The sequence below is a fragment of the Panthera uncia genome, chromosome A2 (genome assembly GCF_023721935.1).
Source record: "Panthera uncia isolate 11264 chromosome A2, Puncia_PCG_1.0, whole genome shotgun sequence".
Lineage (NCBI taxonomy): Eukaryota > Metazoa > Chordata > Mammalia > Carnivora > Felidae > Panthera > Panthera uncia.
The window spans coordinates 150404710-150475294 of NC_064816.1; the positions used below are offsets into that span (position 1 = coordinate 150404710).

The 70585-nt window shown below is 40.9% G+C and overlaps 6 protein-coding genes and 1 non-coding gene across 14 annotated transcripts in view; 5 read left to right on the forward strand and 2 right to left on the reverse strand.

The window, feature by feature from the left end:
- WEE2 (WEE2 oocyte meiosis inhibiting kinase) overlaps nt 1–1225 on the forward strand; it is a 28844-nt gene extending 27619 nt beyond the window's left edge. Inside the window, exon 11 of the mRNA XM_049641962.1 lies at nt 457–1225. Within this exon, the coding sequence (XP_049497919.1) occupies nt 457–613 (157 nt within the window). The 3' untranslated portion in view covers nt 614–1225. The remainder of the gene's footprint in view (nt 1–456) is intronic.
- Nucleotides 1226–6668: 5443 nt separating this feature from the next.
- Nucleotides 6669–25266, forward strand: SSBP1 (single stranded DNA binding protein 1). 7 transcript variants are annotated; one of them, XR_007460112.1, is made up of 8 exons: nt 6670–7435; nt 9305–9365; nt 10206–10346; nt 10552–10645; nt 12336–12424; nt 16807–16880; nt 20058–20140; nt 22897–25266. XR_007460112.1 is itself a non-coding variant. In XM_049641972.1 (7 exons), exons 1-6 carry the CDS (start codon nt 7412–7414, stop codon nt 16848–16850), a joined length of 453 nt encoding a protein of 150 aa, XP_049497929.1. In that variant the 5' UTR covers nt 6670–7411; the 3' UTR covers nt 16851–16880; nt 23092–25266. The 7 variants fall into 7 exon arrangements, 5 of the variants coding, with proteins under 5 accessions (XP_049497931.1, XP_049497929.1, XP_049497927.1 ...); XR_007460113.1 differs by having other exon boundaries at nt 23004–25266; XM_049641972.1 differs by lacking the exon at nt 20058–20140 and having other exon boundaries at nt 23092–25266.
- Nucleotides 25267–30207: 4941 nt separating this feature from the next.
- Nucleotides 30208–31219, forward strand: TAS2R3 (taste 2 receptor member 3). Its single transcript, XM_049643160.1, has one exon. The coding sequence runs from the start codon at nt 30208–30210 to the stop codon at nt 31195–31197; it is 990 nt and encodes a 329-aa protein (XP_049499117.1). The 3' UTR covers nt 31198–31219.
- An 8467-nt stretch (nt 31220–39686) lies between these two features.
- On the forward strand, nt 39687–41149 carry TAS2R4 (taste 2 receptor member 4). Its single transcript, XM_049643161.1, has one exon. The coding sequence runs from the start codon at nt 39687–39689 to the stop codon at nt 40605–40607; it is 921 nt and encodes a 306-aa protein (XP_049499118.1). The 3' UTR covers nt 40608–41149.
- A 12193-nt stretch (nt 41150–53342) lies between these two features.
- Nucleotides 53343–54532, forward strand: TAS2R5 (taste 2 receptor member 5). Its single transcript, XM_049642304.1, is given in 5 exon segments — nt 53343–53861; nt 53863–53908; nt 53911–54038; nt 54040–54091; nt 54094–54532. Coding segments are annotated over 5 exon segments (1011 nt in total). The 3' UTR covers nt 54360–54532.
- A 4633-nt stretch (nt 54533–59165) lies between these two features.
- On the reverse strand, nt 59166–59270 carry LOC125931124 (U6 spliceosomal RNA). Its single transcript, XR_007460380.1, has one exon. It is a non-coding gene; the product is annotated as a U6 spliceosomal RNA (small nuclear RNA).
- A 10952-nt stretch (nt 59271–70222) lies between these two features.
- PRSS37 (serine protease 37) overlaps nt 70223–70585 on the reverse strand; it is a 29954-nt gene continuing 29591 nt past the window's right edge. For both annotated transcript variants that reach the window (XM_049641977.1, XM_049641978.1), the window contains one exon: nt 70223–70466. In XM_049641977.1, coding sequence (XP_049497934.1) covers nt 70326–70466 — 141 coding nt within the window. In that variant the 3' untranslated portion in view covers nt 70223–70325. The remainder of the gene's footprint in view (nt 70467–70585) is intronic.

Consider the following 70585-nt stretch of genomic DNA (forward strand, 5'->3'; position numbering starts at 1 on the left):
TGTGATATATCTCATTGATTGATTTGCAAATACTGAAACCACCCTCACAACCCAGGAATAAATCTCACTTGATTGTGGTGAATGATTTTTTTTAAATGTATTGTTGAATTTGTTTTGCTAGTATTTAACTGGGAATTTTTGCCTCTATGTTAGAGATACCGGCTTATAGTCCTTTTTAGTGGTGTCTTTATCTGGTTTTTATTTTAAAAAATTTTAAACATCCTTTATACCCCAATCAGTAGGATTTAAGAAACCTAATCTGCCACGTGTCGTGGCATGTGTGTACCAGCTATTTTTAAAGATAATCACAGGAGCTAAGTTTCTCTTCCGTGTATAGCTCAGGCTTGCTTCTATAAATACTGAAATAAAAAGAAAAATCTATATGTTGGTTTTGGTCATAAATATTCTCTTTAATTTAGGATCAAGTAATATGTTTTTTCCCCTTTTAATTGCCAGGGAACTGAGAGAAGCTCAGCAGGCCTGTTCCCCCCAGGAAGAACATGGTGACCCTGGGGTCTCTGGGACCCCCACAGGACCAAGAAGCACCAAACGCCTGGTGGGAGGAAAAAGTGCAAAGTCTTCCAGCTTCACCTGTGGGAAGTCTTCCCCATAAGAACTCCCTTCACACCAACCCTCCTTCTGACTTATAGCTTCCAGAAATAGATATTGACTGTGTCCATCTTCCTCTTACAAATGGGGAGATTAACCAACTTGAATGCCCAAAGATTTAAAAAGCTACTCATAATTTAGCATTCACTGCCAAGATCCTAAAGCTAGTAAGCCTCGTATTAGTGGTGGTGCCACGTACAATCATGGGCAGCCATTTCTCTTCTCGGTTATATTCCCAAGGCCACGTCACCACGGTCACGTTTCACATTCATGCCTAATGGGAAAGCATGTGTCTCTGAACTAAACAAGAGGGAGCAAGGCCCTCGGCACAGCCTGTGGACTGCAGGGCTGTGGTAGCTGACTGCCTCCCAAGGAACAGGACATTCCCTGCACGTAGAAAGGGGTATAATTTTGTCTTGAGTTGAGGTAACAGCTTATAATAAAATGTGCATGTGTTTCAACAACGCTTCTCAGGGTAAATTATGGCATTCCTAAAAGAATTCTCAGCCACTTTGAGCAAGTGATTTTCCTGCTCTATTCTTTTAGTGAAGACCGTCCCTTATTCTGATATTATATTTATTAAAAAAGTGACTTCACCATTCTGTGAGGTGGGTAGAAATAAGACTAGAGAACTTGTAATTTCTGAACTGGCTATTAACTTATGATACAAACCGCTGGGTAAAGGGTTTGAGGAAAATGTAGTGTGGCTGTTCTCCTTCAAACTGTTTGCCCTGATCCATTTATGACTGGTTTTGATTTTCTGGGGGTCACCAATTTCTTCTTGGTTTTTATCAGAATTTGGCTTTGTTTCCTATGATTTTATCATATTTTAATCGAAATTCTTTTCTCTGTATATATTTTTAAAGGAATGGAACATTTGTAAATAAAGGTTTTTATCTTGTCCAAAGCCAAATATGGGTGAAGCACTCTTCTTTGTGACATGTAATTAACAAAGAGTGAAATTTCTGTTGGAAATCATTTCATGAGTAGATAGGTGAGAGAATCAGTAGGTTGGTAGTAACAGGTCTTGGCTGCAAGGCCCAGATTTGTGGACCCCAAAGCTAATAATGGTCAAGCTCTGATATATAAAATAATGTTGGTCATAAAGGCACTGATAACTTCTAGTGTGTCCTACTAATAAAGGTAGCTTGTTAATGGTTTGTAGGCTTTTTTTTTCTTTGCTGCCTTACATCCTTCTTTCCCTTGCATTTTAAAAAGCAAAGTAAGAAATTTTTAAAAACTGAATAAACCATCATACCATTATTTCTTCTGTCTTGGAGTTGCAATTATTTCCATGCAGTTAAGTGGGGTAAATTGCTGTGTATTGCCCATTGCCATTTAAAGAAATCTAATCTTTATTCAAGGTTTTAAAATGGAGTTAATGTATCTCTTGCTTCTCTGACCCTGGCCATATCCCTTGCAATATAGTGTGGGGTCAACTACAATTTGTGATTTAGAAAAAGGTATATTATTATGAATATGCAATGCATAGACCAGAGTTCTTCTCAGCACTGATAAGTAGTACTATCAAGGTCTATAACCCCTCCTCTACCCTGTTCCTCAGAGCCCCTGTTAGCACCTGAATGGCCTGGTTGGGGGGAGGAGGACGAGGGGGGGTGATTTCCACAGCACCACAAAGCTACTAAATAAGCAGGTAGCTGCATAGACACTGCTGAGTGTGAGTGGGACTGGGTTATCACTGGGCTAGCGATTTAATCCCTTCCAGTTCAGTTGGAGGTTTAAGTTTACCCCTTGCCTCAGTAAGAAGCTGCATTCTCAGTCCTGAAGTTCTGTTTCCGCACAGAGATCACAAGATAACCCGGGGAACTAATGATCAAGTATTAACATCACTGCACTGCCAATATTAAAGTTAAATATTTTAGGATATAAATATGGTGCTTTACAATAGATATTCTTTTATTTTATTTATTTATTTATTTATTTATTTATTTATTTATTTATTTATTTTCAATATATGAAGTTTATTGTCAAATTGGTTTCCATACAACACCCAGTGCTCATCCCAAAAGGTGCCCTCCTCAATACCCATCACCCATCCTCCCCTCCCTCCCACCCCCCAATCAACCCTCAATTTATTCTCAGTTTTTAAGAGTCTCTTATGCTTTGGCTCTCTCCCACTCTAACCCCCCTTTTTTTTTTTCCCTTCCCCCATGGGTTTCTGTTAAGTTTCTCAGGATCCACATAAGAGTGAAACCATATGGTATCTGTCTTTCTCTGTATGGCTTATTTCACTTAGCATCACACTCTCCAGTTCCATCCATGTTGCTACAAAGGGCCATATTTCATTCTTTCTCATTGCCACTTAGTACTCCATTGTGCACATAAACCACAATTTCTTTATCCGTTCATCAGTTGATGGACATTTAGGCTCTTTCCATAATTTGGCTATTGTTGAGAACTATAGATATTCTTAAACACACACTGACATTAAGCTGCCAACAGATAATCTTGAGACTTATAGTTAAAGGAATACTATTATACTTCACTAAGCTCTAACATACGTATCAGTTTATAGAAGCCATTCATCTAAAGCTCTACAAAGATGAACATTGGAAGATAAAGGTCAGCATTTCAGCCTGAATGGTTAACTTTTTTATCTCTATATGAACCATAATTTCGATCCTGATTTACATAAAAATTGTCAGGTTGATTTTTTAAAAATGATTTAACAACAAAACATAGCCATAATAACTAATAACTGAAGTATTGCTAAAATTGCTTTTGAGCCACTTTAAAATAGATGCTAGTAATCCATTTAGATAGGAAGTGCTGTAATTTTCCAACCATTATCATGAGGCTAGAGAAAAACTGATTTAGAAGCAAAGTGAAAACCTGATTAAAAATTCCAAAAAATGTTTTTCTACAGCAATAATATTGTCCAAAGCTTCCTATCTGTGATAAAGCATTACCAGCCTTAATCTCTACTACTCATAGCTGCTCATAGCTGAGACTTTTTCTAATTTAGAGGGGAAAAAAAGGCATGGCCAAAGATAACTTTGTGGCCGTGGGCATCTATGAGATACTTCTCTTTCTCAGCTAGTTCTGCAAAGGATGAGAGCCCTTGATTATTCCACTACTGCCGGGGGTAATGGGAGCTGATTAAAGCTGCAATGTTATCTGTCAATACCTTTCAGCACTGAGAAGGCCCTTTCTGGGTCCATGGATGAACGACAAAGTCTCCAATTATGCAAACTGGAGATTCTTGAAGGGGTATCTCTATTATGAAAATGCATTCAGCCATTCTTCCAGGTCCCTGATTTTTTTGTTGTTTGTTTTTAGTTTTCTAATTTCAGGCTTATTTGAACATCCTTCTGCATTCTTTCTATTTTTTCTTCCTATTTCTTTGTTCTGGCCTGTGACCAGAACCCTTTTAAAGCCTCTCCTTGATTTAAAGCATGATTTTTGACAAGATATTCACAAGGTCCCTGTCCTCTAATAACTCACAGTCACTGGGGAAGAGGAGGCACCTTCATGGTCATCTAAATTATAACACAAGATAAGCTGTGTGTAAAGAAAGTGAAATGCGAGAACAAAGTAAGGACTTTATTTGAGTAGAAAATTTTGAAAGTATGGAGAAGGGCATTTCAGACCCTGAGGACAGTGAGAGCAAAGCAATGCTGGAGGATTTGTTGTGGGGAAGGAAGATCAAGTAGAAAACAGGAAAATGCTTTATCTCCGTTCGTCCATGAAATTGTATATTTTATACATTTTAATGTTTTTGCTTATCAAGAAAAAGGAAAGCAGCAGCACTTGCAACTGTTCCAACAGTCTAAGGAGCATGTGTATTGGTAAATCCTGTGTGAGAACTGAGATTAGCTTAACATGCTATTTATGTAGATTAAGATGTTATTTATAAAGTTATGAGTTTGCCCAAGGCTGTCTCTTTTTAATTGGTGTGACCCTTTCTTAAAATTATTTATTTTGAGAGAAAGAGAACATGCGAGTGCCCACAGGGGAGGGGCAGAGAGAGAAAGGGAGAGAGAATCCCAAGCAGGCTCCACACTGCCAGCACAGAGCTCAATGTAGGGCTCAAACTCATGAAATAGGAGACCATGACGGGAGCCCAAATCAAGAATTGGATGCTTAACTGACTGAGCCACCCAGGCACCCTTTCTGCTTTTTAATTTGAAACAACCTTTTTCATACTCCTCACTCAAAAGTATGTGCAAATAGAAAGAGGGAGATGTCAGTGGAATAATGAAATAACTTATAGGGCTAAGTGAGTGGATATAGACAAATGCATGTAGGTGATCAGGGAGACGTTTTTTAAAGATGATTCCAAAGTTCAAGTCTGGGAGAATGTTGGTACCATTAAAATAAACAAATAGCTTAGAGGCGATAAATTGTCTTTGGAGGAAAGGATGAATTTAGTTTCTCATTTGACTCAACCGTTCAAGTAGAAGTTGAGACTTTTAAATAGGAAATCATTGGAAGGCACTGGCAGTAGTAACATAGCTGGTGGGGTGTAGGATGATCACTGTCTGTGCACGGTCTGAAGGCAGTATAACATGCTGTTTCAGGAGCTGAACATTGAAATAAAATGGTAAAAAAGGTAACATGGGAGATAAACATCTAGAATATGCCAATATTATTTTCTCCTTTAAGGGCATATTTTCTCCTTTAAGGCCAAAAATGGGCCAATGGAGGATTCAAGTAGGATCCCAAGAAAGCGATTTGCTTGTTAGAATGATCTGGAGGGGGGGCGCCTGGGTGGCTCAGTCGGTTGAGTGTCCGACTTCGGCTCAGGTCATGATCTCACGGTTTGTGAGTTGGAGCCCCGCATCAGGCTCTGTGTTGACAGCTCAGAGCCTGGAGCCTGCTTCTGCTTCTGTGTCTCCCTCTCTCTCTGTCCCTAACCCAGTCGCATTCTGTCTCTGTCTCTATCAAAAATAAATAAACAAACAAACAAAAAAAAGAATGATCTGGAGGGTACCTTCATTTTCTAGAAGTTGGACAGTACCAGGACCAGCAGAGGAGAGGCCTGTATCCTGCAATCTGTGGGGCCCCCATAACTTCTTCCTAAGCAGGGCCAAGATTAGAGTGAAGGAGGCAAAATTTAAGGGTGCTAAGAAACACAGCAATCAAGATCAAGGACACTTTAATGCAATATTTAAAAAATATTAAAATTACTGAAAAAATCCACAATGAACAAAATATCAGAATTAAAAAATAAAAACCCACAAGATCAGTAAGCTGAAGTTAACTAAAACTAAGTTTGCAACTTGGTCAAGAAAAATCATCAGACATGGCAATTCCTGCAATTGGAAGTCAGATAAGCAAAGAAGTAGATTTTGTAAATACTATTGATCAATTTGCTTCTATTAAGGTCAGTAAAGCTACTGTAACTTCTGTTTTTGGTATAAATAAAATATTTAAAGTTAAAATAGTGTTGTGAGTTTTAATATATCTACTCTTCAAATTTTCCATATTTCTTCAAGTACTGTAATGCTCTGGGATTTTTTTTTTTTTTTTAATATGTAAAAACGTGTATCGGTGCACGCATTTTTTCTCGCGCCTCAGATCCAACGTGGCTCAGATCTTGTGCTTAATTAAAATTTTGGCTTTTTTGTTCACCACTGATTTTCTGCATTAATTTTGTCTTCTTGAAATATTATTTTGATTGCCAATTTTTTGTCACCCCCTTAATTTTTCGCTCTCAGCTCCTGCTCTACTTTTCTGGTTTCCTTACTGCTTTAGCAGGCCTGGACCTTTACAGTCTTTCCCAGGAACCAGCCATCCTTTGTTTCGTCTAACTCGCCCCCTCCTGGTCCAAGCTGGGAAGCTTGTCAAATAATTTCATTTCATTAGAAACTTCAAATCAGCTCCACTCACCACCCGGCGGCGTTGCTTCTCTGCTCCCCCCGGAAAAAAAAAAGCTCCCGGAACTACCGCATTAAGGAGGCTTGCTTTCCGCGGCGCTAGCCGGAGCATTTCTACAGACGCACACCACAGACTTTCCGTTTTCTTAACCCTATCGCGTTGCTTGCGTCGCCTCTGTATCCGGAAGTGGTCACCTAGCTCGAGGTTAGTTCGGGCTAGAGCGTCCGGTGAGGGTGGAGGGAGCCACGAGTTCTTTGCTAGGTGTGCGTGCAGCTCTTTGTGGTTCGGGTGGTGGTGCTGTGTCGGTGTCTTGGCTTTTCTCTTCGCACCCATGCGGAGGACCTCAGGGTTTTCTGTCACCTCCCTGTCCCTTTATGTTGTTGGTTGGGAGCGTCACCATTGAGAAAGGGCGCCCTCCCATCCCTGGCGGTGAGGCCGGGGAGTCCAGGGCTCTCCTTGGTCTTTGCTAATGGGTTTGGAGGCAGTAATTTTTGGAGCAACAAGTTTCGGATTTAAGTCCCTTGGTGACATTCTAATACTGAGCCCTTACCACGTGTTAGGAACTAACTTAGGAATGTTGGTTGTGGCAGTGAATAAGTCAGACAAAAATCCCTGCCCTAAGGGGCTTGCAATTTAAAGAAATTTGAAAAGTCGGTGGAATGCAAATGGAAATAAATCAGAAAATATTTTCTGTATGGTTTGGAGGAAGAGGAAGCCAAGGGGAATAAAAAAAAAAAAAGACGGTAAAGCGTTTTGGGGGGTTGGGGGAGTCCTAAAATGTGCAGGGATGTTGATGTTTATGGTCGCAAGACCCACCGCATGAAAATTACGAACGCAGTTAGGCATTTAGGATTAGTGAATTTGTGCTCTTGCTATAAGATGCGTTTATTTCTCTCTCTCTCTCTCTCTCTTTTTCAGAGGAAGACCAAAGACTAGGTTGTGGGAAAAGCAAATAGAAGCCATGTTTCGGAGACCTGTATTACAGGTAATCACTTTTCCTCCTTAGTGTTGAGATGCCTTATTATCAACCATAGTGATCAGATTTCTACAGGCTTTTGACTGCAGAGGCAAAAGACCTTTGAGCCCACCTACTTTATGTGTACTCCTTTGATAGGATTGGGGGTAGATTTTACTTGTGTCAATAATGTTTACTAAAACAAAACAAAAATTTCCCACCAGTATATAATGGGAGTCATGACATTTTATTTTATTTTATTTTATTTTATTTAAAAATTTTTTTAACGTTTTATTTATTTTTGAGACAGGGAGAGACAGAGCATGAACAGGGGAGGGTCAGAGAGAGGGAGACACAGAATCCAAAACGGGCTCCAGGCTCCGAGCTGTCAGCACAGAGCCCAACTCGGGGCTTGAACTCACCGACCGCGAGATCATGACCTGAGCCGAAGTCGGCCGCTTAACCAACTGAGCCACCCAGGCGCCCCTGTAGATCCTTTATAACACCTCTTACTCCCCATCCTGTTAAGACTAATGAAGAAGCTGTTGCTCTGTGAAACCTGTTCTCATCTCCCTCCCTCTACTATAGAATTAACTCTGTATTCTTGGATCCTCACTTTAACCTATACAGACTTTTAACGTTTTGCGTGTGTGTGTGTGTGTGTGGAAATGTGAAACAGGAAAGTTAACAACTGTCTTAATGCTTTAAGAAATCTTTAAAGCTAGATGTAAAAGTTAAGAATTTAATTTTAAAAATTATCCCAGTTAATTCTTTACCTATTTCTGTTTTTCTAGTAGGTCTTAATTTTTGTATGCCCACAATGAGACATATTATCCTATAAGACTGAGGAGCTCTGGCTCACCTCAGTACTTAAATTGGTACATTTCTAGAAGTATGACACAAGTTCTAGTTTGCTTGAGTCTTTTCTGTGTTATAACTCCATCTTTATTTCTTAACCACCTGCCGCCCCAAAACACAGTGGTAGGATTCCATAGTCAACAGTATTCCAGGAATGGCTGTCCATTTGGTTGGTGGATGTTTGCTTTTTATATTAACAGTGCTACCATATGATACCTGTTTCTCTGATGTAATGGTTAGCTCTCTGAACGTTGAAATCAGCAATGTGCCTGGTGACCTGTGCTCCTACCATGGCAGTAGCCCTTGAACAGAATGTCCTTAAGGAGGCAGCAGAGGGCGGCGGGAACAGTGGCAGCCTTGGTGTTGGATGGCCCTGGGTTCCAGGCATGACTTGCCAGTTACTTCCTGTAGGATTTTGGGCACGTTACTTAATCTCCCTAAGTTTCATTTTTTTCATCTCCAAAGTAGGGATAATTTTACACAGTGTATACATTTATCCTGAGGATTAATTTGTAAGAGGTAAAGCACTTAGCTGGTCTTCAGTAGTGATAGCTGCAAGATCATTGAATGCCGCCACCAGTTTGTGTCAGTTACTGCCTTCCTCTGACAGACTGACTTGAATAGTCCTATTTTTGTACCTTATCAGAGAATCAGATTTGTCTTAGACTTTTCTCTTTTGTCTATCAAAAGCATGAATTTTTCCAGCATATATATGATTTGACCTTTTTTTGCACAACTATGGAAGCACCATAATCAGGAGGGTTACCACGAAAGAACCAGGAGAGGATTCTAAATTAACTTTCCTGGGCATGCCGTCTGGCTCTGTGTACCTTTGCGCTTCTGTAGTAGATTGGCCCTCAAGCATTTGCATGGTCCTCCTGGCATTGTGGTGGGGGGACACGTGAAGGGCACTGCTTGTGTTCTGGGCGTGAATGCTGTAGGACCTGTCAACCAAATGGTGACTGAGTGTGAGCAGGTCTTCTGTTTGGTTGTACCTTTCCCCCCAAATTAAAACCATTTCACTGATTTATTCCCCTTTAGGTGTTTCATCAGTTCGTAAGACATGAGTCTGAAATAGCCAGCAGCTTGGTTCTTGAAAGATGTAAGTAGTGGCTAATTTCCAAGTTTAAAGTATGTTGTTTGTTCTTAAATGTGTGGTAGAAGAGGTGCACTGGTTGCGTTACACGCAGGTAATCGTCATGCCTTTGGCTCCTTTTGGGCTCTCCACTCTTGGCCTTGCCCCATCAGGCTGCAGGGGCCTTCTAGAATCTCCTTGAGTCCTATCTGGTTATCTAATTCTTCCAAGGTCATGTGCTATTTGGCTGAGAGAGTGAAGCTTTGTGAAAGCTGTTCTTTCTTTTTTTTTAAATTTTTTTTTTTTTTTTTTTAACGTTTTGTATTTATTTTTGGGACAGAGAGAGACAGAGCATGAACGGGGGAGGGGCAGAGAGAGAGGGAGACACAGAATCGGAAACAGGCTCCAGGCTCCGAGCCATCAGCCCAGAGCCTGACGCGGGGCTCGAACTCACGGACCGCGAGATCGTGACCTGGCTGAAGTCGGACGCTTAACCGACTGCGCCACCCAGGCGCCCCAAAAGCTGTTCTTTCATGGAGTAGTCCTGTGTATTTATAAAGATTTTCAGATCTCAGATTTGTTTTTTTAACCATACGGTTTTTTTTTTTTGAAAGGTATTTCAAAGAATTTAAGGTAAAGTAAAGAACTTAGTGTTTGTTTGTGGGCTACTTTCTCAAAGAATATTTTCTCCTTTCTTGCCAATCCTCTTTTCTCTCCGATACGGCCTTTACTTGTCCCTTCAACTTACCTTCTGAACGTGTAGAACTTGGGTTTTGCTCAATGCTGAGATTGAAATTGAAGTAATATTTGTAGCTGTTCCTCTTCTGTACTTTCTCTCAAGCTCCTTTTATTTGCACGTTGTTTCAGCTCTGAACCGTGTGCAGCTCCTTGGGCGAGTGGGTCAGGACCCCGTCATGAGACAGGTGGAAGGGAAGAACCCGGTCACAATATTTTCTCTAGCAACGAATGAGATGTGGCGGTCAGGGGAGAGTGAAGTATACCAAATGGGTGAGTATACAGACTGGGGTTTTAATTGTATCAGCAATAAATAGACCTTATTCTCAGCTAATTAGATATGAGGTGCTTTTAGAAAGAATCTTCTCTGATTCTGTGCTTTTCTCTTCGAAATTGTGACGTTGGTTTTGCTGGGCATGTTGTCTTTTGGCATTGGTTTGGTCTGCTGGCGTTTATAACCACATTTTCTATTCTTGAGATTTAGGTGATGTCAGTCAAAAGACGACATGGCACAGAATATCAGTATTCCGACCAGGCCTCAGAGATGTGGCGTATCAGTATGTGAAAAAGGGGTAAGTTGAGAAAGAAGGATCTTACAGATTGAATGGTTTAAAAAAACTGGTAACCGGTGTTCTCAGGGAATGCCTACCTCCTTTGTTCTAATAACTCTGTGTTAACTTGATACTTACTCAGAGCTTAGTGTTATATGCACGGTGTGTCGCCATGTGTCTAATTCACAGATATATAGAACATGGTTTCGCTTGCTAAGAATTTATAATTTAGGCCAAATAACAGGTATACATAAACAGAAGCAGATGAGGCAAGAGAGAAGGCAAAGTGTACTGAGCACCGTATGAGCAGGTGCAACCCATGCTGTTAGGAGTTCCGATGCCGCCGCAGCCAGGGATCCCCACGGCGGGTGTCTTGCCTCTTGGCATCTGCATGGAGTCCTTAGTACAGGATCTGGAATGTATGTAGCCTGGCACAGGTGAGGTATTATGGCAGTGTTCACAGCTGTTGTTTTATATTTGGTAATTTTAGTTCGGCTCCCTTTTGGAATGCTTAGTGTATAGATAAAAAGTGTCATCTCCAAACCCGTGGAAAGACAAAAGCGTATGTTGAACAGCAGTTGTATTCATAGTTAATATATTTAGAAATGTGCTAGTTCTATAGAAGTCAAATAGATTTCACGGAAAACAATTTCAGGAATAACTAAAGTTTCTGTTTCTTTTCAATAAACTGTGTTCCTTTTTTTCTATTTACTTTCTTAGTCCTTTATATATGTACGAATAAATTTGTGCATCTACACATACGTATAAATACAGGAAATTTCAAGGAAAATATCTGTTTGCGGTTTATGTGTATATTCGACACCCGATCATTTTACCAGTTTTGTCTCCTATATTATGCTTTTTTGGTAAGGGTAGACTCTGAAAATAAATGCTAGCATGCATTTTCTGTCCTTTAAAATCAGAGTTATAGTTGTCTTCTAGTTCAGCCTTCTAAACAATGCAGAAATGGTCTTAGTGAAGTCTAGTAAAATACTACGCCAGAACCTCTGTTTTGAATTTTAATGATCTAAGTCCCTGGAAAATAAATTCATGAACATGACTATGGAAAGGAATTGAAAAATAAGTGAAAATCAACAAATCTGTTAGGGGGTCAAAAATAAAAGGTGAAGAAAAATGGCAGATTGGAAGTCAGTCCCAGAGATTTAAAGGATGCCACTATGTTGCTCTTCCATTTCATGGTCTTTTAAAAAAAAATTTTTTTAAGAGGGGGAGAGAGAGAGCATGTGTGCACATGCACGCTCAAGCAGGGGAGGGGCAGAGGGAGAGAGAATCTCAAGTAGGCTGCATGCTCAACGAGGAGCCCAACGTGGGGCTTGATCCCACAATCCTGGGATCATGACCTGAGCCAAAATCAAGAGTCAAGATGCTCAACCAACTGAGCCATTTGGTGCGCCCCCCCCTCCCCCATTTCATGGTCTTAAAGTCAACTTTAGTTTTTACAACTTGAAGAACCACAGTCAGCTCAAGGCTGAGAACGTTGTCCTTCTTACCTAAATGTGTCAGGTCTGTGTGGACTTTGTTTTAGTACTCTTAATATTCCTAATTTTGAATGTTGAGATGCGGTGGCAAAAATGAGGTTATACTTGGTTCTGTATTCATCCTCAGTGTGTACTTGTTCCTGCTCTCACCTCACTGTCTTTTCAAACAGATTAGAATCTCCGGACTGAAAAGTGAATTTTATTTTTATCAGGTCCCGTATCTATGTGGAAGGGAAAGTCGATTATGGTGAATACACAGATAAAAACAATGTGAGGCGACAGGCAACAACAATCATAGCTGGTAAGAAGCTTGTGGTAACAGCTGTTCCCTCCTCCCTCTTCCCTTTTAAAACGCTTGGCTTCTTATAAGTAACTTTAACAGGGACTTTGGGTACAGATGCTGAGATGGTCAGGCAACTCACCGTGAGAATTGCTAGTGTGGCTCAGGGATTTGCTATGGTTTCTACAGTTCCTTCAGAAAATTCTCTCTGTGCTCACTTTCATTTCACAAGTAACTTTTGAGTAGAGTGTCTGTTGGTCCTTACTGTTTGAAGTAAAAAAAACTTTAGTGTCTGAGGACATGGCCTAAACAGGCAGTAGCCTGTGCCAAGGTAGAATTACACCTCCGTGAGGGGCATTAGACATTTGTGCAGATTTATTGAGAACCTGCTCGGTGCTGAACATGATGATTTAAAAAAAATTTTTTTTTTAATGTTTATTTTTGAAAGAGAGACGGAGAGACAGAACGTGAATGGGGGAGGGACAGAGAGAGGAAGGGAGACACAGAATCCAAAGCAGGCTCTAGGCTCTGAGCTGTCAGCACAGAGCCCAATGCGGGGCTTGAACTCGTGAACTGTGAGATCATGACCTGAGCTGAAGTCAGATGCTTAACTGACTGAGCCACCCCGGCACCCCAGAACATGATGATTTTTAAGTTCCTAAGAAAATGCAAACAATGTAGGAAACATGGACACACAAAGCTTAAAGATTAAGAAGATACCTCCTAGGGGCGCCTGAGTGGCTCAGTCGGTTGGGTGTCCAACTTTGGCTTGGGTCGTGATCTCATGGTTCATGAGTTCTAGCCCTGCATTGGGCTCTTCTGCTGTCAGCGGAACCCGCTTCCGATCCTCTGTCCTCATCTCTCCATGCCCGTCCCCTGCTCATGCTCTTGTGCTCTCTCTCAAAAATAAATCAAAACATTAAAAAGAAAAGAAAAAGGAAGATATCTCCTAGAGCAGAGTTTTCAAACTGTTTTGAAAATTCTACAAGAAGTTTGAAAAGATATAGTCCTTTTGGACATACGTAAGTTGACGTAAAAATTTTTTTTCAGTAAGAAGTTGTTACCCTGAAATGTATCAGTGGCTCTAAATACCATAGCAGTTTGATACTCATCATTTTTTTTTAAAAATTGAACAAGCTCTTAAGTATTTGGAAATTTTGTTATTTCTTGTTCTCCGAACTTGTTTTTCCATTTTCTAAGAAAGGTATTTTAACATATATTGTACAATTCAGAACTTTTTATTATTCATTGTATTATGTTTGTAACGAAAATACATACCTAAATAGAAATTTTAAAATGTTAAAAAATTATGTGATATTAAGGCTCTAAATGTTATATATTTTTTGATTGGGTTATCATTATAGTTGTTTTTAGAACATGTGTGACCGAAACAATTTTAATATATAAATATGAAAACTGAAATTTTATTAGAAATACGTTTTTTAATGAGGGAGATGGTTCCTTTTTTTTTTTAACCTCTTGGAAAAATTAATAAGACAGTTGTTAAACGTTAATTTTGTTCTTTTGTTTGTTTTTATGGACGTAAATACTGAGAAACCTAATTTTTTTTTTTTTAATAAGTAGATGGGAATGAAAGAAAGTAATGTCTCAGTTTATGAACTTTTGAGATACGCCAATGTTAGGCATCATTTAAAAATTGATTTTTTTAAATTATGGAAAACGTCAAACATACACAAATATAGAAAAGTAAAAAAAAGGAAATGTATCATTTGGCTTCAACAGTTACCAACTGATGGCAAGTGTGATTTCTTCTATAGCCCCAACCCACTTTTCCTCCACTTGGATTATTATTATTATTTTTTTATTAATTTTTTTTTTAACATTTATTTATTTTTGAGACAGAGAGAGAGCATGAACCGGGGAGGGTCAGAGAAAGAGGGAGACACAGAATCTGAAACAGGCTCCAGGCTCTGAGCTGTCAGCACAGAGCCCGATGCGGGGCTCGAACCCACGGACCGCGAGATCATGACCTGAGCCGAAGTCGGACGCTTAACCGACTGAGCCACCCAGGCGCCCCTACACTTGTATTATTTTGAAGTGAATCTCAGACATTATATTATTTCATCCATAAGTGTTTTCAATAGGTATATCTGAAAGATATGGATTCCTATTTAAGGCATAACTACTATGCTGTTATCACACCTAATATTAAGAAATTATTTAAATATTTTTACCAGACATCACAATGGTTAAATTTTTTTGATTGCTTAATAAATACGAGTCCATACACTATATTACATGGCTTATATCTTGAGTCTCTTTCTTATTTTTTTTAAGCAGCAAATTTATTTTCTCATAATTCTGGAGGCGAGAACTCTTGAGAACTTAAGTCTCTTTTAATCGACAGATTTTCCTTTTATCGTTCTCTTTTACTTTGCTCCAGAGTTCATGTCTTAACCATATTGATAAGTTCTAATTTGTTGTAAATAACAGTCAAAAAATATATTCTCTTACTGGTTTCTTTGAATGTGTATTGACCTTGAAAACCAATATAATTATCTTTGTAACCTCATCAGACCTTAGATGAGGTCCTTTGTGACCATTTTGCTTCCATAATTTCTTGAGTGTCTTGACAGTATTTCATTTCTGGATGCCCTAGTCTTCCTTGAGCCATGTCTCCAGAGATACCTACCTGTTCAAAATTTTTTTCTGGGGGTGCCTGGGGGGCTTAGTTAAGTGTCCGACTCTTGATTTTGGCTCAGGTCATGATCTTAGGGTTGTGAGATTGAAACCCGTGTTGGGCTTCCCGCTAAGCTTCGAGTCTGCTTAAGATTCTCTCCCTTTTCCCTCTGCACCTCCCCTGCTTGCACACGCATGTGCATTCTCTCTCTCTCTCTCTCTCTAAAAAAAATAACAATAAAATAATAGACTTTTATGTGGAAACGTGGAAAACCAAACTTTCCTTCCTTCCTTGTTTCCTTCCTTCCTTCCTTTTTTCTTTCTTTCTCATTCTTTTTCTTTTCTTTTCTTTTCTTTTCTTTCTTTTTCTTTCTTTTCTTTCCTTCCTTCCTTTCTTCCTTCCTTCTCCACACTGGGCATGGAGGCTTGTACTCACAGGTTTGAACTCACAATCCTGAGTTAAAGACCTTGAGATGGGATCAAGACTCAGATGCTTAATTAACCAGCTGAGCCACCCAGGATCCCCCAAACCAAACTTTCTAGTAAAATAATTGAATTTCTAAGTCTTTATCAATTTTGTGTTTATTTTATCAATTATGTGTTTATTTAATACTTTCATACTCTGTTGTAAACCAAAAGTGTGGGTAAACTTTGGACTGTGAATTATTCTGAACCAAACCAGCTACTCAGTAGAAACAGTTCAGATTATCTGCCATTTTGTTTTCTTCTTGTAACTAGTATTCACCGCATGGGTGAGTTGATTGAGCTTTTAAAGTGAATTTATGGCTAGTAGTAAAAATGAATAGATGTTTAGTAACATTTGAATTGAAAGAAATAGAGTTTAAATTCAGTTGCTTGGTTTTGTAGGTTCATGTTTTTTCCTCCTAGGGATCCATGTCTAGAACTTAATCACCAGTGGATGGCACTCTTGCCATTTTACGCTGTGGTGTCTGTTCTAATCTCTTCTGAAATAACCGTTCTTTACCAAAATATTCTATTTTTAGAAGACTAGTCATAAATACTGTCATGTAATAGCCACTTTTTAAGTAATTTTAAAGTTACGAGTATCTAGATCTTTTCAAGTTATACAGGAAGTACTACTACTTTTCCTTTGCCTGTCCTGAACTAACTCTGTCTGGGACAACGTTTTAAGTGCAATGTCTGATGTTCTTGTATGAGAATGCTCTCTCTGTGATATGGAGTAGTAAAAGTTTTCCCAAGAATGAGTATATAAAAATCAGGGTGTTTTAAAATTTAAAACTAGAATGTCTTCTGTGTGAGTGTTGCAGCCTACTTAAAAAAATCAATAAATCTGTGTTTGCTAACAGGCCATACGTTGGACCTTGTCCTCTCTCTACCTCCAGCATGTGTAACATTGTGCCTTGGCCCTCTTGTGTGTGTGGATGTGCTGCCTGGTATCATGGCATCGATCAGAGCATTGCAAAGTTTGAAATCGGTGACTAGTTCTTTTGTAGCAAGTTACTGCCAGGCGGTTATAACTGTGTTCAGGGAAGACAGGAACTATCACACGTCTTCCGACAAGGTCTGAGTTGTTGAAAAATAGCTGAAGCCCAGCTTTTAGCTCCATTTTTGCCTGTTGTTTATGCCACTAATGAACACAGCAGGAGTTACTTCACATTTTGGGAATTTTTCTCAAGTCCTTTAGTTAACAGCATTTAAGTTTGTGTGTATTATAGAGGAGTGATTAATTGAGATGGAGAAAGAGTTCTGAAAATAATACTTATGTTTTGGCTTCTTTACAGATAATATTATATTTCTGAGTGACCAGACCAAAGAAAAGGCATAGAGTGGACGATTCTTCTTTGGCCATTGTTTGGTACGGTCTCATTTCCAAATCACGTATAGTCTTTATAGTTCCTAAGGACAAGAATTAAAATATTCTTTTATATAAAATGAGTAATAATACTTTTGACTGTTACTCCCCCTTGTCTCATAAACCTTGGTAGCTAATTGTTTATTCTTTTAGGGATGGTTTCTGTGTACAAGAGTATAAAACAGATGAACTTGGGTTCATCTATGTTATGGCAAAAGGATAGGTGTCCTTTGGGATGGCCTCTTGCTTTTTATACATGCTTGTATTATAGTACTGATCCAGCCACTATTCTATGTCAGGCCTTTATCCCATGGTTGTGAATAATGATTTTCTTACTGTTTGGCGAGGACTCTTTCTTACTAAATGGCGAGGACTGTATGTTTTTTGTTTCTTGCACCTTAACCAGTGCTTGGCACAGAATAGGTACTCGATAAATGTTGACAGATGAATGATCCCAATGGGATATTAAGCTTCAGCCCAAACTGAAGGGGGTTGCTGAACAGGGGTTGGTATCTAACCTAAACCTAGCTTTAAGACTAACCTACTTTCTTCACATCTTTTGTTTTTGGACAGATTTCACTAGTAACACTTATGAAATAGAGTTCATCAATAGTAGAGACCCAAAATATAAGTAGGGATGAACTAGTTCATTTCCAGGTGATGCCACAGGGGCTCTGGTTCCACTAGTTTCTGTCTTTCTAAGCCCCATTCTCTATCCTTTTAGTCTCACCCAGAACTTGGGGGAGTCCCCTAAACTACCTTTGACATTGCCTCTGTAGGTTAGAGCCTGAGCTGTGGCATTTTCCTTTTCTTTTTCCACCTGGTCTCTTGATGCACATACAAAGATCACTGTGTACACACGATTACTTTCATTATGAGATTCTGGAAATTACAGAGTACTAGTAATTTCCTAATAAGTATTACATAAGGTAAAGTCTGTTTTTCAGTGCCTCTTGTACTTTTTAGGTTTACATCAGACCTCCACAGGTCTGCTAGCTGGCTGTGCCTGTTTAGAATTGGCCACTGTCGAGCTGGTTGTCCAGTTCAAGTTGTAGCAGTCCCTCATTCTGTCTCGGCCACTCAGGCTCCAGCTTTGCCTCCAGCCCAGCCTGTTTTTTGGTGCCCTAGACTGCATGTCTTGTCCTCTGTGCCTGAGAGCAGGGTGCTGACTGTGGTTTAGGTCATGCTAGACTGTCACGGGTTCCCGGTTCACATGCTGCCTGATGGACCCACACCTGAGCCCCTTTTTGCACTTATGGTACAGTTGGGTCAGGGTAAAGATGGAATTCTTCAGCTTCTCTCTCTTCTTGTCCAGGAACAGTAGAAAAGGAATTGCCGTTTCCTCATATCAGCCGTCTTTTTTCCTGCAGCTGGGACCATTAATCAGTACATGAACCCTGCTTTGTGAGTTTATACGTTAAAACTGTCTGGTGATGTAGCCCTCACTTCTTTATGCCACATTCCTTAAGGAAAATGTAGATAAAATTGATCTTTGGGCAACTCTTCGTTAGCAAAAGCTGCTTTTATACTCCTTAAAAGTTGTGAGAAGTTCTGCAGATTAGTATACCTGTTTAAATAGTGTGATGAATCTGTGCTTTGGGAAGGTAATAGGTGAACAGACCAATTCAGTGACCAGCCCAGAGCAGCTCTGAGTCCAGGGTGCAGGGGCAGAAAGGTGCGCCCCGCCGGATCCCTGTGAGCCGAAGGCGTCGCCGCCCTCCCGCTGCAGGTTGCCTGGAAGGCTCTGAGGTTGGGCAGCAGGGCCTTCAGAGACGGGCGTTCGGTGCAGAGGCCTCGGCACGAGGCTGATGGTGCGGATGTGAGGTCCGCAACTGGGCAGCTCCCAGAGCATGGACTCTGCCCTTCCCTTCCTCGGGCAGCCCTGGGTGCTGAGAACTCTGTACCTCTCCCAAGCTGCTCTCGGAGTAGATGTGTGGAACCTGGTAGCTTTAACAGTCGGTAGGGGTCTTGTAGCCCCACGTTTTGTGTCTTGCATTCCCTTTGTCATCTTTTCACGGTGTCAGGGAATATTCCTGTGGAAAACTGCCGTGTGACTTTGATTTTGGGATTCCACGTCGGGTGGGAAGATGAGTAGGATACACGGAGGTGTGGGAGAGAAGGTAGCAGCACGTGTGGTACTCTCCCATTTTTGAAAAAGAAGTAATAGATATGAATATATGTTTAGTAAAAGTCTGGGAGGAGAAACATCAAAAGGTTGTGATGATCTCTGGATGGGGGGATTATGTGTGAGTTTCCTTATTATTCTTACTGTTTTTTAGCCTTGAGCTTATATTACTTTTGACAATAAAAACCAAATAAACTGTTTTCATTTTTGGAAAACAAAAATCTTTCCGTTATTTCCAAGCCAGGCTGGCACTGCTGATTGACTTTCATTTAGTACTTACTGCTTCCTGTCCTAGAGGCGAACAAGATATCTTTCATGTATTTCCCTCCATTGTCTGCATCTTTGTAGTGCATGCTCAGATACTTCACTTACCTTTTTTTTCTCTTCTTTTTCTTTTCTTTTCCTCTTAATACGTGTATATAACCTACAACAATTGACTTTAAAGACCAACCCGTATGAGATCCACTGTTTGCTGTCAGTAGTTTTCAAAGAGTCATTCATTTCTTAAAAACGACTGGGCAGTTGATCCAGAGACATCCAAAAATACCAAAGACATGTTTTTGTGGCTGTTTTGGGGATTTCTTGTCATTGCCAACTGGGTTGCAGCCTAACCTTTGCAGCTCAGGAGGAATTATTGGTGGTTTCCCTTTGTTCCCCAAAGAGATTGTGCAGTTCTTGAAGGTGGGCTTATCTTTTACTCAGACTACCCGTTTGTCCCTGTCCAGCTTAGCCTAGCAAAGTGACATTATAGGGCTTTCAAAATGTTTGGTTGGATTGCACTGAAACATTGACATGAAAAGGAAGGCAGGCTCACTTTACTTATTTTTCTGTCAGGGTTTGCATTAAGTGCTGTGAAGCTTGGTGGGAGTAACAGCAAGCAAATCGTTGTAGAAAACTTCGTGAGTTACAGAGAAATCTCTTAGGGAAAACGATGACCGTATTGAAGGCTGACCTTTTTGTGTATGTACTAGGTGCCAGGCCCTGAGCTCAGTGCTTTTTATCATTGTCTCATTTCACTATTACCCTAAAGAGGTGGTATTATCCTGATTTTGCAGGTGAGGAAACCTGAAACTGCGTGGTTAAGTAACATGTCAAAGTCATGCAGCTTATAAGAGGCACAGCTGGAGTTTGAGTGTAGGTATGTGAAGTTTGCATTTTGTTCTCTGCCTACAGTCTGCTTCCCACTGCGTCCCACCTCCACTGGCCCAACTATCCAGAACCCCCACTGCTAACTTTTAGCCCTGCAGGGTGTGTCTAAGTCACCCTGGGAGTCCCACTACATCAGAGGTTTTGGCTGGGGTAGAATTAGGGAGAAATACCACCACCTCTTTATTCTTTCTCATTTTCAGTCTGATGATCCTATAGGAAAATAGATCACAGTTAATTTTTCTGCTAGGTTATCTTTACTGATTCCTCTTGATCCCTTGTTATCAAGCCATGTTTCTTTACTGGTTAAAGTAGGTTTATGGCGTCTCCTCCTTTCATTGTTCCTTCTAATTGTTTCCTTCCTACTGAGAGTTGAAACTGTCAGCAAGATTGTGCAAGAATTTGACAGGCTCACTTTTTAGAGAATGAGACTGTTGGCAGGCGTCAACGGCGTTATACCCCCCCCCCCCCACTACTGTATATGTCCTTGTGCTGTTCCCACAGTCTGTGATAGGATGGTGTGTAGCTTTTTAGGTTGTCCCAAGTCATGCAGACACAATAATGAAATTTCTCTTTTTTGTCTGTACTCTTCATCCGTTTGCTTTGGACCTCAGGGTGGTGTTTGTCCATACAGGTCTACACCTTAACATTTTGCAGTTTTCCTGCTGCACCTGTCCTTTGAAAAGAAGGTGGTTTAACTTAATAGTTATGTTAGTCGCACAGCCTGGATTTGCTTCACTTACCACTTGAGTGACCTCTGCTGAGTTTCTTAACTTTCCCTGCCTCAGATTTTTTGTCGTTTTGTTTTCCTGTGAATAAAACAGGGATGATAGTAGTCTTACTTCATAAGCCTGCTGGGAGGAACACAATGAATAATACATATAACTTGGCACATGCTAACTGAACCCAGTGCTCAGTGCCTACTGGCCATTATTACTGTTGTTTGTAGTTACTTTAAACAAGGCATATCCCTTTCAGTCACCATGCCCATCTCCCCAGTCTCACGAGACACTTCTGGGAGCCTGTAAACTTTAGATTAGTTTATTGTACTTGACCTTTCTTGTTGTTAATGTCTGTGGATTACTGAGAACGTAGTCCACTTTTGTAGTGTTTTTTGGTTTGCTTTTAATCTTCCGTGGCTATTTACAGTTAATCTGAGCATCTTTTTAAACTTAAAAGTCACTTGGGCACCTGCTTTAAACCTTGCAAGCATACAGGCCTGGATATAGGGATAAATATAACAGGATTACTGCATTGAAGGGGCTCACAATCTAGGATGATGGGGGCTGGATGGGGAGGACAGAGGCAGGAGCCTGTGTACAAAGCGTGCTGTGGTAGGAGTAGTCTAGTGATGGTAGAAATAAAGTCCTGTGGACACAGATGAGAATAGTTATTAGATTAGTTTTCAGCAGAGGAAACAGCATGAACAAAGGTCCAGAAACATAAAAGCATATGGATCCGTGAAAGATAAAACATGAAAAAGGGGTTGGGGCTGGATCATAAAGAGCCTTGAAAGCTTACAGAGGACTTTGGCAGTGGGGAGCTGCATGTTTTGAAAGGGACGTATCAGAACTGTGCTTGAGAAAGAAGTGAAGGCCTGTGAAGGGTTAGAAGTGGGGAAAGCTTGCAGGCCGTTAGGAAGCTCCTGCAAGAGCCTCGAAAGGTTAGCAGAGTGTGCATTACAGGGGACAGTGGAGAGTTTGGGGTTCACGTTGGTTCGTTCACTGTGCAACAGTTATGTGCCAGATCCCGTGCTGTGCTCCTGGTTAGGGATACTGAGAGCATGGAACTCCTGTCCAGGACACCCTGGGGACAGTAGGTGCTGGTGGGAAGAGAAGGGCCACGAAGAGATCATTCTGAAGCTGCTCGGGCAGCTGTGTGGATAGTGACGTTTTGTTTCTGAGACTAAGAAACATGAACGTGGGAACAGGTGTGAGAAGAGGGAAGATCAGGAGTAGTTCTGAACATAGTTGAGTTGTAGACTTCCTGGCTTCTATTTGATGATTAACGAGTGGAGCTCAGAAGAGAAGTTGAGACGAGGGACTCTTTTTCTTCTGCCAAACACATTTTAAGCATATTTTGTGAGAGAACAGATGTTGCCAGGATTCCAGCTTTCTGCTGTGGAAAACCGTATCGTGGGAGAGGTTTCCAGTGGCTTACCCATTTTACAATGTAGGTGGGATTTGTGTTAATCCGGTGTGGTAAGATGACAGACATAAAGAAACTGTCTTGAAAGAGGAGTTTATTCTAGTTGCCAAGAGGAGGGCACATGCCACACCACTAGAGCCACCGGGGGAGCCCCAGGGCAGGCCTAAAGCTTTTATTGTGATTTTCGTGGGACGAATGATTTTCACCAGGCTCCGGGCCGAAGGGGGGGGTCTCTAGTTGTCTGGTACCTTTGAGTAGAGAGAAACAGTGTTCTGGACTGCAGGAGCCTGATAAAAGGAGGCTGATGGCAGGTATGGAATCAGGATCGGTTGGTTTGCATATGAAAGACATGCTCTTGGGCAGGTGTTTACTATTTCCAGGAATTAGCTAATGTTGGGAAGGAGTTAGTTCCTCCCAAGGTCTGCCAGACTCCAGGATGTCAAAGGATAATAAAATACAGAAAATAAGAAACATGATGAATACACTGCCCAATATCCATTATTATCCTTTCTACAGAACCCATTAATTTACAGAGCCCATGTTTTATTGGGGGTGACAGTGTGCACGGCTGAAATACTGCATTCCTGTTCTCCTTTGCAGTTAACTGTTGCTAAGGGGGTAGAAGCAGACGCCATTTGGTGGTGCTTCCAGGAAAGCTCCTTAAATGATTAGCTCTGTTGGGAGGCTCATCCTTTGTGCTTCTCCAGACCCTCACCTGGCTTTTTCTGGTCTGAAATGTGGACATGATGGCTGAGAATCTCCAGTAGCCATTTTAGACCACAAGACTATCTGCAGGATGGAAGATGGAAGAGGCTGGAGTCCGTGATGACCATGGAGCCACCATCGCGGTCCTGGACAGTCTACCTCTGGACTTCTTTGGGAGACACAAATAAATCTCTACCTTGTTTAAGCCACTTATTTGTGCTTTGCATTTGAACCTAATTCTTACTAATTCACACATTCTTTATCTCCGTATACACAATTCATTACTTCAGTTCTTTCTCTTCTAAGACCATTCACTACTGGTAGAAGTAAAATATCACGTCTACTGCCACAGTCTCTCAGACTTTTAACCTAGGTCTCATTCTTAATTTGGGGAGGGACTGGGACATAAAATGTACGCGGATCCTTAGCAAATACCTTAAAAAGGGTAAATACAAACTTTTTTTTCATCAAATAGTTTAATTTTGCCTGAAGCCTGAAATGAGGACCCTTAGTTAACAGCCCCTTGTTTACTAAAGTAGCACATAAATAAGAACAGAAGTACTGACCTTCTGCTTCTGACAGTATAGCAGACGAGCTAATCTGGAGTGAGGAGGTGTCCCACTGCAAAATAACCAGATCCTAAGTATGACATAGTTTTTATTGCATTCTAGGGAATCTTAAGTTCGGGCTGCCATAACAAAATACCATAGAGTGGGTGATTTAAACAACAGACGTTTTTGCGATTCTGGAGGCTAGAAGTCTCAGAACAGGGTGCAGGATGGTTGGTTTCCTGGGAGGCCCGTGTTGCTGGCTTACAAGTGGCTACCACCTCACCGTGTCCTCACATGGCCTCCTATTTGTGCTGGCAGAGCGTGGACTCTCTGGTGTCTCTTATAAGGACACTAATGCAGTTGTGTCAGGGCCCCATCCTTATGGCCTGGGTTCACTTTATCTTCTTACTGGCCCTATCTCAAAATGTAGTCACATTGGGGATTAGACTTCTATATGTGAATGTTGAGTGGACACAGTTCAATCTGTAGCATTGGCTTGCAGGAAGAAAGGGACTTCTTCAAGTGACAGGTTCTAAACTAAACGGAAACGAGCATAAGTAGACAACACACTGAAAAAAGGGAGTTCCCTGATGACCTGCTAATATTGACATCGTGGTTTGGAGATAAAAACAAAGGATATGTGTCAAAGCTGTGCCTCAAACAGACTTGAAATTAGAAGAGCATTTTTCGTAAAATGAAAAAGGCAAGGATGTCTTATCACTACTTCTCTTGGACAGGTTGTTTGTACTGAGGCTTTAGCAAGCATAGTTGGGAAGGAAAGAAAACGTATTAAGATGGAAAGGAAGAAAGTTACAAATGCCGTGATTACACAGAAACCATGAAAGAAAAGAATCTGTAGATGAATAATTAAAAGTTGCTGGAAATAAGATCAGTTTACAAAAGTCAACTGCAAACAGCAGTGAAGATGCCATGTACAAGAGCATCAGAAAATGAGTCTTCCAAGAGTGTGGTCTCTGTGGAGTACATTATGAAACTTGATTGAAATACGTTAAAAGAAGACTAAACACATTGGTAGATCATGTTTATTGTAAGCATCAATCATGTAAAGATCTCAACCCTCCCCCACATTGATGTTACAGATCAAAACAAAAATTCCCAGTTTCTTGGGGACAACTGGACAAGTTGACTCTAAAGATGCGTTGATACGCAAAGGTCCAAGATCACACAACATACTTCTGAAGAAGAGTGAGATGGGGGACTTGCTCTGCCAGTTGGCAAGCCTTTTTAGAATGAAAGCTATAGTGATAAAAAACTGTTCTATGGATACAGGAATAAACAGGGCAGTGGTGTAGCAAAGAGAACCCAGAAACAGACCATGCACATGTAGAAAAGGATAAAAGTGGCATAGATCAGTGGGTCTAGATTGTTTCAATTATGCCAGGGGGATTTGTTATCCATGCAGAAGAAAATGAAATCAGATATGTACACCTTATGCAAAGATCAATTCTTGGTGATTTAAAGACATATGTGAAAGGCAAAATGTTAAAAATTTTGGAAGAAACTATAATACAATGTCTTTATGATCTGGTGGCATAGAAATTTTCTCTTTTAAACAAAAATGTAAATACAGAGAAGAGGGATACATTTAACTGTTAAAAATAACTTGTTTATAGAAAGTCACTGGAAAGAAAGCAAAATGACAAGTCACAAACTGGAGAGAAGATATTTGCAATCATATAACTGAAATATAACTTAGAATATATAAGGGTTACAAAGCAAAAAAAAAATACGATCTAGAATATAGGAAGGCCTACAAAGCAACAAGGAGACAACAGGTTAGAAAAATGGGCAAAGACACAGAGCCTGTGAAATATAAATAATCCATTCATATGTGAAAAAGTGGTCAACTTCATTAATAAGGAAAACCACTTGCAATGTTGTGGATGGGGCTAGAGTGTATTATGCTAAGTGAAATAAGTCAGAGAAAGACAAATACCATATGATCTCACTCATATATAGGAAGGGGGAAAAGAAAAAAAAGGGAAACAAGCCGTAAGAAACGCTTAATGATAGAGAACAAATGGTTGCTGGAGGGAGGTGGGTGCAGGATGGGCTGGATGGGTGATGGGGATTCAAGAGGGCACTTGTGATGAACATTGGTTGTTGTATGTAAGTGATGAATCACTGAATTCTACTCTAGAACTGCTATTGCACTGTATGTTAACTAAAACTGAAACAAAATGTTTACACATATATTGTATATTAAATGCACTTATTGTATTCTCAATTGTTTACTTTCCACTTGACTCTCCATATGGCTTGTCAGGCCTGTAGTTTCTTGTTCTTTCCACCTTGTTTTGATTTCCTACCTTCCCAATATGTTAACTTAAACATTAAATGTACTTCCAATATTTGAAAAAATAAATAAAAATAATCACGGAAATGCAAACCAGAAGCTGCAATGAGATTTCATTTTAAGCCCTCCACACTCGCAAATGAAAACACATTTGACAGAACAGGGTGTGAGGGAGGATATTGTATACCAGTGGAAACTTACGTGCTGGTGGGGAGAGGGTAAATTGGCAACTCCTTTTCAGAAAACATTTTGGCATTAATTTGTGTTGAAATTTCATGTAGTTATTTCATCTTTAAAAAAAATTTTTTTAACATTTATTTTTGAGAGACAGAGTGAGACAGAGCATGAGTGAGGCAGACAGAGAGGGGGGACACAGAATCGGAAGCAGGCTCCAGGCTCTGAGCGGTCAGCACAGAGCCCGACATGGGGCTCGAACTTACAGACCGTGAGATCATGACCTGAGCCGAAGATGGACACCCAACTGACTGAGCCGAGGCGCCCCTGTAGTTATTCCATCTTTAAGGTACACCTATAGGAAGCTCTTGCCCCTGTGGCCCAAGAAACCTGTCCAAAGGTGTTCTTAGCAATAATGTACATAATAGCACAATCAGCAAGCCAGAGAATGGGTAAATAAATGCACACAGGATGGAATGCAGCTGTGTAAATGAGTTAACAGCTATTCCAGTAACAAAAATAACTTTTAGAAACAATGTTGAGTCAGTGGCAGTTAAAAAATTAATCTAAAACTTGAGCTAAAAAAATAAGCTAGCTTTAGAAAACTTATTTTTTCAATATATATTTACCGAAGTTTTGCTGTGTGTCAAGGTCTGCGCCTAGGGCCTGACGGTTCAGTGAGGAAAGCACTGATATGGGGGAATTGTTAATAGTTACTTGGAGTGACAGGCACGTGCCAGGATTGTCCTAGACAACCTGGGAAATACCATTCTTCTTGTAGGAGTTTTATATAGCAATGAGAAAAGTCCAAAAAATAACTCTAGGACTTCAATCTAGGTTGTCGGGACCACAAGCTAGCTGGGAAAAGGCTTTCTTTCACTTCTCCCACCCGAAAGTGCTTCGCATAAGCTCAGTTGCCACGGAACTGTTGACTCTAACACCAGCGGGAGCTATAACGTCCTGTGGGCTCCGAGTCTGCGTGTGTCGGCCCGCTGTTTTCTCAGACAACTCTTGTAAATAGCTGGCTTCCCAAATCCAGATTTTCTGGCACTAAGACTGTTTCTTTTCCTACTGACAAAGTTGTTTTCACACTGTTATTACAAGAATTGTGAGAACAGCAGGGAGGGTGAGACACCTCCATTGGCATACGAAAGTACACTGCTAACCGAACTGTGCTCCGTGTAATCATAGGAGGATGAAGAGGAGCCATGCTTTTATTTCTGGTGTTGATAGGAGTTTTCTCTTACTCCAGTAAAGCCTGTTCTTTAACTCAGACCATATGATATGGCAGAAATTATTGTGAGTCCTGATGCATGCAAGAGGACATGCAGAAGAGATTCTCAGTGTGCGATATGAGGAGTTTATATTTTGCGATAGTTGCACTGGAAAACCATTGAAGTGTTTCAAGTAGTGGAGTGCATTTACATTTTAAAGTCATTCTTGTGGCTCTATGGAGAATCTGTTACAGAGGAAAAGATGAGAAGTGGAGAATGAGTTAGAGAGAGAGACCGTGAGTGGGGAAAGGCCAGAGAGAGAGGGAGGAAGACACAGAATCCGAAGTAGGCTCCAGGCTCTGAGCTGTCAACACAGAACCCGACATGGGCTCGAATTCACAGCCGTGAGATCAGGACCTGATCTGAAGTCGGGAGCTCAACGGATTGAGCCACTCAGGCGCCCCCAGGATACGTTTTGTGATTACAATGGAGACATCATTGATAGATTGATGTGGGAGAGAATCAAGTTAATCCTTAGGCGGTGCCTGATTTGAGCAATTGGGTGGATGATGTTGCCATTTGCTGAAATAGGGAGGATTGAGGGTAAGAGATAGTTTTGTTTTGTTTTTTTAATGAGAGTAAATTGAGAGTTTTATTTTGGACATGTTAAATTTGAGATGTCTGTGATAGTGTCAAGTAAAGTTATATAGGTGGATATGGGAGTATATAGCTCAGAAGAGTGTATGGCATGAAGATGTACATTTTGGACTTAACAATTTAGGATTTTTTTAAAAGCTTATGTCTATTTATAGTGAGAGAGGGAAAGAGAGAGAGTGGGAGAGCACAAGTGGGTTAAGAGCAGAGAAAGAGGGAGACAGTGCAAATCCCAAGTAGGCCCCATGCTGTCAGTATGGGACCTCATCAAGATAAAAAGCTTCTGCACAGCAAAGGAAACAATCAGCAAAACTAAAAGGCAACCAACGGAATGGGAGAAGATATTTGCAAATGACATATCAGATAAGGGGTTAGTATCCAAAACCTATAAAGAACTTATCAAGCTCAACACCCAAAAAACAAATAATCCAGTGGAGAAATGGGCAAAAGACATGAATAGACACTTCTCCAAAGAAGAGATCCAGATGGCCAACAGACACATGAAAAAATGTTCAATGTCACTCATCATCAGGGAAATAAAAATCAAAACCACAATGAGATACCACCTCACACCTGTCAGAATGGCTAACATTAACAATGCAGGTAATAATAGATGTTGGCAAGGTTGCAGAAACAGAGGATCTCTTTTGCACTGCTGGTTATAATGCAAAATGATGCAGCCACTCTGGAAAACAGTATGGAGGTTCCTCAAAGAATTAAAAATAGAACTGCCCTACGACCCAGCAATTGCACTACTAGGTATTTATCCAAGGGATACAGGTGTGCTGTTTTGAAGGGGCACATGTACCCCCATGTTTATAGCAGCTCTATCAACAATAGCCAAAGTATGGAAAGAGCCCAAATGTCATTGACAGATGAATGGATAAGGAAGATGTGGTTTATGTATACAATGAAGTATTACTCAGCAATCAAAAAGAATGAAATCTTGCCCTTTGCAACTACGTGGATGGAACTAGAGGGTATTATACTAAGTGAAATTAGTCAGAGAAAGACAAATATCATATGATTTCAGTCATGTGGAATTTAAGATACAAAACAGATGAACATAAGGGAAGGGAAGCAAAAATAATATAAAAACAGGGAGGGGGACAAACCATAAAAGAGACTCTTAAATACAGAGAACAAACTGTGGGTTGCTGGAGGGATTGTGGTTGGGGGGATGGGCTAAATGGGGCATTAAGGAAGGGCATTAAGGGGCATTAAGGAAGACACTTGTTGGCATGAGCACTGGGTGTTATAGATAGGTGATGAATCACTGGAATCTACTGAAATCATTGCACTATATGCTAACTAACTTGGATGTAAAATAAATAAATAAATAAACAAATAAACAAATAAAATATCAGAGTGCCACACATGTTGAAAGGGGAAACATCATTTTGTGACTCCTTTGTGTTCTGAGTATAATATGTATATATATAATATACGTATATATGTATGTATACAGATAGGTAGATATTTATAAAGCCATATAGAAAGTACTAATGCTGGCCATGGTCAAAATTTGTAAGGCATTGCTTTACATAAATAAGGCTTCTTGGGTCAAAGAGGTTGTCTGTGATTTCTGTCACCCTGAACTATTGTTGATGTATTGATACAGTAATCATGCACCCTGAGTGAATAGGTTATATGCTATAATTCATTATTGTTATTCAAATACTCGGGTAGTTAAGAATTTCTGATGATCTGGCTCACTATGGAAGAACTTGGAGCCTCCTCATGTAAGGCATACTCCAACAGGCACACCTTTTAATTCTAATCCAGGACCAGTGGCCCTGAACTTTCTCTACTTCATGCACTTAACTCTCCCTCCAGCGTGACTTTGATAGTGCCTTCTGGTGGAATTCTGATCTCTGTGTGTGTCCCTGGGTCCTCCTCCCCAGGAATAAGACTTCTCACTCTTCGGAGTGATTCTGTGTGACTCTTCTGGTGATGACCCTTTCTGTCCTGGGTGGCTTGGAACCCTTCTCCTTTTGAAATCCAGTCCAAATCCTCACCTTCTTTGCGAGTCAGATCTCTTCCTTCTCTGTGTGACACTGGATACTACTCCCATTTGCATTTTGGCAAAGAGCTGCTGAGTTTAGGTCATAGATGGAATGTGACAGTCCATGTCATCTGTGAAGAGGACAGACTAACCTGAAAGATCCAGAGAGGGTTCACTAAACTTTGCTCTACAACAGACTAAATTGGGCAGAGACAAGAGACAGGTACAGTGGAGCGACAAGGAAAGGTGGCAGATTCACAGGGAGAAATTTCAAGTCAGCACAGAGATTGTATGTCAACAGAACAAGGTCCGGTCTGCCTAGTAGCTGACATGTCAGGGCTCCACAAGTGGGTGTTTCTGGTTCTGTCTGCCACTCAGTTCATTCTGGGGATGCTGGGGAATGGTTTCATAGTGTTGGTCAATGGCAGCAGTTGGTTTAAGAATAAGACAATCTCTTTGTCTGACTTCATCATCGCTAACCTGGCTCTCTCCAGGATCGTTCTGCTGTGGATTCTTTTGGTTGATGGTGTTTTAATTGTGTTCTCTTCCAAAGTGCATGATGAAGGGATAATAATGCAAATTATTGATATTTTCTGGACATTTACAAACCACCTGAGCATTTGGCTTGCCACCTGTCTCAGTGTCCTCTACTGCCTGAAAATTGCCAGTTTCTCTCACCCTACATTCCTCTGGCTCAAGTGGAGAGTTTCCAGGATGGTCGTACAGATGATCTTGGGTGCGCTGGTCTTATCGTGCGCCAGTGCCCTGTCCCTGATCCATGAATTTAAGATGTATTCTATTCTCGGTGGGATCGATGGCACAGGGAATGTGACTGAGTACTTTAGAAAGAAAAGAAATGAATATAAATTGATCCATGTTCTTGGGACTCTGTGGAACCTGCCTCCTCTGATTGTGTCTCTGGCCTCCTACTTTCTGCTCATCCTCTCTCTGGGGAGGCACACACAGCGGATGGAGCAAAGCGGCACCAGCTCCAGAGATCCAAGCACTGAGGCCCACAAGAGGGCCATCAAAATCATCCTCTCCTTCCTCCTTCTCTTCCTGCTTTACTTTCTTGCCTTTTTAATTACATCATCCAGTTATTTCATACCAGGAACTGAGATGGTGAAGATAATTGGAGAACTCATTACCATGTTTTATCCTGCTAGCCACTCATTCATTCTCATTCTGGGAAACAGCAAGCTGAAGCATATGTTTGTGGGGATGCTGCGGTGTGAGTCTGGTCATCTGAAGCCTGGATCCAAAGGACCTGTTTCCCTGTAGAGTGACAGAGGGCACAGGTGGGAGCCCGGGTGCCCTTTGGCCTGGCTCAAGACTACAGGGCTCTTCCTGACCCTCCTGTGGTTCCGGTGCCATGATGTCAGTAGCAGAGGGACACTACTGCATTGCCTTGTCCCATGGGGGACACATCTCATGGCTTCTCTTTGTATGGTTGTTTTGGAAGAGAGTGAAACAGTCTTTGGCAAATGTCAGTATAGTAACACTCTCACGGTGTAGGCATGTATTTTAATTGCTGTCAACAAAATGAACTGATTACTAGCTTTAGCGTAAAATTTATCGGGACAGTGATGAGCTGATGTAAATAACAGTGTAATGAACTTGAGGGAGGGAGCAAAAGCACTGCAGTTCCACAGACTTGGCTTTGCATTCTGGTTCTGTCCATTTCCAAGACCTTTGGCCTTAGGGGAGTTACTTAACCTTTCTGTGTGATCCCCTCTTACCTCATTTTAAAATGCAGACTCACCTACAGGCTACTGGAGATTCGTGAGGCAATGCGTGCCAACATTTTAGCACAGCGTATCATGTGAAGCCCTCAGTGGGTGAGGCCGGTTTGGTAACCGACAGTGAATTGTGCAGCAAGAGCACTTCCTGGAGAGATAGTTCCCACAGACCCATTGCGTGAGGACAAAAGCAGTGGAGCGAGAATCAAGACCCTTGGATATTAGGCTCCAAACCAGTCTGGTGGTGGTCGTTTTACTTCAATAGTCCTGGTATTCCTTTATCATTTTGCTATCATTTCCCTTTACCAACTGCGGAGTAATTTTTTATTTTTCAGATTGGGCAAAACTCAAAGCAGTTTGTTTTTTTTTCTGCACTAACCAAGGTGCATGTTAGCTTTTAAAACTTGAGTTTTATAAACAATAACGGAAGCAGGGGCGCCTGGGTGGCTCATTTGGCTGAGCGTCTGGTCTTCAGCTCAGGTCACGATCTCACGACTCGTGTGGTCTAGCCCCGCGTCGGGCTCTGTGCTGACAGCTCAGAGCCTGGAGCCTGCTTCGGATTCTGTGTCTCCCTCTCTTTCTCCCCCTCTCCTGCTCGCTTGCTCTCTCAAAAATAAATAAACATTAAGAAAAATAGAAGCAGTTTTTATAAATTTAATAAATTTTATTTTAATACAATTACACAGGAATTGAGTCAAGAAGTCAATGAGACTATTCTTAAGATCATGAAAAATTCTCAAACTTGTGAATATAGACAGGACCCAGGGCAAATCTGAATCCACATTTCTGTCACTGATGGAGCTCTCAGGTGTAGAGTGTTGTGGTTATGAAGGCAGGAGTGAGTGAGTTAACAGATGAAGAGTGCTTAGAATCTCAGATGGAGGAAACAATAGCTGTTGCTGTCATTGTTATTTTGTGGAATAAGTCATATTTGGATGTAGCATTAAGGATCACCATACCACTTGGCATTTGGTCATGTGTAAGCAGAATTTAATCTTGGGATTGTTCTGGGATTTATGTATTCATTTCTAAAGTTACAGGAATAAATATTGTTTGGTCTGCACTGTTCGTTTTCAAATTGATTCTTGCCTCTTGAAGCTGCTAGGAAAATGCCTAATTCTGACATAACTTAAAATTCTCTTTCAGAAAGTTGTGTGTTGATGGGGCACCTGGGTGGCTCAGTCACTTAAGCATCTGACTCTTGATTTTGGATCACGTGATGATCTCACAGTTAGTGAGATCTAGCCCCGCCTCAGGCTCTGCACTGACAGCAAGGAGCCTACTTGGAATTCTCTCTCTGCCCCTCCCCCACTCATGCTCGCTGTCTCTCAAAATAAATAAAATTTAAAAAAGAAAAATGTTGAAACTCAAAAAATTATTTAATACTCATTCAATAATTCACTCAAATATAAGGATTTGAAATGGGTACTCTTGTAATTAATAAAAATCTGTGCTGCTTTCCAGCACAGGAAAGTTTCCCTATGGAAATCCATGCTGTCTTTTTTTTTATTTTTTTAAGTGTTTATTTAGTTTTGAGAGAGAGAGAGAAAGTGTGAGCAGGGGAGGGGCAAAGAGAGAGGGGGGCAGAGTATCTGAAGTAGGCTCTGTGCTGACAGCAGACAGCCCGATGTGGGGCTCAAACTCATGAACCGCAAGATCATGACCTGCACCAAAGTCGGACGCTTTACCGACTGAGCCACCCAGGTGCCCCGGAAATCCATGCTGTCCTGATTGGCACCTGTTTTGTTAACGCTGATCCCCCCTTTTGAATTCATCTTCACCCACTCTTGAACACCTGTTCCTACTTTCTGTCACTTTGACGACTTCTCTGTCTAGCTCTGACCTTCTGGTTCTTTAGTTCTTAACCTGAGTTCCTGACTCTGCCTTCTAGCTTAGGTGTGAGGGGTTTTCTCTCTTTTAATTGAATATGACATTTTCCTGGAGGTTTTGGCTTGGCTGCTTTTTGGTTCTTAGTGCCTTTGGCTGACTTCTGAAGAATGCCTCCCTTCTGTTCCTGCTGGGGCTCTGTTAAATCTTACCCTAACCTAACAGATTCAGATATGGTGCTGGCGTTATACCATGTGAACATGCTGACGTTACCACCATTAGTCGTGTCATTGGGCCCGCAGTGTGGGTGGAAACAGAGACTTCTGAGTGGGAGTGTGCTGTGGTAGTCTAACTGGTTGAGTGCAGAGTGACCTTCCCTGAGACGAAATGAAATCATATTCGTATGCGTGGCATCCGCAACTGCTCTCGTGTTTCTTTCAGAGAAATGTGTACGTGGCTCCTGCAAAATGTTGGACTTGGTTAATACGACATCAGTCATATGGGGACCGTCATTCATCAAAATTGGTGTTGGGAGTGGGCACGTGAGTCTGGGTAGTGGGTGAGTTGCTGATGAAAGGAGTCTCCTCTGTTGCTAGAGGCACAATGCTGGTAAGTTTGGCTGTTTTGGAGAGGATACGGTCTTCTAGATCTCTGAGGGGGGATGCCTAACCTGCCCACTCTTCAGTGAGGCCCAGTACATGGGGAAGAATTACCTAATACCTCAGGCCCTGTTTTGAGCAAACCCGAGAGGGCATCTTGTTTGTTTTGTTTTACTTTCAATGAATTAGCTTTAGTTTCTAAAATCCCTTAAAACCCTTAAATCTAGTTGTTTCATGAACAAAGGACCAGAGCGTGGCTTTCCCCCACTGTGACCAGGTTCCTGGGGTCAAAGTATGGGGATGAGATTTGTCCCTGCGTTTGGAGGCAGTTCCTTGCCAGAACTTGTTTTGTTCTGAAGGCTGCCTCTTCTCCACACACATCCGTTCTTTAGTGCATCGCTGGTCTATTGCAGTTGGTGTATTAACGCATGAATCAGGAACAACTTATGACAGTAGCCTCATAAGAGTTTCCAATTTTCCATCAGAGGCCCCTGCTTCTCATTTTTAGTATTCTCTGAAACCTTGGGCCAAGTTCACAAATCCTGATCCTTAATGAGATTGAGCTATAGTTTGGGTCTAGAGGGATCATAAAGAAAAATAAACAAACCAACAACAACAAGACAAAACAAAAACAACAAAACGACCCCCAAGTACATTCCAACATTTCTCAAAGAGTTTCAGTGTCTACCAATGTTCTTTGCCTCAAATGGCATCCCTGATCTTTCCCAACAATTGATGAACAGAGCTGTCTAGATCTTAAAGTTGTGTATGTGATTTTCTTGTCTTGGGATAGGTGGAAGGGAAAGTCTGATCTTCTGTTGATATTCTGCAGGAAGCTCTGTTTTAAGAAAGCAAAGATGACCTCAAAAACTTCCAACAACTGCTGATGACAATTGTATGTTATTTTCTGGTATTCCTACATTTTTCTGGACTAGAAAAATGTATAGTGTAGGTGCTAAAAGTGTTATTTCTGGAGTCAAACACATTGGTTTCAAATCCTGACCTCATGGTTAAGCGTCCGACTTCGGCTCAGGTCATGATCTCACGGTTTGTGAGTTCGAGCCCGGCATCGGGCTCTGTGCTGACAGCTCAGAGCCTGGAGACTGCTTCGGATTCTGTGTCTCCCTCTCTCTCTGCCCTTCCTCTGCTCCTGCTCTGTCTCTCTCTCCCCGCAAAATAAATAAACATTAAAAAAAAAATCCTGACCTCATCACTTACTAGATACATGATCTTTGAAAAATTGCTAAACCTCCTTGGACTTCAGTTTCCTTCACTATAAAATAGGTAATTTTATAAAATGCCTCATAGGATTGGTGTGAGGATTAAATAAGACGATGTATGTAAGTTATTTTACCGACTAGAGCATATTAAATACACAGCAAATATCAGCCACTAGTATTTTAGCTTATCAAGGGTCGAGCCTTAGGCATGTGCCTCATGGAATTCTAGTCTTAGGATAGTGAATCCACAGAGTTTGTAGTTGCTGGTGGTATAAGAGGACATGATATAAGTGAAAGCCTGCTCCTTCCAGTCCCCAGGGGATGGATGGTGGGAAGGAGAAGAGGGAGGCAGAAAGGGGATTGCACGGAGGGCAGGTGAGAGTCCTGATTTCCCCCCTCTGAGGACTGCTTCAAAGCTCCCCGGTTGCAGTCGGTGGGAGCGGAACATAGGCGCTGACTCAGCCTTGAATGCAGGCAGAGCAAGCAGTAACCAAGGGACACAGACCTCTCCCTGGAAGACAAGGACACTGAGGGAGAGGACATGATGTTTCTACCATGAGATAGCATTGATCTCCCCCCTCTCCGCAGACACGTGGACCCTAATTAAGGGAGAGAAGCATGGCATCAGGACTATGTCTCAGATTTTCATTTTTTACATTATTTCTTATTTAAAAAATTTAAAAAATTTTAATTTATTTTTTATTTTTGAGAGAGAGAGACAGTGAGCTTGAGGGAGGGAGAGGGAGAATCTCAAGCAGGCTCCGTGCCCAGTGAGGAGCCCAGTGCAGGCTCAGTCCCACGACCCTGGGACCATGACCTGAGCCGAAATCAAGAGTTGGACACTTAACTGACTGGTGCACCCAGGCGCCTCATCAGCTTTTAATTTTTAAATCTAAAGAGACTGAAAATTTTTCTGAAGACATTCTTTTCACTATCTCATTGGACTAAACACTTCCACCCCAACCAGCAGGTGGGAGCTCAGAAAAAAAAAAAAAAAAAAACTGTATTACTTTTAGACACAATTAAGAACTTTACTTTTTCTCTGCATGTATGTGTTTGTCAAGTGAATAAATTTTGTTGATCTCACTATAGTGAAATTGTCGTTGCGACTTGGTGGGGCTGGCCCGATGACAGAGCAGTATTTCCAGGTTAACTGAAAATAGTGTTTTCAGAAGCTCATGGGTGAGTTTCTCTGCATGTTCTGTCTAGGGTTGGCACCACCTGTTGCTGAATAGGGTGCTCACGGCCAGGGAGGGACGATTTCTGAACTCTTCTTGGTGGCTCGGCTTTGTACCCTAACTGCCCATCTAGCACCCCTCTTTGAGAAAGGGATGGGTTCCAGCTAGCTGCCGGATGCTGCTGTACTACTGTAGAAATAAATCTCTCACACCGTTTTGATTCTGGCTCATCTTGATTCCAGTTCATTCATTTGTACCACGTACATTTAGTTAACAGCCACTTTGCACCAAGCACTATACTAGACCAGTTGTTCTTCTCAAAAATGTCACATGTAGAGGGCACGAAAGACACTGAAACAAGTACTTCATCTCTGCATCACTGAAACAAATGCTTCAGATGTGATGAAGGGTTCTGGCACAGGTGATCTTTGTCTGTGGTCTCCTCTCGTGACAGCCACGAAAACGCGCTGCTCTGTTCCGCTGCCGAGGTCCACCGCTGCACGGCCGTGCTTCCTGCAGGTGGCTCTGAGCCAGCGGTGGAGCACTGTGGAGTGCTGAGACAGGTTTTCCTCTGAGACTGAGACTCAGGTGCCCCTGCTGAACACACCATTACACCCCGTGGTTTTCCATAGCACCAGATACCCTCATCTCTGTCTTTTTGTCTGTCTCTCACACGGTTCTGTGTGTTTTTTGAAGGCAGGGTGCACTGTGCGTGATTCTCCTGTTTCCCCAGCAGCTAACCTAGTGCCTGGCTAATGACAGCAGTTTGTTAAAGGAATGAACAAATGAGGACAACAAGAGGAAGGAGCTCAGTCTCAGAAAGACCTTACAACTTAGCCACTGATTTTTCTATGATGTTTGGCAGTCACTTACTCATCTTCTTTTTCCTCACCTGTAAAAAAAAAAAAAGGGAGAAGCATATCTTCCTTCTAGAACTGTTTTAAGAATTGACTGAAGCTTAAGATGCCTGCTGCACTTCTGGGAACAGAGTAAGCATTAAAAACAGCCTAATAAATGGAAGTTTCCCTCTCTCTTCCTCCTACGCACCCATTAATAGGGGTGGGACTGCCCTAAAAAGACTTCATATCAGGGCGCCTGGGTGGCTTAGTCAGTTAAGTGTCTGACTTTGGCTCAGGTTATGATCTCACAATTTGTGGGTTCAAGGCCCGCGTCGGGTTCTGTGCTGACGGCTCAGAGCCTGGAGCCCGCTTCGGATTCTGTGTCTCCCTCTCTCTCTGCCCCTCCCCTGCTCATGCTCTGTCTCTCAAAAATAAATAAACGTTAAAAAAATTAAAACACAAAAAGCTTTCATGTCCCAAAGGCTCCAATTTCTCTTGTAGTAATTTCATAGACATAGCTGCCAGGGTTGAGTCAAAGGACACACACATCAGGAGAGTCACCACACTCAAGGAAGCCCAAAGCAGGGAGCATCCATAAGATATTTATATTTAACTGATGGTAAAATTCTTATGCAGGGGGAGAAAGGGTTTTGTTAGTGCTTTTCCCATACTGACCTTTTCAGAAATAACTTCTGAAAGAACCAGTGTGCTCACTGGTGACACTAGCCAGCGTGATCACATCCTGCTGATAGCTCCCCCTGCTACTGAGAACCCAACAACCTTGTATGTCTCATTCTGAATGTGGTCTCTTGCTGCCCTGTAATGGGTCCTCCCACCCCCTTTGGAACATTTAATTCTTATATCTTACTCCATATTATCTATTCTGTTTAAATGTGATGTAACTAAATTACTTTAATGCAGTAGTCTATTTTGTAAATAATTAAGTGGAAATATGTGCTATAATATAATCTGCCCTTTAATCATTGCCTGGCTTGTTCACTCTGTTTGCCTGGTTCACCGATCTGGGCATGCTTCTGTCATTCGTGGCTCCTTAGTTTTGTACAAACGCTTTTGTAAGCAGCTGGGCTCAGGGAATTTCTCCAGGCCTGCTTCCCTGTCATCTATCTTGAAGGGCCTCATGAATTCACTCCCTTCTCTGGATCTGGTAGTCTTCATATGTTAGCTGCTTCTGTTTGTCTATTCCTATTTGTACTTCTGTTCCCATAAGTACCGGGAGTTTGTATGCTCTATTTTGATGCCAGTTTTGTAACCTATATGTGGCTGCATTGAGGCTTGCACCTTGGGTTTCCCCAACTGCTGGAGTAGATAAGAGACGCCATACTCCCGCACTCACTCATAATCGTCGATAATATAATTTGCCAAGCATATGGTGCCCTTTAGTGTCTGAGGAGTTGCAGAGGAATCAGGCAGTGAGATGCCTATCAGGGCCACAAAACTATAGCTAAAGCATTACTGTGTATTTGTTACTGGAGTACTTGGGCAGTTAAATGTCTAGGAAAGAGCCCACTGTGATGTAAGCATAAGCCCACATCTATAAAGGAAACACGTGAAATGGCTGACATTTTTTCCAAGCAGAAGTGATTGGAGACATTGTTCCAAGCAGAAGTGATATCGCAGCAAGTGATTATGGCACAAATCTATATATGTGACTGGTGAGGGAATACAAAGTAAAGGAATCGTCACCAAAGGATGGAATTAATTGAAAACAGGCTCTCTTGAGGAAGCATGAAGTCCTCGAACTTGATCTGTTCATAACTGTAAATCACTGTAGGTGCTTGGGGACGAAAGAGTAATGCTGGCATGGCCAGAATGACAGATGGAGAAGATAGGGCTGCAACATCAACAGATGACAGGGGATAGAGAAGCTGGATTTTGATAATCCATGGATGTGTGGATGAGGGTGGGTGGGCAGGAATAAAGCCTGGGAATTCGCACCATATTCTGGGGGTGCTACGAAGAAAAGCTTCATTCGCTGTGACACAGTGACACAAGCATCGCTGGACTGGGATCCTGTCACTCGGACTGGAAGTCCTTGGAACCATCCATAACTCCTCCCTCCAGCTGGCCTCCTCCTGGAGGAGTGGACTCCCGGGTTCACTGAGGCTGTTTGAATGAGCCATTTCTAAGGAAAACAGGATATGAATGAAGAAGTGGTAATGCAATCCTTGGAAGATTTGCATCTCAGCAAAAGCAGCTGGCTCTTAGACCATTGATGGCTCATTTGCCACACGGGGGACAATTGGAAAAGAAAACCCTTCCTGGCTGGTACTGATGCCTCCTTGTACCTCTCAGGATTTCTCCTGCCCCTGCACCGGCACCACCACCGCTGAGTTCTCAATGAGTAAAGATGCTTCAGATACTCTTCTTATCTGCTCTTACTGTCTCAGCAATTTTGAATTTTGTAGGACTCGTTGTAAATCTGTTTATCGTAGTGGTCAACTACAGGACTTGGGTCCAAAGCCACAGAATCTCCTCTTCTAATAGGATCCTGTTCAGCTTGGGCGTCACCAGATTTATTATGCTAGGACTGTTTCTCCTGAACATTATCTACCTCTTCACCTCTCCACATGTCGAAAGGTCAGTCCACCTATCCACTTTTTTCCTGTTGTGTTGGATGTTTTTGGAGTCTACCAGTCTCTGGCTTGTAACCTTGCTCAATGCCTTGTACTGCGTGAAGATTACTGACTTCCAACACTCAGTATTCCTCCTGCTGAAACGAAAGCTGTCCCCAAAGATCCCCAGGCTGCTGCTGGCCTGCGTGCTGATCTCTGCCTTCTCCACTCTCCTGTATGTTGTGCTCACACAGACATCACCCTTTCCTGAGTTTCTGACTGGGAGCAATGGTACAGTATGTGACATCAATAAGAGCATCTTGTCTTTGGTGACCTCCTTGGTCCTGAGCTCCTTTCTCCAGTTCATCATGAATGTGACTTCCGCTTCCTTGTTAATACATTCCTTGAGGAGACATATACAGAAGATGCAGAAAAACGCCACTGATTTTTGGAATCCCCAGACTGAAGCTCATATGGCTGCTATGAAGCTAATGATCTATTTCCTCATCCTCTACATTCCATATTCACTTGCTACCCTGCTACAGTATCTCCCTTCCGTATGGATGGATTTGGGAGCCACATCCATCTGTATGATTATTTCCACCTTTTATCCTCCAGGGCACTCTGTTCTCATTATTCTCACACATCCTAAACTGAAAACGAAAGCAAAGAAGATTCTTTGTTTCAACATATGGTGGAATTTCAGTAGTAAATAGTGGCGGGAGTCACCTCCTGGTTTGGGAGCAAGATTTTCTCCATTAGCGGTTTTCCCAATGGTCTGAGAAATTCATTTTTGTAATTATTGATCTGACTTCCTGGGCCTTTGAGTGCCTGTATGTCAGTTCATTCTGCAATTTAAAAAATTTAAAATATTAGGCAGTTTTTTGTTTTTTTTTTGTTTTTTCCTGAGGAGCTTGCTTGAGGCATTACTTATCATGGAGTTTGCATGAGTGTTGCATCCCTGGCTAAGTGGAAGTCACCACATTGTTCCATGGGCTACTCAAGTATAAGGGGACGTTCCCCCAAATTAAACAATACATTATAGTTCACATCATTAAATTTTTGAGGTTCAGTTAAAGAGCCCTGGGTAAGGGCTTAGCAATGAGTGAATCAGGAGTCACCAGACTGGCTTAAAATTAGCAAGAGGATGCAAAGAGCAAAGGAAGAAAGGAAAGGTTTAGAGAGGAAAAGGAAGAAAGAGAAAGATGAAACAGGTATATACTGTGGCAGGTGTTACAGAAAAAGCACCCTCCCCTTTTGGGTCACAGTAACTGAGCTATTATTACCAAGAAACTCTAGGAGTGAACTTCTAGGTTTGCTCTGGAAAGAAGGGAAGGGTCAGAGTGGAGGGAAGTGATTAAGTATTAAAGAAGCTGAATCCAGGAGAGTTCCAAGGATCTTAAAATCTAGGGAGCTAGCCTGAGGTCAAAAGCAAGTGCCAGATAGTGAAATCAATGCAATCTGAGTGCAACTTTACAAAAGACTGTACCCCGTCACATGATACGGAATTCAGGGGAAAGCCAAGAGGAGCCATTGGATTCGTGGTGGGAGCATCAGACTTTTGATGACTAGATATCATCTGCTTATGAATTTATGTACTGAGCTGTATGGACACTGCACAATTATCCAGGAGAACACTTTCTTTTGGAGGGGAGAGGGGTTGGAACAGGAGGACTGGCTACAGAGGAACAGGAATCTGAAGATGGAATATTGATCAGTTTTGGGATGGGAATTGAAGGGTAATAACTCATATTTATACATTTTTTGTACTTCTAAAATATTTATGTAATATTTACATGTGTCAAAATAAATAATCTTATTAAATAACATTCTCTTCATTAAAAAAGAAAAAATGAGAAATCTCCAAATTTTACAAATTACCTGTTATTTCCCATTCTGGACACCACAATCTTGACTGCATTATTCAGTAAGGATTACTCAAACTGATATTTTAGGCTTAAAAAAAAAAAAAAACACCAAGGTTTTCATCATGTTAGAATCTTAAGATTAGGAGATAAGAGGATTACTGAGGATGATTAAATCCATGACAGAAGAACTCTAAATGAGTAGCAGAAAGCCTTGTGGTCTCCCAGTATCTGTTCTCTTTCTTTTCTCTTCCGTAGTAACAGAATTTTTAGCTACCCAGAATTTTGGCAGCAAATTACATATTACAGCTTTCTCTTCTAAGTAGGTATTATGTGTGATCAAGTTCTTCCAATAGAGTATGTGGAGAAGTGATGTGTGTAATTTCTAGGTGGTGCCCCTAGAACAGGTATGCTCTCCTTTCCCCTTTTCCCTTTCTTTCTTCCTGTGGTCTCGAGTGCGGGATGTAATGATTGGCCATCTTGGATGAGTAGATGAAGTGACTTCCTGGGGATGGTGGACGAATCATCCATCCTCGTTGGCTTCACAGTTTCTGGTGCCACAGTTTCTGCCACACCAGCTCTGGACTGTTTACTCCAGGACCACTCATGGGAAATAAATATCTCCATTCTTTCAGCCACTGTAGTTTTGAGTCTCTATTGCCTTACTCAACAGACTTATGCTATACCATATTCCTTTGTTTGGGCACTTGCCCATAGTCCTCTCTGGGCAGACTTTTTAACAATGCTGTGGGTTTGGAGTTTGCTGGTTCCAATATGCTCTGCCACTAAATACTTATTAACCAGGAATTAAAAAAAAATTTAGAGTTTATTTCTTCAAGATGTGATAACTTACATGCTCTCTAATATGCAGTATCCTGCACTTCCCTGTATTCTCTGCCTGTTAAGGGAAGGGAGGGATGTTTAAGACTCTTCATTAAGAAGAGTCACTCTCAAGGTGCCTGGGTGGCTCAGTCAGTTAAGTGTCTGACTTCAACTCAGGTCACAATCTCACAGTTTGTGGGTTCAAGCGCATCGGGCTTGTGCTGACAGCTCAGAGCCTGGAGCCTGCTTCAGATTCTGTGTCTCCCTCTCTCTCTGCTCCTCCCCTGCTCATGCTCTGTCTCTCTTTCTGTCTCAAAAATAAATAAACATTAAAAAATTAAAAAAAAAAAAAAAAAAGAAGAGTCACTCTTGGAAATGAAGGGTGAGTGCCAGGGCAGTGTCTGTGTAACCTCATGAAACATACACTATGGTAGCTATAACTCGGGGCCATTGCCATTTAACTTTGAACTGCTAAAGCCCAATATTGTCTGAGCTGCATTTCTATATGCTATTTTATTGGTTCCTCACAACTTCTTAGATAATGTTGATATTACCTATTATACAGATGAAAAAGTTGAGGCACAAACAGGTGTTATAAATGGCTCATAAACTAAACTAGAAAGGGGTAGATTTAAGGCTCCAATTTGTCTTCTAATTTTAAAGTCTAGTTCTTTTTTAAGTATGTATACCACAAGGTGGATGGGAAGATTGGGACAGTGTAGCATCATGCCGATTTATAAAGCTTTACCTTTTAGGATAAGAAGAAAATATTCAAAAGGGTGTTAGTTGTATTAGTTGTATTTATGCTTTTTTTTTTTTTTTTGAGGAAACTCCGTACTGTTTTCCGTAGTAGCTACACCAATTTGCATTCCCACCAAAGGTAGAAGAGGTTTCCCCTTTCTCCACATCCTCACCAACACTTAATTGTTTCTTGTGTTGTTGATTTTAGCCATTCTGATAGGTGTCAGGTGATATTGTAGTTTTGATTTGCATTTCCCTGATGATGAGTGATGTTGAGCATCTTTTCATGTCTGTCGGCCATCTGGATATCTTTGGAGAAATGTCTGTTTATGTCTTCTGCCCATTTTTTCATTGGATTATTTGTTTGTTGGGTGTTGAGTTATATCTGTTCTTTATATATTTTGGATACTAACCCTTTATTGGATAAGTCATTTGCAAATATCTCCTCCCAGTCTGTAGGTTGCCTTTTAATTTTGTTGATTTTTTTCCTTCCCTGTGCAGAAACATTTTATTTCAGGTGAGATATATCTTTAAACTAAAAGTGTAGCGACATTAAAGAAGGAGCCATTTTAAAATTTATTTTGAATGTTGCAACTTGGGCAGGGATAGGCCACTAGAAAGGTGATGGGACAGTGGATATAGTTTATGCATGAACTAATGAAAATCTTATCCATTCTAAGGATTTTTACTTTTTCATTTCAAAACCACTTAAAAAATTTTGAGTATAGTTGACACACAATGTTGCATTAGTTTCAGGTGTACAACATAGTGATCGGACAAGTTTTTGTATTTGCTGTGCTTACCGCAAGCCTAACTACCACCTGTCACCATACAAGCTATTGCAATATCATTGTATTCCCTATGCTGTGCCTTTTGTTCTTGTCATTTGTTCATTCTGAAACTAGAAGCTTGTACCTTCCACTCCCCTTCACCCATTTTTCCTGTCCCCTCATCACCCCCTCAACCATCAGTTTGTTTTTATGGGTCATTTCAAGGACTTTAAAAGTTTCTTTACCTTGCCTAAATGTTACTTAAACATGTGTGACTTTGGGCTTTCCTAATCACTATTACTAGCATTTTGTCCATGAGCCATTTTCAGTTTCAGTTGTTTAAAGAACAAACAAATGAAAGAAGGGGTTTAGAGGAAGGAGACATTAGTCGTTGAAAGCATGAATTGAATGTAACTTTTAAGATAGCCCTAAATGCAAGAGCCTTCAGGTTAAACTGAAGCTTACTGAAGGCATTTAAAATAAATTTCTCAATGATTTTCTTGTTTTGTAAGTTAGAGCTGGAGCTGGAGTTGGAGCCTCTAGTCTAGCCTGCTGCTTCTCAAGGAGGGCCAGAGAGGTGAGAAGCAGCCAGGATCTGCTGGGAATTCTATTCACATTTTGTATGCTCTGCCTCCCATTTCTCTTGGGTGCAGGTGTAGAGGGGGAAGCAGTAGTTTGACAAAACTCCCAGGGATTTGAATAGCTGGCCCATGGCCAGTTTTATTCTCTGAGGAAAAAAGTGTGAAAGGGAACTCGGCATCTGTGTAAGAATTTGCCTGGCAAGGAAATTAATAACAAGGAAGTGATGTGAGTTAATGGAGGTGGGGGTGGAAGGGGGAGGGAGAGAGCATGGAGGGTAAGGATGACAGCAGGGGAGGGGCAAAGACTGCACACCATCCTCCCTTAGCTAAGTGGGGTGGGGGTGGGGTCAGTCTTCTGGGGAAGCACCAATTTTAACAGGTCACAACAGGCTTTTGTTCTCTGGATTATGGCTGGGGGCTATAAAGGGCCTGGGAAAAGGCAAGCCTGTAACCCTGTGTGGGGAGGAAGGAGCAAGAGGCTCCGGGTAAATGACTTGATGTGTGCATACACGTCTTGTGTGCAGATGAGGTGTCTCAACACAGGTACACGCTTGATTTGTTTGATAATACTTCTGACCTGTTTTAAATACAGGAAAATTATTTATCTCAGTTCTGCTGCTTTCACAGTTGGGACAATGACAATGGAATGATGATCTGAATCCAGACATCTCAAGAGAGGAAATAGTGGAAGATACTGATATTGATATTACTCTCTAACTCCTACTGACCTCTCTATGCTGCTGACTTCTGTCAAAGTCCTGGGCTAATCATAATCTGTCTCTCATCTTTATTTTTGCTTTCCAGAAGTTCTGGAATTATATAGAGCCCATCATCTTCCCTTAGAAGCAGCAACTGAATTCATCCTGTATTTGCACAGCGTGAATATTAGCAGACTTCAGGCACTCTCCTACTTTACTTATTTTATTTACCTTCAAGTTAATTAGCATATGGTGCAGTATTGGTTTTAGGAGTAGTCTCTATTGAAAGGAGTGATAGTGGAGACAAATCACCAAGGAAGGAAAGAAAAATAGCGTTAATTAGGTAATACTATTTTCTAGGCACAAAGCTAGGTAATTTCATATGCCCTTTTATCATCACAATAGCCACGTGAGGCAAATTGCAAAACATCAGAATTTTTATAAAGAGGAACCTGAAGCTCTAAGAAGTCAATTGACTGGTTAAGGCCATAGCTACTAACTGGTTGAGTCGGGCGGCAAACTCAAATCTTTTTGAAGCACCTTGCCTTTCTGTGAATGGCCACGAGTACTCCACTTATAAGTTCTGCCCCCAGGGAGTTAGTCCTGAAGTTTGTGTCCCAAGGAGGGCTGGTGCCCATGCGCTATGTGTGATCACTTGGCTGTGGCTGAGCAGATATTCAGAAGACTCCACCTGCCCTCTCTCTTGCCCCTTTTCTTAGCCTGATCTTACAAGTCATGGGAAGACCCAAGTCTTCTCTAGAAAAACACAGTTCTCAAACTGTTAAAAACATAAGTGTTTATGCAAATGGCTTCATGTCACTGTGTTTTATATAAGTTGTCAAAAATAAAGTTGTAATTTTTTATTTTATTTTACAGAAAAGTTCCAAAAGGAGTACAGAGAGTTCCCAGATTTCCCTCATTCAGTTTTCCTGTTTTTGATACCTTACATAAGCTGGGGCACTGGCTACCTGCTCATCCAAAGCCAAGTGCTCCCAGGTTCACATTAGCACCAGCCCTCAGGGGAGCACAAATCAGCATGGATACATCGATTGTTAACTAAACCACAGACCTCATTCAGATTTTTCCAGTTTTCACACTCATGTTCTTATTCTGTTCCAGGATCCAATCCGAGATATCATGTTGCATGTAGTTATCGGGTGCTCTTAGTCTCTAATGGTCTGTGATATTTCTCAATCATGCATTGTTTTCATGATCATGAAACATTTTGTAAAATGTCCCTCAATCTGAGTTTGTCTGATGTTAGACTGAGGTTGTGGGCCTTTGGGGAGGAGTCCAGCAGAGATGAGGCACCCTTCTCCTCATGTAACACCGGGGGATAGTGATATCATCTTGACTTCTCGCTGGTCGTGTTCACTTTGACTGCTTGGTTAAGGTGGTGTTTGTTGGGTTTCTCCACTGTCAGGTTTGGTTACTCTATTCCCTTTTCCAGTGTCTCTTGTTTAGAAGTCTCCCAAGTCCATCTCACTGTCAAGAGAAGGGGAATTAAGCTCCGCCTCCTGGAGGGTCCCCCAACTTCCGTCTGCTGTACTTACCTCTCTCTCCAAATTTTCATACTCATGGAGGCAGACAAAAATACCCCCTGTACTCTCATCTTCCAAGCCCCTCACCCCCGTGCTTTTACTCCATTCAGTTTCTTCACCCCAGCCTGCTACTGATTCTTATCATAATCTTCCTCGAAGATTGTGATCCTTGCTGCATGCAGGGCCTGGGACTGCACTGCTCCTCCTCCCTCCAAATCCCTACCTGAAAGCCAGTACCCAAGAAGCGGTACTGACCCACTGAGCAAGGTCATGAACCCCACTGCTTCATAAGGTGCTGGGGAAGGAAGCTGGAAAGACTATGAATATACACACTTTGATAATTTCTGTTCCTGTTACACATGACTCAGTCTGCTCAATTCAGAATTGCAGAATGTCTCATGCAGCTCATTAAGAGAAACTTTGCTCAGGTTCACAGCTGCTACAGAAGAGTTGCCTCAAAGTCGTCTAGGAGCAAAGTAGGTACAGTCCTGGGAAGCACTGTGAATAGGAATACAGCATGTTCGAGTCACTGAGATAAGTCAGATGGGGCATGGGGAAGAAGCTGTACTCAGCCTGGCAACATGGTGGAGGAAGGGCATTTTTTGGGTGAAGGTGTCAGATCTGAGTGTTCGGAAGTGCTGCCTGTTCTTTGTTTCTTTTCTACCTATACCTTTTAAACTGCTTATTTTTTTGACTAAAAATGCATGTATTTAAGGCTTACAATAGGATGAATTGATTTACACATACATAGTGAAGAGATGACTGAGGTCAAACTTGTTAACATGCAATCACCTCACACGGGTACCATTGTTGTGTGTGTGAGGAGAGCACCTGAAATGTCCTCTCTCAGCACATGCCCAGCAGTCAGTACAGTCTTACTGACCTGGTCAGTATGCTGTCCGTCAGATCTCTAGACTTACCCATCCTACGTAACACCTCCCTATCTCCTCCACCTCCTCACCCCTGATAGCTGCCATTCTGCTTCTTTCTACTCGACTTTTTATATTCCACGTATAGGTGAGGTCATGCATTCTGTTTCGTATGTGTGTCTGGCTTATTTCACTTAGCATAATTCCTTTTAGGTTCATCCATGTTGTTGCAAATGGCAGGATCTCCTTTGTTAAGGCTGAATAACACACACACACACACACTCACACATGCACATCTTTCTCAGCTTTCATTGGGGTTATGTCCAATAAATTCATCGTTTAAATCACTTGTTGAAAACATCATGGCTTAGCCTAGCCTACCTTAAATGTGATCAGAACACTTACATTAGCCTATAGTTGGGCCAAATTATCTAATATAAATCCTGTTTTATAACAATGTGTTGAATATCTCATGTAATACGTTGACTACTCTACTGAACTTGAAAAAACGAATGGTTGTCAGTTTATCAGCTTACCTCTGTGATTGTGTGACTGGCTGGGAGCTGTGGCTCATGCTGCTGGCTAGCATCATGAGACAGTGTCATACTGTATATCCCAGGAAAAGATCAAAATTCAAAATTTTAAGTACAGTTTCTACTGAATGTGTATCCCTTTTGTGCCATTATGAAGTCAAGAAATTGTAAGTTGAAACATTGTAAATTGGACACTGTCTCTCTATGTCTGTCTGTCTATCTACCTATCATTTATCTATCACAATTTCTTTATTCATCTGTTGATGGAAATTTAGGTTGTTTCTGTATCTTGACTAATATGATTAATGCCCCAATAAATATGGGAGCACAGATATCTTTTTGAGATCCTGAGGAGGGATCGCTGGATCATATGGTAGTTCTATTTTTATTTTTTTAAGAAATCTCCATACTGTCATCTATAATAGCTGCACCAATTTACATTCCCACCAAAGGTGTGTAAAATTTCTCTTTTCTCCACGTCTTTACTAACACTTTTTATCTTTTATTTTCTTTTGATAACAGCCATTGTAATCTAAAGTGATATTTCATTCTGATTTTGACTTGCATTTCCCTGATGATTAGTGATGTTGAGCACCTTTTCATGTACCTGTTAGCCATTTATATGTCTTTTTTGGAAAAAATGACCATCTTAGGTCCTTTGCCCATTTTTTAAATTGGGTTGTTTGCTTTTTTGCTATTGAATAGTATGAGTTCCTTACATATTTTGGATAGTAACCCCTTATCAGATGTATGGTTTTCAAGTATTTTCTCCCAATTTATAGACTGCCTTTCATTTTGTTGATTGTTTTCCTTGTTGAGCAGAAGCTTATCCATACTGTTATTCTATATAGGATAGACTGCTTTGTTGTGCCGAGTAGAAAGCCATAGTTTACATTCCCCCTCTGAGGGTCTCTTCTGGTGCTTGTATTCCCCTTGGTCTCTTATGGACTTTCTTTCCTTGGTTCAGGTACTGTGAGGATGGCTGAAGGCCCAGAGCAGTGGAATAGTAGGCATATGAATGGAAGGGACTTTGGTAGAAAGAGGTGTGGTAGTGTTATGGCCAACGTGGTCGGGTTGCATCAAAAGTAGAAACCAAGTGGTTGTTCTGGAAAACTAGAAAATGCTGAGGTTGTTACTCTCCAGATACAGTCCTTCATTTCAGCCCTTGGTTTGGGGGCTGATATGCTGAGCAATTCATTCTGTATGGAAATGAACTCGTAGTGTGATTCCCAGATTTCTCTCCACGCTGACCTCCTCTAGCACTGATTATGCAGCAATAAATATTTATCCTGTCTCCTGGTTGTTTTCATTCATTTTCTCACCCTATCCTTTTCTTTTATGCTCAAGGTACAAACATGTTAAAACAGTATTGATTATTTGCCTCTCCCACTAGAATGTCAGCTCTGTGACACTAGGGACTTTGTTTTTTGGCCATTATCTCCCCCGAGACTGGACTAGGGGCCTGGCACATGGTAGGCATTTGATAAATATTTGCTAAAGCATTCATAAATGTTGTACTTTCCCTGTTTATAACATGAGGTGCTTTGCATTTGCCACTGGTGAGATTCTCAGAATGTGTATTTTGGTTTGGCAGAGTTGGGTGGGTGGGAATAAGGTTCCAGGGTACCTATGGATTTTACTTGCTTCCTTTGGAAGGGTGGTCTGTAGCTGTGGCTCGTTCCTTGTCTCAGATTCCAGACCAGCTTCATGCACATGGAAATGGAAGTGAGACTCTTACCTTCCAGAACATTACTTGTGTTCACAGCTTTGCCTTCTTTGCCAGAGAATGGATTTCAAAAGGACAGTGACAGAATCTGAACTCTGAGAAGTGAAATGTTCCACTCTAATACTCCATCACTCATAGGGGATCTGAGGCTCAGCCAGGAGCCACACACATTCATCACTGAAGCAGGGAATCTTTTGGGACATCAGTGAGACTCCTGTCCCCAGCCATGCTGTCTGCTGCCCTAGCACTGCTGATGGTTGTGGCAGTGGCCGAATTTCTCATTGGACTGGTTGGGAATAGAGTCCTTGTGATCTGGGGTTTTGGAGAATGGGTCAGAACATGTAAAGGGATCCCTATACAAACTCACTGTCCTGGGTGTGGTGGCTGTCAGTGTCTTCTACTGCAGGAAGATCCTGACCTTTGTTAAAAGGTCTGTTCATGGCTGAAGCAGAGGGTCTGTGGCTGGGTTTTGTTTTCTTCTAAAGTCTTTCAAGATCACTTTGCTCTTTCTTCCACACCCATGCTGCCGCCGCCATCATCATCATCATCATCTTCTTCTTCTTTTTTTTTTACCATATCTTATTTATTTATTAATTCCACCATAGTTATTTTTTTCTTTTTATATACTTAAAATTTTTTTCAATTAGTATTTTTTTTATTAAATATAATTTATTGTCAAATTGGTTTCCATACAACACCCAGTGCTCATCCCAACAGGTGCCCTCCTCAATGCCCATCACCCACTTTCCCCTCTCCTGCACCCCCCATCAACCCTCATTTTGTTCTCAGTATTTAAGAGTCTCTTATGGTTTGCCTCCTTCCCTCTCTATAACTTTTTTCCCCCCTTCCCCTTCCTCATGGTCTTCTGTTAAGTTTCTCAGGATCCACATATGAGTGAAAACATATGGTATCTGTCCTTCTCTGCCTGTCTTATTTCACTTAGCATAATACTCTCCAGTTCCATCCACGTTGCTACAAATGGCCAGATTTTATTCTTTCTCATTGCCACGTAGTATTCCATTGTATATATAAACCACATCTTCTTTATCCATTCGTCAGTTGATGGACATTTAGGCTCTTTCCATAATTTGACTATTGTTGAAAGTGCTGCTCTAAACATTGGGGTACAAGTGCCCCTATGCATCAGCACTCCTGTATCCCTTGGGTAGATTCCTAGCAGTGCTATTGCTGGGTCATAGGGTAGATCCATTTTTAATTTTTTGAGGAAACTCCGCTCTGTTTTCCAGAGCGACTTCATCAGTTTGCATTCCCACCAACAGTGCAAGAGGGTTCCCATTTCTCCATATCCTCTCCAGCATCTATAGTCTCCTGATTTGTTCATTTTAGCCACTCTGACTGGCGTGAGATGATATCTCAGTGTGGTTTTGATTTGTATTTCCCTGATAAGGAGTGACGTTGAGCATCTTTTCATGTGTCTGTTGGCCACCTGGATGTCTTCTTTAGAAAAGTGTCTATTCATGTCTTCTGCCCATTTCTTCACTGGATTATTTGTTTTTCGGGCATGGAGTTTGGTGAGTTCTTTATAGGTTTTGGGTACTAACCCTTTGTCTGTTATGTCGTTTGCAAATATCTTTTCCCATTCCATCGGTTGCTTTTTAGTTCTGTTGACTGTTTCCTTTGCGGTCCATGCTGCCTTCTTAAGAAGCTAGCCTAGACTTCCTCCTTTTTTCTTATTCAATTACTCTTTCTCCTCATTTCCTCATAGTTTCTGGCCTGGTTTGACCACTGTATTGGTTTTCTATTTGCCGTGTAGCAACACGTACCTAGCTGTTTAAAACAGCATACACATTTATGTCCCAGTTTCTGTGGATAAAGAGTCCAGGCACAGCCTAAGTGGGCCCTCTGTGCAGAGTCTTAAAAGCTGTAATCAAGATGTTGACTAGGCTGTTTTTTTGGAGCTCAGGGTGCTTTTCCAAGCCCACTCATTGTTTGCAGAATTCAGTTCCTTGTGGTTGTTAAACCAAGGTCCCTGTTTTCCTACTGGCTGTCTTCTGGGGGCCCATCTCAACACCCCACAGTTTATTGCCATATGTCTTTCTCATGGTCTGGTGAGATTCTTCAAGGCCAGAAGGAGGGCCCAGTTTCTCTTTCCAAACTTTGACTGATTAGGTTAGATCCACTCAGTAATCTTTGAGTAGCTCAAATGCAAGTGATTTAATTACATTTGCAGAAGTCCTTCATCTTTGCCATATAATATAACCCAATCACAGAAGTGATAATCTGTTTTATTCATAGTCCTACCACTGCTCAAGGATTACTCAGGACATGTCCACCAATGGGTGGAAATGTTAGAGGCTATCTTATAATTCGCCCTTCTACAAACATCTGTGTTGGGCTGGTCCCAAGGAAGTTGGAATCTGGACAATAAATGAATCACTTTTCCTATATTTCTTGATTAACTGTACTAGTCTTTTTTTTTTGCTTATTTGAGCTCATTTCCTTTCTGTAAGACTCCAGTATGAGATATATGCTGAGTCATGTGTGTGTGGATAATTGATCATAAAGGAAAGATGACCTTAAAGACCTTGATTAGCAGTAATGGTTCCTTTCCCTAACTTACATTTTTAAAAAATTATTTGGCACCTAAATATACTGTGTTTTTATTCTCTGATTGTTTTCTTCCTTAAAACTTCCCCTACTTTCCTCTTTGATAATGAAATATATTCTACTTTGTTATTATTTTTTTGGTAATAAAATATATTTTAAATTCAGCTGTATCTAGCTCTCATGCTTATATGTTCAAAGTACTTTTTATGAAAATAAAATTAATTTTTTATAATATGAGCTCACATTTGGCACTGTATAAAACCTGAGAACGGGGGAGCCTGGGTGGCTCAGTCCATTGAGCGTCTGACTCTGGATTTCACCTCAGGTCATGATCCCAGGGCTGTGGGATTGAGCCTTACATCAGGCTTCATGCTAAGTGTGGAGTCTGCTTAAGATTCTTTCTCTCTGTCCCTCTGCCTCTCTCCCCTATTTGTGCTCTCTCTCTAAAAAAAGCCCCAAGCCCCCCCACCCAAAAAAAAAAAAAAACAACCAGAGAATGTTTGGATTTGGTCTTCTTACTGTATTATGTGCTGGTGTCTAGATGCTAGCCCATGACCCTTGAGAAGGGGAGTTGGTGTCTATGGTCCTGCTTCAAATCTCTGAGTGTAGGTTCAGTGCGTTCATGTGGGTGCAAATACGGAGGGGTCATAACTTCTAAATTCTCTGTGCCTGGTTACAGCTGTTCAGTTTTAGAGGACAGGTTCCAGAAGGGCAAGGCCAAATCCAGATTTTGTGGTATGAAAACTTACCTTGAGTGTGGCATCACCCTCCGGGGATCTGAAGGTCAGCCAGGAGCCACACACATTCATCTGTTGAAGCAGGACATTTTCTGTGAAGGAAGTGAGAGACTCCTGACCCCAGCCATACTGTCTGCCGCCCTAGCACTGCTGATGGTGGTGAGAGTGGCCGAATTTCTCATTGGCCTGGTTGGAAATGGAGTCCTTGTGGTTTGGAGTTTTGGAGAACGGGTCAGAAAATTCAACGGGTCCTTATACGACCTCATTGTCCCGGGCCTGGCCGTTTGCCGATTTCTCCTGCGGTGGCTGATTATGGTGGACTTAACCCTGTTTCCGCTTTTCCAGAGCAGCCGTTGGCTTCGCTACCTCAGTGTCTTCTGGATCCTGGTAAGCCAGGCCAGCTTGTGGTTTGCCCCTTTCCTCAGTGTCTTCTACTGTAGGAAGATCACAGCCCTTGAACACCCTGTCTGTCTATGGCTGAAGCAGAGGGCCTATCGCCTGAGTCTCTGGTGCCTTCTGGGGGTACCTCATGATAAATTTGTTACTTGTGGCCCACAGTGGCTTAACGTCCAAAATCTTTCCCAAGGCAACAACAGCATTATGTGCACCCTTTCAAACTGGTACTACATGTATATATTAAAGCTCACTGCAGGAAGCGGGTTGCCTTTCATGGTGTTTCTTGTTCCTTCTGGGATGCTGATTGATTGTCTCTTTGTGTAGACACCACAAGAAGATGAAGGTGCATACAGCTGTAGGAGGGATGCTTGGGCCCAGCCTCACATCACTGCCCTGAAGCCCTTGACCTGCTTCCTTATCCTTCGCGTGGTTTATATCCTGGCCAGCCCCTTTCCCATCACCTCCAAGTATTCTGCTAATCTCCCCGTTGTCTTCATTTCCAAGACCCTCATGGCTGCCTATCCTTCTCTTCATTCTGTCATATTGATCATGGGGAATCCCAGGATGAAGCAGACTTGTTAGAGAATCCTGTGGAAGATAGTGTATGCTTGGAGATCCTGAGGCCCTTGATCTGGAGAGAAACGAGTGCTCAGAATACTCTTTTGAGACAGTTTTTGGTAGCTCTTTATAAGGGAGCTGACATTCATGTCTGTAAAATTTTTTCTTCTCTGACACCAAATCAACAGATGATCTACAGGAAGTACAGAATAAAAACTAATACCGTTTCACTGTTAGCACTGTAAAGTATAATTGTTTTATTGTATTATAGAAATCAAGACTGGGGCTTTATGTTTGGTAAAATAGGTGTTCTATTCTGTTTACATATACCAAATAATTCATTTCTTTTTAAATTGCATATTTAAGTTGTGTTTTTCCTATTATAGGGAACAGAGATTAGGAGCAATTAATATAGAGATCGATCATTTTTATTAAGTTTCACTTATCCACTAATGTTAGTCATTTTAGGTAAGTTTTTTAAAAAAAGAAGTATCAAATAATTTTCCCATTTCTCTACTGTAGTAGGTCTAGTTACCTAACTGAAAAACAAAACAAAATATCTTTATATTTCTAGAAGTTTCTTTGAGTCCTAGACTTGCCTTTTAGGATGAAAGTCAGTTGGCTGCCATGTTCTATATTAAACTCCAAAGCCCAGGACCTAGACTGGAGCAAGATGGGAGTGACGGCCACTTGCTTCTGCTCACAAAAAAGGACACTTCTCCCTGAATGTGTGAAGCTTCATCTTCCTTGGTCAACTAGCCATCCTGACTGTCTGCTCTGGTTTCCCTGTAGGCTGAAATCAGAGTTTTAGCATACTAAGTCTTTGAGTTGGATGGAGATCATCTAGAATGTCAAATCCATGGCAGCAGGAACTGCATCTCTTTTTGTTTTCTCCTAGGTTATTGATGCCTAGAATACCACCTAGAATATAGTAAGTTAGTATTTTCTAAATGATTAGTTACATTAACTAGTCTTACAGTTCCTCTTTTTTTTAATGTTTATTTTGAGAGAAAGAGTGAAAGAGAGCATGCATGCGCATGAGCAGGGGAGGGGCAGAGAGAGAGGGGAGAGAGAGAATCCCAAGCAGGCTCTGTGCTGTCAGCATGGAGACCAGCGCGGGGCTTGAACTCATGAACTGTGAGATTGTGACCTGAGCCGAAACCAGGAGTCAGACGCTTATCCAATTGAGCCACCCAGGCGCCCTTTACAATTCCTCTTTTATTTTATAAAGAAACTGAGAGCCCTGGGGCGCTTGGGTGGCTCGGTCTGTTGAGCGTCCGACTTCGGCTCAGGTCATGATCTCATGATTCGTGAGTTTGAGCCCTGCATGGGGCTCTGTGCTGACAGCATAGAGCCTGGAGCCTGCTTTGAATTCTGTGTGACTCTCTCTCTCCTCCTCCCCTGCTCATGCTCTGTCTCTCTTTCTTCTTCTTCTTCTATAAAAAAAAGAAAAAAAAAAAAAAAAGAAAGAAACTGAGAGCCCATGGCAGTTCTGGGACCAAAACTCAGTTTCCTGGCTCTGGGTTCTGGGCTTATCCCCTGACATCATGCTACTATCCTAAACAAGCTAGCTTTGCCTGAGGCTTCTCTGAATCCCATCCTTCTTTTTATGAACTTTCTCAGTCTTCCTTTTAGCCTTGTTTGAACACATTTCTTTTGATTCAGTTCCAGGGGATCTGGAATTCAATTGATAAACCTAACATTTTTTTTCACTTCTCTTGAACCATGCTAATTAATCCGCTTTTACTTATCTGTTCTCCCCAACATGTGTCTTTTCCTTACCTAAAGCTGAGAACTGAAGTACATGCTAGACACATGTGGGTGTTAGTCACCATTCAGGGAGAACTCGCTTCTCTGATGTCACTGTGAGTTGTGTGAGGTCAAGCACTGTCTTTTTGTCTTCTGGGAATGATAATATCCATCCATTTCAAGTAGAGACGCTTCCCCTTGGTTGTATTGTTAGTAATAGGATGAACTTTCCATTACGCCACGCCTATATCTATCTAGATGTACTTTATGACCAACTGTTGCAATAACGATAATAATAGTACCTACCATTTGTGTCAGGCTTTCCATTTTAACAGGCATTCTCATATATTGTCCATTTTCTCATTTGATTTTAGTAACAACTCCATGTAGTTAGCATTTCTATCTTTATGTTATAGATCACAAAACTCAGGCTGGAGCAGTGATTTGCTCAAGATCATCAGCTGGTAAACTTCGCAGGTAAAACATTCCCAGAGTTTGGACCACAGGTCTTGAGCTCTTTCCAGTAAACCTTAAGTTCCTCTTGTTCGTGCTTATAAGACTTCATGCTAGGATTAGCCGGTGGAATGCCCAAGTTTATGAGTGTGTTTCAACAGGTGAAATAACTAATCTTTCAAGTTTGGTATTGGTGGGTTGCCTGGGAGCCGAGATCCCCAATCACAACTGAAGTTTCTATGACTTGCTTTTCCTAGGGACAAAACACTTGCATTTACCCACTTTTAGGGACTGGATTTTCTTCCTTTTCTAAACATGATTTAGTTCATGATGTGGTGAGGCTGCTTTGTATTTTATCCAAGGAAACAAATCAGAAGGCAAATCTGTGCTCTTGAATTGATTCCTATGTAATTGCATCTTTCCTAATTTGCATTCTCAGAGCTGCAACTGGAACCACGTGCACATGTGTGCGTGTGTGTGTGCGTGTGTGTGTGTGTGTGTGTGTGTGTAGACATTACTAGCCTTCCTTTCTATTATGCAGTAGGATCTGTGATGATGAAGCCTAGAGGAAGTCTAAAAAGTTTCAAAAAGTAACGAGTTTTCATTCAGCTCCCTATTATTAGTCCTACTGCCTGGATATGGTCATATTTTGCCATTTGCCATAGTTCTTCTAGTGATTATTTTCTCAACTCTCTCAACTCGATTTTGCTTTCTTACTTGGTTTATAAACTTTGAACTATAACTTTTGAAGCCCAATCATCAAAGTTTGGGCATTATCTCAACCCAAACCATTCCCCTCTCCTAAATTTGATTTGTTTTATTTTTCATTAATTTTATAACTTTAAGTAATATGTTTTCAACTATTCTGTTTTGAACTTTAACTTCTGACAGTATCTATAGAATCTGAGCTGTAGAAGGAAGAAATTAGTGCCTCAGCTGTCCTGTACTTTTCCCATATCCCACCTCATGTCCAACTTCAAATGACTTAAGGAGAAAATACATCTGTTGGAAGAAATTGGCTGTCTCACAGAATCAGTGGGAAGGGTGGAAAGTCAAGATCAGAATGGGAACCAAGAGAATATAAACAGCTGAGAACACAACCAAGTCACTCTATAGGGAATGATGCTGGCACTTTGCTCTCACATTTCTCCTGTCAGCATTGTGTCTGTGACACTGCCTCACCTTTGTGAGTGTGTCCCTCTGAGTCACAGCTCCAAGGTCCAAAGTCCTGCCTGTGAGCCTCTGGTTGGCTGATTCTAGGTCACACACCTGCCCTAGTTAACAGGCTCTGGGGTGAGGAAAAATCTGATTTCTTTTTGGTTTCTGAAATATGTATTTTTAAGTTAAATGAAATGAAGTACTCAAGAATTAGATTAAGCAGCAGAATTGATGTGGCTGATGGTGAGTTAATGAAGATTTATAATCTGAACTGGAAGTTCAGCTCAACTTTCTCAGAAGGTAGTAGGAAGCATAAAAAGATGGAAAATGTAAAAGAAGAGAAAAGCTATATGGCACATAGAAATAATGGAATAATTATTGTGTGACTGGAGTCCCAGAGGAGATGGGAAAAATGAGGGGAAGGAATGAAATAGTTGAAGAATTAATGACCAAGAATTGCCCTGGGTTAAAGAAAGGTTAAAAAAAAAAAAAAGAGAAAGAAAGAAAAAAACCTAGATTGAAAGACACAAAAGGATGTCAAACAAAACAGAGAAGGTGGGGGGACCCTTCATGTTTAAGCACATTACAGAAGAATTTAAAAATATCAGGAAAGTTTACAAGGATATCATAAGAATATCAAAGAAAAGTTCATAAAACTTTGAGGAAGAGCAGATCATAACTATGACACTCCTCAGTAGAATGCAGAAAAAAATTTTGCATTACATTCTATTTTAGTATTTTATTCTTATTTTCAAATAACACCAAGAAGAAAAGTTTAGAAGTATTTTTCTGGCTAGTGACCTATTTTTGTATTGATTATATACAGGGAGTCAATTATAAAAATGTCAGTGAAGGCTTAGTGGGTTGATGATCATGAAGTTAGCGAGCAAATTCTGAAATGTTTTAGCAATCACGGAAGATCTTGAAATTCTAAAGGATTTGGCAGGAATGTGAAGTCACATTCACAACTGTATTAAGGGAGTCAATGTTGTGTATAACTGGAAATGATTCTAAGTATCTAGCACAAATAATTGCCAGTGCTACAATATGCGATAGAGGGAAGTAATGGAAATGGGAGAAATAGACCAAAAAAATCAGCATATAGATTGAAGACAAAAGAAACTATTGGTAAGGAAAGCCTTACCAATATATGGCTTTTAAGAAAAAATCTGAAAACGTAACTGAAGTGCTTTCCTTTGGTGGGAATAGTAGAGTGGCTTCAAGAACTTCTACATTCTACACCACGTTAAGCTACTGGAAAAATTGTGAATAAAGATTAGGTATCTGCAAAAACATTCATCCAGTGTTGTTTTTTTTTTTTTTTTTTTTTAAGTGTGTTGTTAGATGAGGCCTTCTCTGATTCAGATTTTTAAATTGTAATGAAACTGATCTCTAGAAATTACTGCCCTCAAAGATTTGAAGGAAGAACAAACCCCAGTTTAAAGGTTGTCAATTATGTGACTGATGCTGAGTGCAAAGGCTGGCTGAGACACATCTTTGTAGGACTTTTTTTTTTTTTTTCGCATTTTTTTTTTCTCTGTCATCCTTGCACAGGGGCCATGCTAATCTTTCTGTATTGTTTCACTTTAGTATGTGTGCTGCTGAAGTGAGCACTCTTTTAGGATTTTTATTAGGATTGTTTTTATTTCAGTTGGTGCTCTGGTTACAAAGATGCATAAGTTTTCAGTAGTATAATTCAATGTTATTTTCCTCACAAGCTCTTTAATTTTTTTGTATATGATTTTATAGAGTTTGAAGTTTTATAAGAACACATATACCACTGTATAGCAGAAAAGGCTTTTTTTTGGTCATAAATTCATCATGAGGATTAAATGAATTAATATATGTGAAGTGCATAGAAGAGTGCCTGGTGCATAGTAGTAACTATAAATGTTTATCCTCAATGTTATTATCATACTAGTCTTTGGGAAAAATAATTTTAAATATTTGCACTGGCAAGGAATAATTAGAAATACAGAAAGTAGTATATAAATGCCAGATAAATATGCTTTGGCAGTGGCTTCCTGAGTATGTGGGTACTTCATCATCCCTTGTTATTTCCTTTAACCTTGCCTACATCTTCATAAATCTTTTGTTAAATTCTCTTAAGTTATCTCTTTGTGTGTATTGCTTCTTCTGACATATATATTAAAAAGTTGGTTTTTTTTTGAAAAGACTTACAAGATAGAAAATCTTTAATATAGAAAGTCCTAGGGAATTCATGATAAATAATAAACAACTTCAGAAAGGTTACGGAATACAAGGTCAATATACAAAAATCAGCTGTGTATCTGTGCACTCGTAATGAATATCTTAAAAATGAAATTAAGAGGACATTCATTTACAGTTACTTTAGAAAGAATAAGATACATAGGAATATTTTAATAGAAGTATAATACTTATACCCTGAAAACTTTAAACCATTGTGAAAGAAATTAAAGAGACCTAAATAAATGGAAAGTCATCCCGTGTTCATGGATTAGAATACTTAATATTGTTAATATGTCAGTATTCCCCAAATTGATCTACAGATAAATACAATCCCTATCTGAATCTCAGTTGGCTTTTTTTCCCCCAGAAATTGACAAGCTTGTCCTAAAATTTATATGATTTTGCTGGAGACACATAATAATCCAAAGAATTTTGGAAAAGAACAAATTTGGGGGGATTCACACTTCTCAATTTCAAAATTTAGTTCAAAGCTATAGTGATCAGGACAGTGTGGTACTTGTGTAAGGACAGAATATGAATGAATGGGACAGAATCTAGAGTCCAGAAATAAACCCTCACACTATGGTGAAATGACTTTAGTCAAGGGTGCCAAAACAATTCAACAATAAAAGAAATCTTTTCAGCAAAGTTTGCTGGAACAACTGGATACCCACATAGAAAAGAATAAAGTTGATCTTTAGTTCACACTGTGCAAAAATTGACTAAAAATAGATCATAGGCCTAAGTGTAATACCTACAATTACACAACTCTTAGATACAAACTTATGGTAATAAATCTTGGTGACCTTAGGTTAAGCCATGGTTTCTTAGATATGACACCACAAGTACAAGTAACAACAACAAAATAGATAAATCAGACTTCAACAATTAAAAAAGACATTTGTGTTTCAAAGGACACCATCAAAAAAGTAAAAAGGCAACTATAGAATAGGACAAAATATTTGCATATTTGCAAATAATAAGGGACTAGTATCTGAGATATATAAATAACTCTTATACCTCTATAGTAAAAAGACCTTCTAATAAAAAACTGGACCTCAGGCTTTGAATAGTTATTTTTTCAAAGACGGTATACCGATGGCCCACAAGCACATGGAGGTGGCCAACATCCTTAGTCGTTAAGGAAATGCAAGTCACAACCACAATGAGATAGCACTTCATACCTACTAGGTGGCTATAATAAAAAAGACAATACTACATGTTGGTGAAGATGTGAAGAAATTGGAATTCTCATTCATTACTGGTAGGAATATAACCTGGGTGCAGCCACTTTGGAAAACAGCTTGGCAGTGCCTCAAAATATTAAGCATATACTTATAAAATCCAGCAGTTTCACTGATAGGTATTCAGCCAAGAGAAATCCAAAATTCATGTCTACACAAAAGCTTGTGCGTGAATATTCATGGAAACATTGTTCCTAATAGTCAAGAAATGGAAACAACTCAAATGTCCATCATCATATGAATGGATAAAAAAAATGTGGCATTATACATACATACACACACAGACACACAGACACACACACACACACACACACACACACACACACACACATATACTCATACAGTGGAATATTATTCAGCTGTAAAAAGGAAAGAAGTAGTGATACATGTTATAACATAGATGAAACTTGGAAACGTGCTAAGGAGAGAAGCCTGTCACAATACTAATTATATGATTTCACTTATACGAAAGGCCCCAAATAGTCAAATCTATAGAGGTAGAAATTAGGTTAGAGGTTTCTAGGGGCTGGAGGATAGAGCTAATGGGTAGTGACTGCTATGGAGACAGGGTTTCTTTTGGGGTCAAGAAAACTGTTCTAAAATTAGTGGTGATAATTGTTTAACTCTGTGAATATATGCAAAACCACTGAATTATATACCTAAAGTCATATTAAAGCAATTACAGATATAATGGTTGGAAAGAAGAAATAAACCTGCCATTATGTTCTTTCCTTTTTTATTTGAGTATAATTGATGCACAATGTTACATTAGTTTCAGGTGTACAACTTAGTGATTTGACAGGCTTATACATCATACTATTAAGACTGTCATTATTTTAAGAAGATATGATTATGTACGTAGAAAATCCCAATAATCTAAAAAACATTAGGAAATAAGTTAACTTAGAAAGGTAGATAGTTGTATATAAGGTTAATACACAAAAGCTAATGTGTTTCTATATGGTAGTATGAAACCATTAGTAAACATGAGCTTTTAAAAGATTGTTTTTCACAGTCTCTAGTATTCTGTAAAATTTTGAGAAAGCCATAGATAATGTAAGCTTTATGGTGCAAGTTAGTTTTGGATTTTCAGTTTTGGTTGCATAAGAGATATCCCAATGCTCAGGTCCTGCCCAAGGCCAATAAATTAGAATCTCTGAGATAGGACCTAAGCATTATGTCTTTTAAGTCTCCCCTGGCAGTTCCAATGTGCAGCAAAGGTTAAAGAGCATTAAAAGCACTGAAGTTTTCCTGATGTGTAATCAATTTAATTAACAGTATCATGTTGAGATGAACTTATATTGAATATAGGGTAAAAGATGACTATATAGAACAAGAAACAGACTCAACTCTAGAGAACAAACTGATGGTTACCAGAGGGGAGGTGGGTGGGGGATGGGTGACCTAGGTGATGGGGATTGAGGAGGGCACTTGTGATGAGCCCTGGGTGTCATATGTAAGTGTTGAGTCACCATATCCTACCCCTGAAACTAATATTACCCTGTCTGTTACCTCACTGGAATTTAAATTAAAACTTTAAGAAAAAGATAGGTGTCAACAGTTCAGGCTTTCTTTCCTTTAATGAGGTTTTGTAATTCAGCACCCTGGGTATTTCTACGGAACTAGAAAAAGAGTTGGAGGAATGGCTGGTGTTTGATTTGATGAGCCCCAAAGCCCCTAGCTTTGTACCAGCTGGCTTTGGGTCTTCCCAGGGTTCCTGTGGGAGCACTTGCCAGCCACATCATTACTTCTGAGATTCATGTTCTAGATGTCCCTGGAGAGCTCTCACACCCTTTGCCTTTCCTTTGCGTTTTTGTCCTCAGCATCATGTGGGTACACTCAGACGCAGGACCCACCTTCTGTCACACTTTATTATTACACCTCGCCATAAACACATCCCCCTGCCACTCCCTCACCCCGATTATGGCATTCTTACTACCATAGAATGTTAGTCATGATGTCTCTAGGAATGGAGACGCCACCTCCCACAACACCTTCCAATCCATTTACTGCTTTCCTGGCATTCCCAAGGATTCTTAATTTTTTTAATGTTTATTTATTTTGGAGAGAGACAGACAGAGCATGAGCAGGGGAGAGGCAGAGAGAGGGAGACACAGAATCCGAAGCAGGTTCCAGGCTCGGAGCTGTCAGCACAGAGCCTGACATGGGGCTCGAACTCACAAACTGTGAGATCATGACCTGGGCCTAAGTTCGGAGGCTTAACCAACTCAGCCACCCAGGTGCATCCACCCCCCCCCCCCCCCCCCCCCCCCCCACCGCCAGGAGTCTCAGAACATGCTCAGGTTTGGGGTCATCTTTGCCAAGTGAATCTCCGTTCTTCCTCTAAGATGTTATCCCATGGGGTGCCTGGTGGCTCAGTCCACTGAGAACCCGACTCTTGATTTCAGTTCATGTCATGATCTCACAGTTTGTGAGATTGAGCCCTGTGTGGAGCTCAGTACTGACACTGAGGAGCCTGCTTGGGATTCTGTCTCCTCTCTCTCTGCCCCTCCCCCATGTGCTCTCTTTCTCTCAAAATAAACTTAAAAAAATGTTATCTCAGTACTCCCAAATTCGTTTTATTTTTTACCATAGCACTTATCTGACAATAAAATTTTAAATTTCTTTAACTGCCTGTATCCTTTTTTTTTTATTTAAAAAAAAATTTTTTTTTTAAACGTTTATTTATTTTTGAGACAGAGAGAGACAGAGCATGAACAGGGGAGGGGCAGAGAGAGAGGGAGACACAGAATCGGAAGCAGGCTCCAGGCTCTGAGCTGTCAGCACAGAGCCCGACGCGGGGCTCAAACTCACGGACCGTGAGATCATGACCTGAGCTGAAGCTGGACGCTTAACCGACTGAGCCACCCAGGTGCCCCAACTGCCTGTATCCTTAAGATAGAATGTATACTCCATGAGGACAGGGATCTTTTTGTTTGTTTTCCTCCTGTCCCTCAGTGTTAAGATTAGTGTTCAGCGAATAGCTATGGGCACAAAAATGGAACCATAACATCTATTCTATGTTATAAACTGAACTTTATACTTAAAGTTTTCTTGCCATTACATATTCTTCTACAAAACCATTTTCCTGTTTTATTTTTACGTTTTTTTTTTTATATCTGAGTATAGTTGACACACATTGGTACATTAGTTACAGGTGTGTGACATACTGTTTCAACTTCTCCACATGTTATGCTGTGCTCACCAGAAGTATAGTGACCATTTGTCACCATACAATGGTACTGCGATATCATTGAAATACCCTATGCTATGCCTCCTCCCCCATGACTTATTCATTCCATAACTAGAAGCTTGTATCTCCTACTCCCCTTCACCCATTTTGACCATCCCCCACCCCCTTTCCTCCAGCAAACTTCAGTTTGTTCTCTGTATTTATACGTCTGATTCTGCTCTTTCTACAATACCATTTTAAATGACCGGATATATTATTGTTTATGATTGCAATGCTTTTTATTTTTTTTATAAGCAACAGTCGATGGCTGGACATTTTTTAAAATGAAATTTATTGTCAAATTGGTTTCCATACAACACCCAGTGCTCATCCCAAAAGGTGCCCTCCTCAATGCCCATCACCCACTTTCCCCTCTCCCCCACCCCCATCAACCCTCAGTTTGTTCTCAGTATTTAAGAGTCTCTTATGGTTTGCCTCCTTCCCTCTCTGTAACTTTTTTCCCCCTTTCCCCTCCCCCCTGGTCCTCTGCTGAGTTCCTCAGAATCCACATATGAGTGAAAACATATGGTACCTGTCCTTCTCTGCCTGACTTATTTCACTTAGCATAACACTTTCCAGTTCCATCCACGTTGCTACAAATGGCCAGATTTCATTCTTTCTCATTGCCAAGTAGTATTCCATTGTATATATAAACCACATCTTCTTTATCCATTCGTTGGTTGATGGACATTTAGGCTCTTTCCATAATTTGGCTATTGTTGAAAGTGCTGCCATAAACACTGGGGTACAAGTGCCCCTATGCATCAGCACTCCTCTCTCCCTTGGGTAAATTCCTAGCAGTGCTATTGCTGGGTCATAGGGTAGATCTATTTTTAATTTTTTGAGGAATCTCCACAGTGTTTTCCAGAGCAGCTGCACCAGTTTGCATTCCCACCAACAGTGCAAGAGGGTTTCCATTTCTCCACAGCCTCTTGGCTGGACATTTTTATTACCACCACCAATCACCCTGTTTTTTGCTCTTTATAGTGCTACAGCAAACATCTTTGAAAAACTGTAAAAGCAGAAGCCTAAAAGCAGTGAATAAGCATAATTATAAGGTTTCTCATATGCATTGTCAAATTTTCATAGAAGATGAATATTTACATGTACTTCCATCAGAGGTGGGGGTTCTAATTTTAAACAGGGTAGTCAGATAAGACTTTGCTGAGAAAATAACATTTAGCAAAAATTTTAGGAAGTAAGCCATGCATGCATCTGGGAAAAGTACAAAAATTTTGAGGCAAGTAAGTGTCTCACATGCTCAAAGAAGAGCTAGAAGGCTGGTGTGGCTGGAGGAGAGGTGGGAGATTAGATCAAAGGGGCTATGGGATTTTTAGGGTCCTTATAGACCACTGTGCAGACTTTGTCCTTTATTCTGAGATGGGGAGCCTTTGGAGGGTTTTTAGCAGAGGCAAGTGGTAAAACTTGGCTTACATTTTAAAAGATCACTTTGGAGGCTCCTGGGTGGCTCAGTCGGTTGAGCGTCTGGCTTTGGCTCAGATCATGATCTGAGTTCGAGCCCTGAGTCAGGCTCTGTGCTGACAGCTTGGAGCCTGGAGCCTGTTTCGGATTCTGTGTCTCCCTGTTTCTCTGCTCCTCCCCTGCTGGTGCTCTGTCTCTCTCTCTCTCTCTCTCAAAAATAAATAAATAAGCACTAAAAAACATTTAAAAGATCTCTTTGGTCATTGTATTGAGAATAGGTTGAGTTTAATAAGGCAAAGGTAGCAGAAGGGAGATGAGTTAAGAGGATATTGCAATAATCTAGGCTTACCAGGGTGGTAGCAGTGGAGGCAGGGAAAAGTAATAAGATCGTGGAAATGTTTTGAAGTGGAACTGGCAAGATTTTCCTGTAGATTGAAAATGAGACAACAGAGAGGAATCAAAAGTGACTCCAGAATTTTTGGCCTGAGTAAATTGCAGGCTCATCAGATTGTCATCAGTTTATATGGGGAAGACTGTGGGTGGAGCAGGTCCATCTGCAATAAGACTTGGAGTTCAGTTGGACATATTAAGTTTGAGATATAGATTAGATATCAAAATGTAGCTGTTGAGTAGACAGCTGAGTATATGAGACTGACAGTCAAGGGCAAAGCCCAAGCTGGAGATACACATTTGGGCACTGTTAGATTATGTATGGTATAGATCACTAAGGAAGTAGGTGAGTATAGATAGAAGAAGTCCAAGGCTAAACTTGGGGAGCTGTGATGTTAGGATGTTGGAGAGATGTGGTGGAATCAGCACAGCAGACTGGTTCCTCCTTCAAAGCTATTTAACAAAATATGTAATTTGAAATGATATTGCCAATCACCTGTTGATATTCTAGTGCTGTCATTCTAGTATACCTATCTTGGGATTAAATCTATCGCTTTCTGGAATATAGAAATAGAATATTATGAAGTGGTCCCCAGAGAAGCCTTAATTTTAGGTAGGAATCCTGAAGACTCTCTATCTACAGACCTCAAAGAATTTTTCACTGGGAGCTAAAATCAGAGATCATGGGAGAAGCCATAAAACTTCTTATGTTATCTAAATAGGAGCTTTTTGCCTTATGTGAGGAAAAAAGCAAGAGTAAGTATGTAGGAAACATCTGTGTATTTAGAAATGTAGTTATGGGAAAACATAAAGGAAATGGCACAGGCTTTGGAGTCAGTTGTATCAAGGTTTGTATCCTTGGTCTGCTGTTTATTAACTATATGGTCTTGGGAAAGTTACTAGCTGTGTTTTTTTCAGAAACCTCAAGTAAGTGGAGGAATATAAATTTGAAGAGTTACATGCAAAGAATGCATATCAAAATGTCTAACACAGTGCCTAATGTATAGTAGATGTTCAAACTATAATGGCTTATGTGCCTTTATTATTTTTATTAAGTTCATGCAAATGAACAGAGCAGATTTTGTTATGACACTCCAGGCTCCAGTGTGTTTCCAGGTTCCAGATGAGGCCATGGCCCTGATGATCTCTATAATGAGAAGTAGAGATCTAAGAAAGAAATGAGAATTGGGTGACCCTCAATGGCCCCTGTTTAAAACTATATTTTTATTTTGGAGTAAACTTGCCTCTGTCCAAGGCAGAATGCAATATAAAACCCTTTTGGGGACGTAGGGATTGAGATCAGTGAAATAACATTAGTGAAGTCCAGCTGGCACTTCCCTCAAGGGGAGAACACAGTACAACCTCGGATGTAGGAGTCAGGAGTGCAGGGAATAGTAGAGGGAAAGGGATCTGTGAAATGCAGCTTGGCACTCAGAGAAGTCTTGATGGTTCATAGTCTTGATAGTTCAGCCCCCAAACCCATGCTGCTGGTCACTGTGCTTGGATAACTCACTCTAATAATTGGGGCTGAAAAAATTGTTAGAAAAAACTTATACTGAGGAGTTGATTGAATAGTGATCAATATGATTTGTTTTTGTGTAAGTCATAGACAATGGGCGAAGAGGAAATATCTTGCCTGGAATATGGTTGCTCTTGCCTTCAACACTTGAAGACTTGACTTCAGCTTGAGGAATTTTTTTTGTTAAAGGTTTATTTGTAAACCTTTTAATTTTTTTTTTTTACCGTTTATTTATTTTTCAGAGAGAGAGAGAGAGAGAGAGAGAGAGAGAGAATGTGAGCAGGGGAGGGGGGGAGGGGCAGAGACAGAGGGAGACACAGAATCCGAAGCAGGCTCCAGGCTCTGAGCTGTCAGCACAGAGCCCCACGCAGGGCTCGAACTCACGAGCTGTGAGATGGTGACCTGAGCTGAAGTTGGACACTTAACCGACTGAGCCACCCAGGTGCCCCAAGGAATTTTTTTTAATGGCTCTAACTTTGTTAAGTCTGGGTCTTGACCAGGTTGCCAACTTAAAATACAGAGAGCACTGGGCTTTTTTTTTTTTTTTTTTAACATTTTCTTCTGATATTTCTTTTACTCATATTTGCATTTCACAGAGTCAAGTGGCAGAAGATATATTTAGAAATATTTTGGGAGTATATGGGTAGGGTGGGTAGGAGGTCTCAAGGAGGTTTGGATGCCATTCTGATGGGTTTAGAGTTTATTTCAGGACAATTGGGAACAATTGAAGGTTTTTACCTCCCAATATAGAAACCAGTTCTTTTATTCTATTTTTTAAATGTTTATTTATTTATCAGAGAGAGATTAGGGGTGGGGAGAAGGGCTGAGAGAGAGAGAGGGAGAGAGAAAATCCCAAGCAGGCTCCTCAATGTCAACACAGAGCCCAATGTGGGGGTTAATCTCATGAACCAGGAGATCATGACCTGAGCTATAATCAAGAGTTAGATGCTTAACCAGCTGAGCACCCCAGAAAGAAGTTCTTCTAGAGACTGTTTTAAAGGTTGTATTGGTTTTCTATGGCTCCCATAACAAATTATCAGAAACAGCTTAAACAACACAAATTTCTTATGTTACAATACTGTAGGTCAGAAGTTTGACCAGTTTTAATGGGCTAAAATCAAAGTGTTGTCAAGGTTGTGCTTCTTGTTAGAGAGAATCCATTTCCTTGCCTATTTTGGTTGTTGTTAGAATTCAGTTCCTTGCAATTGTAGTACTAAAGTTCCCATTTCTTTGCTAGCTGGAAGCTGAGGTTCGCTCTCAGTTTCTAGAGACTGCTTACATTTCTTGCCTTGTAGCCCCCTTCTTCCATTTTCAAAACCTGCAATGGCAGCTCAGGTCTTTCTCATGCTTTGAATCTCTGCTGCCTTTCTGTTGTCACATCTCTTTGCCCAAATATTCTCTCTTCTTCTTCTATTTTTAACAGCCCATATGATTGCACTGGCCCCACCCACATAATCCAGGATAATCTCCCCATCCTCAAGTCCATAAGCATAATCACAGCTGCAAAACTGACTTTTTCATGGAAAAAAAACCATATTTATGGGTTCTGGGGATTAGGGTGTGGACATCTTTGGGGAGCCATTATTCTGCCTAACACCAAGGTCTTTAATGTATAGATTGTGTTTTAAATTTAGGGAATAGGAAATATTATCCAAGGGTAGTGTGTGGTTGTTTCCTCAGTCTACATCTGTTGGAAGATTACCTATCCTTGTTCTGTATTCCCCAGTCTCTTGGATATCCAGATTTCCCTGATCATTTCCAGATTTGGGGCCCCGGAGTTCTCAGTTTTCAAGTTCTTTACCATGTCTTCAACCAGAGGACTGGTACCTGCTTTCTTGACCTTATTAATCCCATGGTCTGTGTGTAGCTAAGCCCAATTTCTGCTCTTCCTTCACCTCCTCTCAGCTATATCTGCTTCTGGAATCTTCCACTGCCCTGAGATTATACTCTTCTTGGATCTAGATGACTTCTTCACCCTGTTCTGGAGCTGCCAGGCTTCCTGTTGGACTTGATTTATGGCAGTGACCCTGTCCTGAAGTTCTCTTTGTTAGCCTCTTATGCATCTGCTAACTCTCTCCCTGTAGCATGCTGCAGTCAGTGTAGCAGTGAGAGGGAGCATGGCCATTCTTAGGAGAGATTATTCCAGTACCCAGGATTTTAGCCACAAGTGAAAGCTTCAAGCTCTTTGAATGATAAGAGAAGTAGCAGAAAAATAGAAGCCAAAATCTGTTGTGATGCCATAGACTCCCCTATAATTTTGAGGCTGAGAGCATGGGATTGAGAAATGATATTTGGAGGTTCTGTTCTAGGCTCTGATGTCTGTCAGCTTTGGATAATGTTAAGTACTCTCTTTTAGTCTCATTTTTCTCATTTGTAAAGTGAGGATAAAAGATAATAACCTCAGAGGATTGTTGTGAGCATTAAACGAGATAATGGGTGTAACCCTACTACTGTGTGATGAGTGCTCACGTCATGTTTTGTCCTTGGTTCTTCACATCATTATGGGATATGGGCAGAGACACAACCAAGAAAACATAGGCTACTGGTGTAATGCATTTCTGTTTGGAGATTTTTATTTTGCGTTTGGAGAAAATAGTGGCCTGTATAGTCAATGACTAGAGCCAGTGGGATACAGAGAGAGTAGAAGGGTGTCATTTATCTTTAGTGATGTTCTCGATCCAGGAGGTATATTTGTGAACATTGGTGTAGATTCCAACATCCCCTCCCATGAAGTGTCCGACCTCGATTCCCTGGAGCTTGTTTTTGCAGATGACAGTAGCGACGGCCACCTCCTACCAGAGATCATGCAGAGGGAGAGAGACAAGAGAGATATGATCGGATCTTCTCACAGGAGCCCTCTAGTCCCCCAGTTGGATGAGCCCTGCCTAGAGGTAGGCTCATGGGTTATGAA

Coding starts and splice junctions, on each gene's coding strand:
- TAS2R4 (XM_049643161.1), top strand. CDS start 39,687: ATGCTTCAGATACTCTTCTTATCTGCTCTTACTGTCTCAGCAATTTTG.
- SSBP1 (XM_049641972.1), top strand. CDS start 7,412: ATGTTTCGGAGACCTGTATTACAG. Junction 7,436..9,304: donor TTCGGAGACCTGTATTACAG/GTAATCACTTTT, acceptor ATTCCCCTTTAG/GTGTTTCATCAGTTCGTAAG. Junction 9,366..10,205: donor CAGCTTGGTTCTTGAAAGAT/GTAAGTAGTGGC, acceptor ACGTTGTTTCAG/CTCTGAACCGTGTGCAGCTC.
- TAS2R3 (XM_049643160.1), top strand. CDS start 30,208: ATGTCAACAGAACAAGGTCCGGTCTGCCTAGTAGCTGACATGTCAGGG.